Source organism: Diadema setosum, chromosome 6, assembly GCF_964275005.1.
Source record: "Diadema setosum chromosome 6, eeDiaSeto1, whole genome shotgun sequence".
Taxonomy (NCBI): Eukaryota; Metazoa; Echinodermata; class Echinoidea; order Diadematoida; family Diadematidae; genus Diadema; species Diadema setosum.
This window is the reverse complement of record NC_092690.1, coordinates 6,324,607-6,396,695: the sequence shown is the minus strand read 5'-3', so window position 1 is coordinate 6,396,695 and position 72,089 is coordinate 6,324,607. Positions and strand designations below refer to the sequence as shown.

Genomic DNA, 72,089 nt, shown 5'->3' with positions numbered 1-72,089 from the left:
TATATTATGATTTACAAGTGTGGGTGTATGGTATACATATATATATATATATATATATATATATATATATGAAGAGTTTGTTTGCAAAAACCGATAAGTCCCTATTTGCGAAATGGAGATATTTGCAATTAAAGGTCAAGAAAAATAAAGAGAATAATAAGACAATTTTTGCTTCTTTTGACCATAACTTCAAAAATGTACCTTTATATGTAGTGACCAATGTATCATTTGAAAGATATTATTTTGTACTTTATGACAGACATCGTACTTCAAAATCTTCAAAAATAGACTTATCGGTTTTTGCAAACAAACTCTTCATATATATATATATATATATATATATATATATATACATCTTTTAATACATAATATGCACTTAAATATGTGACCCTGCGCCACAAAACAGACAACAAGTCGCCAAACATGGATCTTTAGTTGAGGGCAGATCCTTAAAGAGCAGACTCTAAGCTTTAAAATGATGTATCACTCAATTCAAATGGACTCCCCTAACCTATCTCGATACTGAAAGTACACACTCTGGAAAAGTGTGAACAGAGAAAAGAGGCTCTGACGTACAGGGTCTATACAAGCACTTAATCTTTACCAAGCAGTGCGAGCTGTGCAATGAAAGGGACAAAACACAGGAAGTAAACCACTGGGGCAACAGCAATGAAGGGATTACCAGATTAAGCTGATAATGAGCATGTTCTATTGACACATTCTCTCCATGATTAATGCTAACTTTCAAAGCAGCAAAGTTATCCTTTCAAAAGTTATTAGAAAGTGAAGAGCGTGTAAAGGATTTTAAGAAATGAAACGGGGACGCTATATACCTGATTATCCTATTCTCCCCAAAATGGGTTGCAGAAAAGAACTGCTGAAACACACTTTCGCACACAATTAAGTACATGTTATATGCTCAAATTTAAGAATAACGTAGAAGAAGGGTAGCTCTTTCAGAAAACATGAGAACTCAAGATTGACTCGGCTGACCCATTTCACCTTTTTGAGTGCTCACATAAAATCGATGGATGCGACTTTTTGTTCAATTTGTGATGCACGGTCATATATATATATATATATATATATACTACGCACACACACACACACACACACGTATATATACATATTATATAGTGACAGCAATGGGCTGAAGCAGAAGATGGCGGAGCGGTGCAAGGACAATAAACAGTTAAATATATTGAAACAAAACTTGCACGAGAGACTTGGCTGTGATATTGAATAATAGCTAATAGCCCTACTCTAAAATGAAAATTTATAACAGCAACATTTAAACGAAATTAACCACGGTGTAAAATCATACTGAACTTAACAAACTTTTAATAAATTAATTCTATGTATTCAAAATATACTTAAACATAACGATAACTACACAAACATTAATAACACAATTTTTTTTATCGAATATCAATATTACAAACAAACATAATATTACTAAATACAATTACAAAATGGAACTTACTTGTCGCTGAGTACGTTCGTTTAATCATGTCGTTCTATGTATAAAGGGTTGTGAAACGGATGTATAAACGTGTGTCTGTGTGTGTGTGTGTGTGTGGGGGGGGGGGTGTGTCCTGTGATGAGGCTCGCTCCATTAAATATGTCATATTCTGCAGATACTCATTTCTTAAAACATCCAACAACATAACAAAACTTCCAACATTGTATTTACGTTCTTCTACACATCAACACACTTCTTATTAAACATACATACACATCCGCGTACATAAATAAAGCATACACATAAATCTATTTGCACATATACCTACTTGCATGCACCCACATTACTTTACCAACAGTCCAACCTTCCTAACAATACATATATTTCATAACATATATATCTACATACATCTACTTAAACTTCTACTCAAATTTCTCTGTTCTAACCAAAATAATATTCTAAACATCTCAATTGATAAAATAAAATATTCATTCTATACTCCTTTTCCCAACCCCCCCCCCAAAAAAAAAAAAACAATATCAGGAAGCATGTCTTTTTATACACTCAAGTGTTCCAATGCGTTTTCTCAGTCGAACAATATCATTGGCACTCAGTGGCCTAATGACCTGAAGTTTTTATAGAAGAGTTGTACTAATATCAGAGTTATAGCGTATGAAATGGTGAACATGCCCTTTAACCAAACTTCGAAAGACGGCTACGGAGATTATGCGTTAGATCACCACTAATCCCTCCCTTTCCTAGTTCCGCGTTTGCCATGTAACACCATTGATAATGATATGACAGTTTAAAGGGATGGTACAATATTCTTGTTGGTGGAGGTAAGGATTAGGGTTTTATCTTAGTGTGAGACACCAAGAAACCACTTATGAAATAGTACAAAGCATAACATTCCAAGACGAATTCAAAGTTTGTTTGATGAAAATCGGTTTTGGAATCACATTTCATAAAAGGGTTCTCGTTATCTCACCCCAAAATGTTAGAAACCTGAAATTAGGTCTCAACCAAAACTGTACAATCCCTTTAAAATCTAAAGAACGATCGGAAAGTTTATTGTGCTTGGCGTAGTCGGAGTAAATCTGACACCTCAGCAGAACCCATCAAAGGTGGGGAAAAAAGTCTTCACCAACTAAATCAAAGCCGAGAAAACTTCAATGTAAAGGCAGATGGCATCTTGACGACTATTAACGTGGAAACTCCCTTGAGAACGTACGCTGCATGCAAATTAAGTTTCATAACATGAAAAGATTAGGTAGCCTGATAGTATTGCGTGTTTTGACATAATTTGCAAAGCTTAGATATAATTATACTTTTCGGAGTGATTGCGTAATACTTGGAAAGCTTATAACGCGTCGTCTCGAACAAGGTCTGTTAGTATTTCGGGAGCAGCTGCCGGCAGACGACAGAAGTGGGAAGGCTTTTTTCCTCTTTTCTCTAAGAATCTGCAAAACTATAAGCGAGGGGAAAATAAAATAAACTGAAGTGCCCAGGTAAGTCGCTTCTCACTTTCTTCTGTTTGTCGCCTTTGACAAAATTTGTTCGATGTTCTCCATCATCATTTAATGCAAGGATTTAGCTCCAGGCTTTGCTTGTACCATTTACTTTATGTTTCCTCATTTCAATCATTTATATTGTTGCATCATTCTCTTTTTTTTAAGTACTGGGATATGGAAATTGATACACTTAGATGGAAGAAATAGAATACTATTGTGTGATGTTTTATTGAAAAAAAAAAAAAACCTGCCTGTTTCGTTATCAATATTTTGTTTCATTCTACATCAGCTCGAGCCAAATGAACCTTTGCAAGGTAAGACTAATGGGCAAAATGGCTCCGTAGCTGAATGAAAAGATCTTCACTTAAAAAAGAAAAAAAATGCCAATAAAGATACAGGAGCCGTCGTAATAGGTACCTATGGAATGCTTTATTTCGGAAGGGTTAAATTCCCTCTTTGATATACTTACCCCGGGAATGTCAAAAACGCACACACATGGATTTCACTTTCATAGTAAACTCACCTGGCACACTTTGGATATTAAGTTGCAAGTAGTCATAATCTAAAATTTACTTGAAAGATATGCATAATATCTATGTTACTCTGAAAATGTGATACGAACACATAAAATATGTTTAAATCAAAAGTTAAAACATGAGTTGTACTTTCTTTTCCTTCTTCATCATTATTTTCTTCTTCTTCTTCTTCTTCTTTTGGAAAAGTAACTGTAAACTACATGAGACAGCACACCTTGGCCTCTCCACAAGCAAAATGGTTCTTGGGAAGCAGTTATTGCTCTTTGTTGCTGTCGCTATGGTGATCTGCCTCAGCACGTCAGCCTTAACGCCGTATGATCTGTCGGAGGAAGACGTCGACGCCCTGCTTGACGTCCTGTCAACATACTTGGACGATGGAGACTCGGATGCAGGCAACGAGGTTCTCGATGTTGAGATGGAGAAGAGGGGTCGCTTCTTCCGTGAGTTCGATAAATCTGAATGTCCGTACAATAAACCTTTATTGAAAAACTCCTTCTTATCATAATCCTCAACGCCTGCAGGAGCTCGACGGCAGGCACCAAATGATCCAATAGCTATGCATGTCAGTTTTGCTGCATGTCCGTGACAGCTCTAATGCAACAATAGTTTAGAGTACATCAAAGTAGGCATTGTATAACATAAAAGAACCATGTTCTACTCTGAAACATTATGGATCACTTTTTAGTAAAGTTTATTTTTTCTTATTTTGTTTTAATTACGAAGCATTTCTCGATTCCCTTATTCGGTATGATTAAGTCACCTGTTCTCCTAATCACGAACACTGATTATTCGGAACTTACAGCCAAACATGCTTGCTTTCATGTCAGTCCCGTCATACTTCACTTTGGACAACCCGACCTGCTATCATTATATTTATCGTGTATATCATATGTGCATTCGGTTTTTGTTGTTTTGGTTGTTTGTGTTGTAAGTTATTGGCAGAGTACAAGAATTTGCGGTTCTACTTTTGATGCAATATTGATATATACGAGAAGCATGACATAAAAAATCTTGAAATTGAAATCGAACCTTATTGTTATAAACTCTACGTATGACGATCATCTTCTTCATCTGTTCATGGTATTATTCTAAAGGGGGGGGGGCAGTCATGGTGAGACCGTTTGTTTGTAACTGTTCATTTCATAACATTTTATGCGGCCGCATATTACATATTTTTTGTTATGAAAGTGAGGAAGGTCATATTAATCATTTTGACGCAATGGAATTAGCGCAAATGTAACACTACCGGGGATTGTACATAATAGAATATTTAAGTACTATTAGAAACTACCTGTTGAAATTATCTGCCTGCAAGTGGTTGCCATTTAATGTGCGAAAAGAGATAAGGTGATTTCGGGAAAATGAGAACGATTGTCTGTATATGTTGACTCTCTTGAAGTCCTCGGCGTGGTCTGAAGTACAAATCATATATCTTACTGCTTATGACAGAAAGTGAAAAAATCGCTTCATGGTTAATAGATGCACATACACATTAGTTGTTCGTTTATACTATTTTGACACTACATAATACCCTTCCGATTATGAAGTGTGAAGAATCTAAAGAAATTGCAACTGATTGACAAATTGCCCCACATCGACGTAAATAAGCACTAGATTGATCACTGTTTTAGATGCCCATAATAAAAAAAAAAATCATGGGCGTACGTCGAGATGTTTTCATTGCAACTGATTTACAAATTGTTTGTCAAGCAGTTGCAATGAAAGCACCTCGACGGAAGAATGTTCATGACGTTGAATAATTAAGCAGCACGCGCTGCATGCTATAAGGATTAGAACCAACAGTTGCTGTCAGGCGAAAGCTCGCTGGTCTAGTGGAGATGACGCCTGTCTGGAGATCAGGGGGTCGTAGGTTCGACTCCTACACCCATGATTTTTTCCTTATCATGGCTACTACTAAAACACTGATCATTTCAGTGCTATTTACGTCGATGCAGGGCAATTTTATCAATCAGTTGCAATGGAAACATCTCGACGGAAGAATTTCATGAATTTGAATAATTAAAAAAAATGATGTTTCGTTATGCCACATCGTTATAACATCATATAATCATATAATAATAATATTACAATATCTATCAGAGTCAACGCAGTATAAGTGACCCTGCATCACAAAACCAACTATTGGTCGCCAGACATAGATCTTTAGTTAAGTAACCATAGGAGCGAACAACGATGAGGAGATTATCTGTCTATAATCAATGCCAACGTTCTACGCAGTATTGTTATCTTCAAATGTATTAGAGCTGAAAGTGAAGAGTGTGCGAATGTTTTTCAAGAATGAAAAGGGGTCTATAAGACATACCTGATCTCACTACTCCACAAAAAAGGGTTGCAGAAAAACGGCTGAAAACACACAGTCCCATTCGTTTTACGATCGAAAAGTTACATAATTATAATGTAGAAGAAAAATACCTCTTTCAGGAAATTTGAAAAACCAAACATTGACTTGGTTGTCCCATGTCACCTTTTATGAGTCCTCACGTAAAACGAAGGGGTGCGACTTTTTGTTTGTTTTGTGATGCACGGTCACATATGTATTACATTGTAAGTGCGAAAACGTGACAGCTTCTCGGCTAATGTTATAATTATTATATACTTTGATTTTTTTTTTGTTGTAAATCGTATGTAACATTTCTTTGTCAATATCATACTCTCCCACACAGGTTGCACTCACCCTCTCAACGGTGCCAAGTGTGCGTGTGACAAGAAATATCGGCGGAAGAATCCGAAACACTACAGAGTTTGCAGTACCATTTATTAAGTCTGGAAAAGATTTTGTTGGAATACGCAAGCACAAATGTATTTTCAATAAAGGGACATGGTTAGCGAATTATTTCATTTGATTACTTTTAAAGACTTTTTCATTGAAACTGCTTGCACACAAACACTGAGCTAAATGTTACGTTTTATTATGACTAAGAAATGACCAATACCATAACAACGATATGAAGTTACACGATGTTCAGTAAGAACTATGTTACTATAGCAAATTTGATAGATCTTGTCGGTGTGCTCTTATAACATGATCTTATGGTCATAGTAGTCCTTATTTCATTTCAAAACAAAAACATGCCAAATTCTCAAAGTATTTGCTCATTAGCATTTATCGTATGTATATCATGTAATTTTACAAGAGTCTGAGTTTGAAATAGGGATAATACTGTGATTCGTTATTCAATATTCAGGAAGCTCTTTATTTTGGGTTTTTGTTGATCTTGCCATGTCATTTCTAAACTTACATGACTTTCCAAATTGGAGACGCTGATTGTAAAGATTGTAAACCGGAAACTCAATGCAGGAGTATTGCTAAATGAGATGAACATGGATTGAGAAGAGGAAGTGGTTTGACCCAGGAAGTAAATTACTTGATATGTATGATGTTTATACTTTAAAATAATCTTAGAAGTTTGTGTTGTTATTGAGGAGAAATGATAGCTTAAAATTAAGGTGCTGGGAATCGGAAGCAACAAAACGGAGATTACCATACAGTCACCGGATACAGAATGTGACCTTGGATGTCATGAACATTGACAACTTGCTTTTTCCCCCTTGTGTAGTTAAGTTTGCATTCCGAAAAAAAAATGTGATAAAGAATAATGTGTTATAATAAGCCTATATCAAAACTGGGTTGAATTTTCATAACCCAGAAAATTGATAATGGGGTAATTGATGGGTGGGTAGCATGTTTTGTTTATTTGTTTGTTTGTTTGTTTGTTTGTTTTTTTTGGAGGGGGAGGGGAGGGGAGGGAAGTAGAATGTATAGACTATCGAAGTCGCTGCGTCAGTGATCATTCACAACTTCTGTAACTGACGTGGTAAAAGTTAATACCTGTATTCATATATACATCTGTAAGATAAAAAAAAAAACCGTTGTTATTGCCTGTGTTTTCGTAGGTATTTAATAGACATCACAGGGGTTGAAATTAAGATGAATAAAAAGGAATTTAACATATGCATTTTATCATTCACTATAATAGCAAAATATTTCTTAATTACTCAAATATTCTGGAATATAAAAAGGCCTAATGTAATTAGCGAAATACCAAAAATTATATATGTATACATATATATAAATATATATATATATATATATATATATATATATATATATCATTATATGTTTACAAACACACAGTAACAAACGTATATATATATATATATATATATATATATATATATATATGTGTGTGTGTGTGTGTATGTATGTATGTGTGTGCATACATATAGGCCTATATATTAAGGTACACATTGTAAATAGCTATACATATACATTTAGTACTGACATTTTACGTATAGTTTTATGCTTTAATGTATAATAGATATAAACATTATAAAGTTTTTCCCAGTCAATTTCATACTTTTGTCCTTCAAGTTCCTATTCCGAGCATCCAGTTTCACGCTTTTCACGCTCGCAGCACTGGATCAGCAATGAACATTCAAATTCATCTCAAGCTGGTCTTCAAATTCATGAATACCAACCATGTTCCCAATAACCGCATTCAATTTAGAAGAATTCCTCAATTCAGTCAGTTTGGGACGTGTATGTGAGTCTTTTTGATTCAGCTTTGAACATATTGGGGTTTATGATGAAGGTTATTTATTTTTGCAGTAGACATCCACCTGCTCATTGGAAAAATTGAACTGGTGCTTCAGGAAAGGAATATGCAGGCACATGTCCCTCGGATAGGACATACAATGGGGGTCTATGTGTGAGAGTCACAACTCATGCACGTAAAAGATCCCACTTCATTTATTCATCGCAAATAGCAGAGAGTTTATCAAGGTTAAGTGGTCCCACCTTACTTCCAACTGGACCCATGGTAGACCAGCTGTTGCAGCAGAATATGGGCTATCCAGTCATCTTCTTAGATGGAAAAGGTAACAAACAAACAAACAAACAAACAAACATAGGCCTAGAGACGAGCATAATACGGACGGTTGATTGACACTATACATTAAAACTGATACAAATTGTAACATGAACATTGTAAACGTCTTGTTTGTTGTTAATTACTTATTGGTTTACTTTTGCTGGATTATGTGAGATCCTTGTGTGTCAGTTTGTCTTTATATTGATGCATTGTTAATGTGTGGTTATCGTTTGGGGCGTTGTCAGCAAGCAGTATCATCAAGAGATGTGATTAGATTGTCGTGTTGTTCGGATGCGATGGACCTTACAATTTAAAGTTTATCGAGATGACAAACAAAGAACACATCAACAGAGAACAATGTAGAACCATTCACTGTAAAAACATCGGTGTTAGATTTAACACCATGGGTGTTAAATCTAACACCGATCAAACTTCAATAGAGGACCACACCCACAGGTGTAGAAAATGTATTGTGACGGTGTTAAAAGGTGTTCACCTGGCACTTTGTGGTGTACTTTGACACTGGCTGGTGATATTTTTGACACTGCGCTAGAGTAAATTCAATAATGACACCGCATGGTGTTGATTTGATATTGGTGGTGTTATTTTCAATGGTATAACACCCGTCCAGCTTCAATAGGGGACCACACCAACTGGTGTTACTATGGTGTAAATGTGTTTTCACATTTTTTTTTTCAAAAATCAAGTTCTTTATCAGAAAATTCTTTATCGTCTTGTTGAAGTTCAAAATTACCAACAAGTGCAGTAACTAAGAAACTATTCAAAAAACAATTTTACATTTTGAAATGCCACCCGGAGGTGTTAATCTAACACCATGAATGAGCGCCGGAAATTTAACACCAGCTTGGTGTTTCATATTTAACACAGGACTTTTTGCAGTGTTGAAACATTCGTAATTACACTTTATGCAAGCCTTCATTTGTTGTATATGCCCGTTCTCCCTCCTAGTACACTATTTTCGTCATTAAACTGATTGCACGAATGAATAACCTAATATCGCCTGAAAATTAAATTGAACGGTCGAAACAAGCTCATCGGAACTATCGCATGACTATCGCATGAATTTGAATGTGCGGGTATAGGAAATGCGATGCTCGCATGTGGACATTGAATGCCCAAGTGTGAATTTGATTTGACGAAAACGAAATAGAACTCCCATAAAGGGAATTGATCGCTCATATTCTGAATCTTAATGCCCGAAATATTTTCGCGTGCGTGTGCTGTGTGAATTTGAATAATGTATTGGAATGGCAACAAGTATGGAACTGTCCGGACAAACCTATATAATAGTATCCCTTTTAAAAAATACTTTCGTCACAGTACGTTCGTCACAAAATTCAAAGATAGAGTGCCATGTTCCTAATAATGACTTTATTACATGTACACGTAATTAAACTGACATACGATGATGAAACTAATCTGTGATCAAACAATGATAATTGGTCACTTACATTACCGTACAAATACATCTTACAGAAATATCGTCCAAAATGCATAACAACCTCGTCTACGTGATACAATGTAATACTGTATGTATGCGCTAATAATCTGTTGCACAGGTTGTTCATTATGAGAACAATCCGATGCGGAGAAGTGGTAACAGCCTACTAAAAACTTGATACGACTCCTTACTCAAATACTAAATCTACCATTTATAATGGTAACAAAATACATTATTCACATTTCTTAACACTATAATGAACTATTCCATAAAACCATGCAAGAAACATTACCGTTAAGTTTTAACTTTGTCAAAACTCATTGTTTAAGAAGACATATGGGGTACAGTAAAATATGATGAAATATTGTATCGAATATGTCTTTAAAAACAGGCAAATTTGAACACATTGGTACACAGACCATTTCGTATCAACCACAAAGGGCAACGATACTACAGCACATCAAAGTATAGAATAATTGCGATCATTATTACTAACTTGTCACGTTTCTTTTTTTCAGTAGTTTAAACTGGTATCGGTATACGCAATGTCATTTCAGTACGGAGTAAAGCAAAAAGTTTTCGTTCGGATGTAATATTCGTCACAAAGGTTGAAGGTAAGAAAAATAGAAAAGGAAATCTGGAATATTTAATTTTTAAATGAAAAATGATGAAAAGCTTTCAAACCATAAATCCTAGGATTTACAAAAGCCTATATAGTGGAATAGAAAAATCAGATACATCGCTAAGTTTGAAACAAGCAATCTTTACAAAGATGTAAGATGTATAAATGTAAATGAATATAGTAAATACATGTTAAATGTAATATGTGTGTGTGTGTGTGTGTGTGTGTGTGTATCTATAATCTGTACATACAACCCTGCATCACAAAACCAACAAAAAATCGCCAGATAAGAATTTTTAGTTAAGGTCAGATTCTGAAAGAGAATCCTCTAAACTTTAAAATGATGTGTAACTTTCTTCAGACGGACTCTCCTAATCTATCAAAATACTGGAAAGAAAGCACACAGCCGGGAAAAGTGTGAACTGAGAAAAGAAGCTCTTAGAAGGTCTATTCAAGAGCTTAATCTTAATCAAGCCATGTGATGAAGGGGACAAAAACAGAATTTAAACCAACATAACAAAGCAATGACGGGATTATCGAATTAATTTGAAATGACTAATGCTAACTTTCAAAGCAGTAACATCATCCTTACAAAAGTTATTCGAGTTGAACGTGATTAATCTGTAAAAGCTTTTTACAGAAATGAAAAGCGGCCTCTAGGACAAAGCAAACAACACAACTAATTATAACAAAAAAGGTGTAAAAAAACTGCTAAAAACACACTCTTTACTTCATTTTATGATTCCAAACTTAAGAACAACGTATAAGAAGAATAGCTCTTTCAGAAAAAAAAAATCAAGATTGACTTTGTTGACTTGTTTTACCCTTTCTTTTTCTTTTTAGTCCGCACGGAAAATCAAGTCGTGCGATTTTTTGTTCTTGCTGTTTTGTGATGCATTGTCACATATACATGACTGGAATTAAACATACACGCACATATATCTAATAATTATGTATGTAGTATTTATGTATAGATGTTTTCATCATATTTATGTACGATACATACATAATATTACATGTTTAAAAAAATACTTTGAACAATGATTTATAAGCACATGCAAAGTACGTTCGTCACAAAATTCAAAGAGACACTGTCGTTTTGCTATTCATGACTATTCATAACACCTAAATAAACTGACATAATGATTAAACTAATCCGTGATTAATCAGGAGTAATTGATCAATTACATTACATCACAAGTTCATCTGACAGAAATATTGCTTCAAGATATACTATACATAATACAACCTTCTTTACCAAGTGTTTACGTGATACAATGTGATACTGTATTAGTATGAAGTGATATGCTCTAGTGTTTACATTATGATAAATTGTAAGCCAATTCGGTGAAGTGATAACAACCTACGAAAAAAAAAGACTTGATAAGATCGCTAGATTATCGATAATATAACAAAAAACATACATTGTTCACACATCATAAGCACATTTATGTTGTCTCTACGTAAAAGCAAAATAACATAGTATCTGTACAGCTGTATAAACATTGTCGTTGTTTGAAACTTCGATTTAGCCTCATTGTTAATGAGGACGAAAATGTAAAATGAAATAATGTAATGGAATACTCATTGAATAAGTCTGTGAAAACTGACAAATTTGCAAACGCATGTATTAGTACACATGGTATTTCATGTCAAACACAAAATAGGCTACATTAAACTAAGGAGTAATTGCCAATAGCTTATCATGTTACGATTGTCACTACTGTAGCTAGTATCGGTGTAGATAATGTTATTTTGATGCGGAGTAAAAAACAAACAAACATATAATATTGTGTGCATATAATTCAGTGCAACTTAAAAAAGGAATGAAATCTCAACGCTTCAGCACCCTTACGAGATGATGAGAAGTTCCACCAAAATTATACGCGCTGACATCCAATGAAGTTGCACCATTGATATAATAATAATCGATTTTTAACAAAGTTTGCCTTGAAATATGATTATTTTTCAAAATAACATTTTCTGTACTTTGATTCGCCGTTACGTACAAAAGCTATTGACCTTTCTTCGAATAATTATGATGGTTTGATGTTTACCAAGTATCTTTTTTTTTCATACCAGCTCTGACCAACAGATTCCACTAGTCAATAGGGATCATATGACTGATATACGATTTTCTTGCCAAGTTTTCCTGACTAGTCACATTCATTCAATAAAACACTTGCGTTTTTTTTTTCCAACAAAGCTATAATGTATACACAGTCTTGAAAATCGCCAGATATTTCTGTCCCAACCATGAACATTCAATAAACAAAGTGATATTTTTTAATGTAAATGTAAAGTAGGGTTATTCTGAGCCGAGGCTGTGTAACAAGTAGCTGTTGAAATTAGTACTCAACTTTTCGTAAGGCAAAATCGTATTCAGAGAAACAGTGAGCAGAGAACTACGATGTCTATTAATACAAAAGAGAGCTATCAAGCGGGGAATTTCATCCTAATGTATCGCATAAGGATTCTCTATTTTAAGCCTTAGAAGCATTCAAAGTCGCTTTTTTCCTTGACCAATATCACACTCCTACATCCGCTCTATTATCATGCTCTAAATCACGACTTAACAACATTGAACAGTGCAAAAGGCCAATTGGGCTCTGGTGTTGCTAGCCTCAAAAGAAGTGGAACACCTAAAAACAAATCTAAGGGAACTTAACGAGGATCCCCGCATAAAGTTTCGAAGACGGACTACACTGAGTAGGCGCGCTGTATAGAGACCCAATAGGCAAAAGGGTCCTGATCCAATAGGGTACCAAAACGAAAGTTGACTATTGCAGCAACAACTGTATACAATTCAACGCACAATATCAGACCTAATTGAAGCTAAGGGAAATGTCTTATACCATTCCGTCCTTTCCCGCGTCTAGAAGAAAAAGAAGATCTGAGCAAACAAATATATTGGCACAAGAATCGTCGGGGGTGGCATGAAATGACGTTGAAGTGTCTAGAGGCGTCTGTATAAGCTCTCTCGGAGGTCTATTAAGGAAGTAAAGAGTTCTCAGAGGGATATGATGGCCATCTGGCAAGACCTTGCGAATTAGTTCTAGTCCAGCGGATATAGAGCACATATAGGGTGAATCATGCACATTATGGTAAAAGCACCATACTTGGTACACGTGTACATGATGCCAATACAAGTCATTTTTTTGTCTCGTAGGGTAAGAATGAATTTCAGTATTTTTGACAAACATTGAAGAAAACACATCAGGGAGACCACCTGAGTTTAACTGATACATAAATGACCCGATATTAAAGTGATATAAATCCTGGATCTTAAGTGTTCTACTGGAAAAGAATAAGACATTAGTGTGTTCGAAAAATGTGGCGAAGTTAATTATCCGTATAGCTCTTTTCTGTATCAATAATAAAGAATTAAGTCTAGTTGTACAGCAGTTTCCCCATGCCAGGATTCCATAACCTATATAAGGCAAAAATAGAGTAGAATACATGTACAATGAATGCAGAACATGTTTAGGAAAAAACTGTTTTAACTTAAACATAACACCTACATTTTTTGATAATAATTTACGCAAAGAATCAACATGAACTTTCCATGTCAACTTACAATCAATATAAAGACCAAGGAATTTTATATATTCCACCTGGTTCAATTCTACGTCGTTTACAACCAACTTACCAGGTAAAATATTGATTGCTAAATTGCTATTGCTAAAAACCATAAATTTTGTCTTAGTCAAATTCAATGACAATTTATTAGCCTGAATCCACTTAGATACTGATTTTAATTCAGTATTTACAGTATTCAGTAAAACATAAGGGTTTCGATTTGAATAAAAAATACTGGTGTCATCGGCAAAAAGTAGAAAATAGAGCAGAGAGGTCGAACTGCGAAAGTCATTCATATAAAGAATAAACAACAACGGACCTAAAAGGGATCCTTGCGGTACCCCACAAGTTATAGGCTGTGAACTGGACACATGGCCATTCAAACTAACAAATTGAGTTCTTCCAGTAAGGTAACTTCCAAACCACTCCAAGGCCCTCCCACGAATCCCATAGTGTTGTAATTTGTATAATAATATTTCATGGTTGATTGTGTCAAAGGCCTTGGAGTAGTCAAGAAAGATACCTACTGTATGACACTTGGCATCGATCGCTTTGATAATTTTCTCTAACATGAGTAAAATAGCATGAATTGTGGAATTGTGGAATATAATACTATACTGTACGTCTTTGAAACTAATTGGGGTCAATGATTTTAAACAAGCATTTGCTGATGAATAGAACTAACACATCTCGTTTTCAGGTCCATTTTGATAAATATGACTGCCGCACTACATAGAGTATGCATACTCACACACACACACACACACACACACACACAAGCACACACACACACACATTATATACAGTGTAGCCTAGAATGAATGGAAACGCGAGTTTTCGCAAATAATTTGCACATTTGCATTACTTTATGCAAAAATGAATGACACAAAGTTATAGACAATCTATCTAGAAGAAGAATGACACCAAAATCATCCGATTTGGTTGAGGATTTTTTATTCTACAGATGTTTTTGTAAACACGGGTCGAGCGTAAATTTCTTAGCTCATTTCAACAAATTCAGAATCGAACAAAAGCCACTGCCTTGGGAGACTAAAACAGAATTGAGGCCGCACATCACAATGTGGAATGCTTGAATAGGATTATTGTCGAAAATTCACCTTCAATTGTTGGGTAGTCTCCGTTGCTGAGCTTTGATAAAATAAAGTAAGAAATTGAGTATATGAATATAAGAACGACCCAAGTCCAATTTTTGGCCAAATTCAGTTTGACATGGGAAATTGTAGCTTATGCATGGACTCATCTTGTGTATAAATGATAAATCCTAATTACCCCCGGAAGTGCCTGAAATAAATGAGTTAAATCTTATATGAATGTAAGAATGAAGGACTTGGGTCATTCTTACATTCATATTATAGCGCCCTCTCTCGTCCTTCTCTCATTTCTATAGCAGAATTTCATGTATATGAATAAAAGAACGACCCAAGTCCATATGAATCAAAGAACGACCCAAGTCCATCACACAAAATGGCGTCTCCACAATTAATGTTAATGTTAATTGTCATAATTAAATATATGTTCTAATTTGTATATACAATGTTGGCTTCCCATCACAGTTAAATAGAATATTATTGGACAAACAAAAAAGATATGAAGTTTTTTTTTTAGTTTACTCGAAATGGTCTTCCATGGACTTGGGTCGTTCTTATATTCATATACTCAATTAATGATCAACAAAAACATGTCTACAAAGAAAAGTACCGAACCAAATTGGATAATTTCGTTTTGGTTTTGAAAAAAAAAAATCGTTTCCATTTTCTGAGGGGCCACCATATATATATATATATATATATATATATATATATATTTATACAACACCTCAGAATGATGTCGAATTGTGATTGGCCAAGAACATGTCACATGACATTCAATAGAAAATACCTATCAAACTCATTGAGAGTGACAGCCATGCAATAGGCCCCTGGCATGGGCCTATTGCACGGCTCGAAGGTACTATAGCACGGCTTCGCAGGGGGCTACTATTGCACGGCCGCTCACTGTAGAGTTCTGTGGCTCAGCTCACACTAGCTTAGCAAAGCGCCAACAAACTACGTGCTGGCCGGCTGCGCTGCGCTGCCGGTAAGTCTCACAGACCAGACGCAGCGGAGTACTGCATGCAACGTGAAACGTGTACGCGCAGCTACCTTCCCTAGCTAGTTGCATGTATTGCGGCCTTACCTACTGCTGTGTTTTTACTTTTGACTCTGATCTGCTACGTGGACCACAGTGATCCCAAAATCAAGACTTCATTTCAAGTTGAGAAACCGTAATTTGATTATTTTTCTGTGTTTTTATACAAAATCATTTTCGGAAATAGACAAAGTCTAGACCTACTACTAGATCTACCGACATCTCAGATCGGCCTAACAGTAACAGTCAGGCCTAACTCGATCTAACGTTAGTGTAGAATAGGTATAGACCCTGCAGAGTTTGTGATTCCTGTGACTGTGTGGTCGAATCATGACGAGTGTTTGAAAGCAGTACACAGGGTGGTTTACAATTCTCGGCCTTATTGTTACATTTATTTTTGGGCCTTCATGAGTTGGTGGTCACTAATTTAGTACTGTGATTGTGGACAAGGTGTTATATAAAACGAATAATTTATGATTTTGTTCGTGCATTGGGGCACGTAATACCGCACTCGGCGCGAGATTCGCCACTGGTCTATTCAACGCGGCGCTACGCGCCTTGTTGAATAGACCAGTGGCTTACTTACCCTCACTTGCCATATGTATTGTCCCATTGACAAGAATCGTTCACCTATCATTGGTAAATAAAACTCCTTTGTTGTTGCAGCGATTAGTTCTTTATTGTTCATGGATTGTTGTTGATTGACCATACCTCTATCACATCCACTATTCAAGTATAGGTGTTGAACATCACATAAGTACAATTGTTGCATACCTGGAATACTATAAAGATAATTATGTTGAATATCAGTTAGGTAGAGTAAATGGTGAGAATGGAATAGAAGACTCCCCCCCCCCCCCAATTTTTGATGCATAGACAGGAAAGTACAATAAGTGTACTGTCAGTTTTGAGCCACAAAAACAAAAAATGATTATTGCAGTCTTATAAGACCTATTGATTTCTAAAGTTCTCAGTTCTTGTTCATTATTTCATAGTATGACCTTGTCAAAACTGTTACACAAAATTATAAGGAATCGAATGAGCTCTGACAATCCAAAACAATTATTGTTCCTGATCATCCATTGATTAGCGGTGATGAACGTCAATGCATAGTTATGTAGATGCAGGTGCGCTTTAGAGAACGTCTTCAGTATTTCTACTGGTGCCGGTAAGTAGAAAGATCGGTATACTGAATATTTTATTCTGCAGTTTTATCTTCCAATAATCATGAACCCTCAAATTAGTATTTCTTTGAAGTTTTCCTTAAATTCATAAATTAGCATAATTTTTCTTGTAGTTTATATTTTGGATGGGCGCTGTTACGCTATAAAATTGCGTTGAAATGCCCACTGTCCATTTACCTGTCGAAGTTGCTTTTGAATTATGAAACCTTAATCCTTATTCCATATGAGAATGGCAAATGCATCAAACATATATTTGTATAATTTCTTTGGAGTTAGGGTAGGGTGAAATTCTGTTCAAGAGGCTAAAATCATTGATAAAAATTAATGCATAAATCAACTATAACAAGTAATGTATTCAGAGTAGAACTACACACAGAAACAGATAATTTAATTTTTCTTTGTTCTTGTTCTTTACAAATAATTGTACATCAAAAGGTCAAATTCACAACCACAAATCCATTTAACAAAAATGTTTGTCACATTTGTAGAAAAAAATGTGCACATAAGTTTTTTGCTTTACCTCTGTGAAGCACATTTACATAAAATGTTATCTTTTTAAGTAATTGGTAATTGGGTTTATTTGTAGGATAACATGGTTTCAAAAGCAAAGCTCATTTCAACCGAGAAACCAGCTTCTAGGAAAGAAACAGACTGGACCAAGTACATCATATTCATATGTCAAGATGATGACACACACACAAAAAAAAAACCTATCATGTCCAGCTTTGTCTAAAAGAAATGATGTTGGTATAGGATACAAAACTTTGGCAGAAGATCTGATTTGTTTTCATGAGGCCGATTCTTTACCCACTAAGCTGCAAATTACAATTAGATATAAACCTGTAAAGATGTATCGTATAATATCTATCATATTTACTTTATCGTTTGATGTATAAGATTCAGTGTAGTTGTAAGTATCAGAACAGCCTGGTCAATCATGGATTTTACAGACATACATAATTGTAGTGTGCTTACATTTGATGTATAAAAGTGACCCAATAAGTTTTAGAAGTTTTCTCACACTTAGTGTCATATTTCCAAAGAAAACAGATGTACTATATTATTGGTTGGAAACTATGATTTTCATTCCTTGGTCCAGGGACCAGAGAAAGCGAGAGTCTATATTTCTAGAAACTGTATAATCTTGAGAAATATGTACTTCAGACATGAAATTGTGAAGATCATGTTTTTCACATACTGTACACACAGAAATCCTATAAAGGAAGTTGAGCATATTTTCCAAAATGCTTCCAAAGTCAACTATACCCAGATGTTCCACGTAAGAATACTGAAATGAGTGAACAAGTAATTGTTGGTCTCTAAAACAAACGTTTATACCAGAATCAATCCGCAATGGGCATCCCGCTATCATAACACTCGTACGCTATATAACTGGAGGGAGGCCATATTTATCAAATGGCCGCCCAAACAAAGGATGTGATGAACCTATTCACTTTCCTAAAACATCGTTAAATTGAAAAATGTCACCCCAAAACTATACTTTTACACTTGAATCGTGATTATATATCTTTTGAGTTCGAAGATATACAATATTCATTTTCTGTTGTATGGCAGTCATATTCATTAAAATGGCCGCCAAAACGTAGGATGAAGCGATTCATATTCACTTACACTTGAATTTATGGGAATCCTTGACCCCCAAAACATATAAGTTGGTACCAGAGTCATGACCCTTTGTCCATGCGTTTTAAGGATATCTTTTTATCTAACATGGTGACCATATTTTTTTTCAAAATGGCCGCCAAGAAGTAGGTTGCCATGGTTTTATCCTCTCAAAAATTATCTTATTGGAATCCTTGACCCTCAAAACCTATACTTTGGTACAAGAATCACAACAATCGGACTTATAGTTTCCAAAATACACAGCATTGCTATATCACATGGCGGCCATTTTGAAAAATGGCCGCCACGGCCGCCAAAGGGAGAATCAGAGTGGCTTCCATATCAGAAATGACTTGTATTGGCATCATGTACATGTGTACCAAGTATGGTGCTTTTACCATAAAGTGCATGATTTTTTCTATATCCGCTGGACTATTTGTTCTATCGCGACATCTTTATCTCTGACATTTTTTTTTTTTTTTAGTTATACAGTTGACGTTTTTTAACTTGCTCCCTGCGATCAGGGTATAGGAAATCCTGTAAAACCTGTTGAAGGAAATGCTTTCTAGACATATTGTGGGAAATATAACTTTTCTTTGTCTTTTGCTCTGTTCAGATTCTTTTTTCCAGGCATGTTGGCCAATTTTGTGTAATAATGTATTTCGCAGCTTTTCATCTAGAGGAATTAATCGTGCTTGACAAGTGTATTATAGGGCCTACGTTTTCCCCGCTCTTTTATGTTGGATAGGACGTACGGGGATACCGGAGTTACTTGGATCTGGGTGTTCTCTTGCCCTTGTCAGAGTAAGACATGAACGTGTACAACATTGGATTTAGGGAGGAATTGATAGGCAGAATAAAGATAACACTCCAGGCATAGAGAGATGTTGGTATTGTGACTGTGCCTGTCTGACTTAGTATGCCCATTAAAATGATGGGCATCCAACAGGTAAGATCAGTTCCGATCAGAATCGCCATTCTGCGAGCCATTTTGATCTCACGTGACCGAGAGGCGGTGTTTGTGGACTCTTTGCCCGACCGCCTCACTTTGACGAACATTACAATATAGCAAACTGCTATAAAGATGAACGACAGCAAGTTCATGCAAATAAATACAACGATTGAGTAAATCCATGGGGGACGTTTCTTGCTGCTAAGTGACTCGAAAGTGACTGTAAAATCCCTACTCCATTCAGTTTCTTTGGTTGTGACTAAGACACCTGTACCACCAGACGACAAGTGCAGAGGAAGGCCTATGCATACGTCTGACTGTCCATAGAAATCCGGTATTTTCGAGTTATCAATCAAAGTCGGAAGAGAAATCACAAAAACAGAAAGCCAAGTGATGCAGAGCATGATTCTACACCACTTGGTAGTAATTTTCCAACCACCGAACGGGAACACAATACATACGAACCTATCTATAGTTATCAGCGTCAAACTTATCACAGATGCCTCACTTGAGAGAAATGCCAGAAACCCTGCAAAACGGCAGAGACCTGAATTCCGCCACAGCGGCGCATTCAGGAAATAATCTGAAGCAAAACGCAAATCTGCTGATGTTATGATCAACATGTACACCGCCATTACACAATCAGCCAGGGCAAGACTTGCGATCAGTCGATTCTGGACCTTGCTTTCTTGTGCTTGGAAGAGACGTAGGTACAATACTACGCAGTTTCCAATGAGGGCGGTCAATCCCATTAACCATCCGAACACCCTTAATACGACACTCGGAAACAGACTACCGCAGGTGTCAAGAGGATTCGTTGGGACGGTCGAAGTGCAGTTCGTGCTATTTGCCACAAGGCAGCAGAGGCGAGTATCGGAAGTCGATCTAGTATGAGTAATAGTGAAAATTAATTTGTATCATTGATTGCCATATGAATGCACGAATTAACAAACAAATGCAGACATGTCCTTAACGTGTATACAGGTAACAGCGTAGATAGAGAAATATAACACCTACTTCACTCCACACACACAAACACATACACATAAATACAAACATACGAACCAACAAACAACAGACTCACGCATTCTGGGGCAGCGCTTTTTACTTTCACTCCCACTCCTTGATAACCTGTAACGCTACATCATATATCCCATTAGGCATTACTAGATAAGATTCCTAATCGTAACCCGCAACAAAAGATGGAAGATTCAAACATGCTGAAAGAATGCGACTTCTAAGAAACGTTTTGACAGTTTTTAATGATCTGAGTAAAATATAAAGAGAAATCAAGAGGTTTTCGTATTTCTGACTTAATGAAAGAGCACTAATGCTGGAGTTGCTTCTTTTTTAAAGAATGCAGGGGAAAATATTACCATTCACATGTGTCAGTAATAAGATGAGGGAATGTGTACTTTCAAAGATTAGTGGAAAATTGAGCAAAGAAAATGGGATTCCTTCGGGATACGAACCCGAGACCTCCGGATTTCTAGCCCGGTGCTCTAACGACTGAGCTATAGAAAGCCCCAGTTCAGTGTTCGTCCCAGAAACCCTAAATTCTCAATGCTGGAATTGTCAGAAGCTATAGCAGTTTGTTTGTGTGTGACACACACGTACACACTTGAACCTTGCATAAACCCGAAGGATAATTCAACTTGGAGATAAATGCGAGGGATCACCGAAGTGATGCAGCTTTTTGAGTATGTAGCAAATGCAAACAGAAAAACTGAACAGAATGAATATTATTTATTACTGGAAAATTGAGCAAACAAAACGGGATTCCTTCTGTTTGCGTTTGTTTCATTAAAATATGTGAAATTCGGTTGAAATCTCTTTATATCTTCTTTAAATCGTTCCTCTTTTGTGACATCCCACATTGTTGTAGCCCTATACCCAAGAAAGATGACGGAAATTGGGTTTAATAAAAACTTTAAACTTTTAAGTGGATTGTCGATTTTCCTTAAACTTCAGTGATGTGTTCTTATACTTGTTCAACACCCACGAAATTCACAAATTATTATCATTACTTGTATTGTTATCAATATCATTGTCATGAATATTGTTATCATTATCCGTCAATAGTATCATTAACCAATATCATTTCAAGGGGCGGGGCAATTTTCATTCAATGATCTCCAACCAGCGTTTAGAACAAAACACAAACAACGCGGCATACTTACACAGCTGTCAAAGACTTAAGCGGTGTCACTGTGTTGCTGTCAACAACGTGCAGTTTAACATTTGTTAGAAACCTTACAGGAGAGAGAAAAAAAAAGCACACGAAAGACCATCAATTATTGCAATATTTATCTGCATTACTTCAAAGAGTACGCTCTTATATACTACGACACGATTCTACTTTATGGCGGAATTGCTTTGTAATTCACGTTGTACATGCACTTTTTCTTATTTGTTTTCTCCTGATTTTCACTTTTGAATTCTTGAAATGAAAGAAGAAGTAAGGGTCTTGGCTAAATTATGTTTTTTGTTTTTGTTTTAGGTTTTTTTTTTTTTTAAAGACACACTGTCAAGGCAGGGATACAAATCCATCCAAGTTTACCTATAAAAGTCAAACGTTGAATAGTTGCAAATACAAAACAAAAAAAAAAAAACAACAAAAAACCCAGAAGTGGTAGAACATTTGTCTTTTTTTCTACTTACAAATATTCCAGTTCAGTGAGGTTGATGAATGCATCTGGTTCAATGTATGTAATTGGATTATTATCCAATGCTCTGTGACGAAAAAAAAAAAACAAAACAACACGCAACATCCATCTTAAAGAAGGACTTACATCGAGATTATATTGTATACACAAATAATGAAAGTAATTGCAAAGTAAATAACACATGATTATTTATGTTCCCAGGTGTCTTTTTATCAATTGATAACTTGGAAAGACAGAAAACAAAAAACTGAACATGCGTGGTAAGTTACCTAAAAATAAAAAAGAAAGAATCAGTTGAACCCTCTAAAACATGACTGGTCTGCCCATTAGGGCAAACCTGTATAACTGTTACATGACAATGATTATATATATTAACGATAGTAGCAAACAATAACATCTAGAGTAGCATCAATGCTGTCAATGGTAAGGATTATTGTATCGTCTCTTACAGGTACTTTAGCATTGTCTGACTTGAGAAAGTGCGCGACTGAAGAAGCTGGACTGCGTTCATTGACAGGTTCCTGCGTGAAAATTAACAGAAAAAATGATCATCAAGACATTTACACTGTATGACTAGGTAACTGTTCATGGATTTGAAAAAAAAAATCAAACTTAAGTCAACAACTAAAATAGAATTGGAATCACGAAAGAACGTCATGCATTAACATTGGGTTAAAATGGTACGCCCAGTACTGGTCGTTTTCTTTTCCTTCAGTCCTTTCAGATACATTTGCTAGTAATTTGACGAGCAGTATGATAAAAAAGTGATTAGTAACATCGTTATTGCCACGACATATTAACATGATTCAATCTTAACGATTTGACTATAACCATAATGAATCGAAAATATCGGATAAAGTCTCAGAACATAATTTTGTTGTACAGTACTTACAAAGCATAGAGGCTGGTCAAATCGTGGAACACTCCACTGATAATGGTATGAATCTTGTTGTGTGAGAGATCCCTAAGAACAACGATAGAGATATCGGTTGGAATAGTAAGTGCTGACTTGATGTCGTCAGAAGAACTCGCGCAATGTGATTGTCGGCTACAACGGTAGGTGCGAAATATTAAAATTGTGCTTTAAAGGGACTGAACAGGACAGGTTGAGGTGGGGATTCAATGCTTCGAACATTCGTATGTGGGATAATGAGAAACCCCTTATGAAATGTGAAAGTGCATATAATCTTAAGAAGGATTCAACGTTTATTTGATGAAAATTTGTGAGATATCCAAAAAAATGTGATAATAATAAAAGGCAAAAGCCAGACCTTTTGTTAGGATCTCTTTGTTCCACCTTGTTTTTGGATATCTCACCCATTTCAAAACCGATTTTCATCAAATAAACTTTTGATACCCCTTAGAATTGCATGCTCTTTGGCATCTAATAGAGTGGTTTCTGTATATCTCGCAAAACGTTAAAAGCTACACTGTATAGTATCCTCACCTCGACCAGAACTGTACACACCCTTTAACGACAGAGTAAGGTGAAATGAATTCAGGGGATGATTGCACATATACTTATAGTTAACCATGTCTCGTACCAGTTGTCTGTATGTTTTAACCCTATAAAACCAAGGGGGGTACATTTAATTGTACCCCTTATCATATTTTCATTTGCCACTCCTACGGACTTTACCCGATTAAAAAAAGGAATTGTAAATGATGCAATACAGCGAATAAATGAATAAAATCAAATAAAATCAAATCATACTGTAATGAAAAGCACCCCCGTGTGTTGACCTGAAATTTTGCAACCATAACACATAGTGAAGGTTGATTTGCATTTCCTTTGTGGCAAATATAAAAATGATTGGTATAAGATACAACATAATATTATACACTCTGAATAAAGAAATATTAGAAGAAACATGATTTCAGCATATTTCGTCAGTATATCTTTTTTATTTTTTTTTTTTTTGATGGCCTCAGTGGGTGACCCTCGAGAAATTTCAAATGTTGCGTCATGTAGAGTATGAGTTGCTCTACCGACGTGTCAAATAATATTATGACGGTGATACATCATATAATAAAGAAGTTATGGGGTACAGTGTGCAGCCCCCCCCCCCCCACACACACACACCCTTGTGCTCGCAGGGGTCAAAATAGCTTGGGATTTATAGGGTTAACTGTGTGTATGTGTGTGTGTGTGTGTCGAGCTTATGCAGGCCTTTGCCTTTATACAGCGTGTCCCAGAAAAAACGAAACCGGGTTTCCGTGCAACTTTTTACGATCGAAATCATACATTTTCTCTATGAGATATACATCAATGGAAAGATAAACTCTTCTTCTTTCATTTGATGTACAACTTAAAGTTCATTGTTCATGCATGACTGAGTTGGAACAATGAAAAGTGGTGCTATCAAATTTTCATTTGCACACGCAAATGGTGACTTTAAGTGAATTTTTCAAACTTACAACGTTACGTTTTCGAAAAACAAAGTTCATAACCCAAATATTCATATTTTCTTCTTTCATATGAGACCTTACGCGTCAAATACGAATAACGCATGCCTGAGAAAAATCTGTATGAAAGCATGCTTCATTTCTACCAATTCTACGAATAAGCGAAAAAACAAGCATTCAGCTCTCCCGTCTTAGCATTAGACAATGGGCTCATCTGCACTATTGAATTCACACAAAACAACCGCAGTGCTACAGTGAATGTTGTTCGGGGGGGGGGGGGGGGTATTTACAGAGAAGGCTGTATGAGACGGACAGCCCTTTGTTGTCATTTATCTAGAATAAGCTATGAGACATCATTATTTATAATAATTGAAGACTAATATCGCGAGTATTCTCAGGCTGCACGCAGTCCAATGGCTACGGGAAATCAACATTACAACAATGATACACATTTTTATGATACCTCAAACTTATTAACTGTTTTCATTCCTCCCTACATTTCACTCACGCGTGGTTAGTCCTTCATCAATGACAGGGTTTTGAAGTTTTTGAAGGGGGTGGCGAAGCAGAAAGAGAGGGTACATCACTTTATTTATCACTGAACTTGCACTTCTAACATTTCAAAGGTGCAACTGCAGGGCAGAAAGTTGTCTTTTTTTTTTTTTTTTGGGGGGGGGGGCTCGGAAGGTTTTTTTTTTCGGTCCGTTACTCCCACCCTACCTTCCCAAACATTCCGCTGATGAACACCCTTTGCTCTGTAGTTAGCTGCATGGTCAGGCAAGCTCATGATCACATGCTAATTTAGGACCCTATTCACAACCGAATCGTCTGTAACATTCCCTTTTACCCTCTCCCTTCATGTTTGTGGAAATTCATTGAAGCATGAAGGCCATTGTTATCTGCCAAGTCGGGCAGGAGTCGGGAAAGCTAACTGCTCCTTTTTTACCATCTATCTATCTGGGTAAAATGTAAGGATATTTTCAAATTAAGTTTTCTCAAGCAGCCGTTGATCATTTTTTACCCATGGGATATCATATGAAAGGAAAAAGAATGGATAGTAAAGCTATGACTCTATCTTTTGCAAAAGATTGCTGGGAAAGTCTGAAAAATTCATTCAAAGTTGCCATTTGCTCGTGCAAATGAAATTTTAGTAACACCACTGTCTATTGTTCTAACTCAGTCATGCATGAATTATGAACAACGTGTTGTGCATCGAATGAAAGAAGAGAAGTGTATCTTTCAATCCATGTACAACTCATAAAGCAAATATGTGATTATGATCGCAAAGAATTGCAATGAAACTCGGTTTCGTTTTTTCTGGGACACGCTATATATATATATATATATATATATATGTATATATATATATATATTATCTACATATATGTATATATATATATATTATATATATATATATATATATATATATATATATATATATAATGAATATATATATATATATATATATTTGTTTACCGAAATGTTGAAGTATTTAAAGGTTTAATCCAAAAGAGGGGCGTACCAATACCCTACCACGCATGTATCTAACGTCGATCATAACTTTGTTAATAGTAGCCTCCTGTAGTTTTTTCTTTCATTACAAGATGAATTACCCGCATAATTATAATTATATATATATATAAAAAAAAATTTTAACTGTAGACTAGTGTCCAGCTGCAAAAGAACGCCCCACCACCTTTGCAGTGAATCATATGGGTAAGGTACTGCAGTTTGGGGAAATCAGCAGTTTAATTATGAAAGTGACACTCTTAATCAGTTATTTCAATCAATGCAATTGCATCCTTTTTTTTTTTTGCTTATTCTTCTATCCTTATCACATGATCACAGAATCTTGTTGAATTCTTGTACGTTATACGGTGTCGGAGATATCTTCCACATATAACGTAATTTCGTGGCTTGGGTATTAAGATGTCTTGTTCCAAGCTCATCGTCTCACCGCCGGAAAACCAGGGATGCATTGTTGTAATGTCACTGCCCAGAAAAGCAGTATGTCAGAGTTTCGATCCCCCTTGGTTTCTTTTCCCCCGACACATTTGTGAAAAAATGTAGGGTAGCAGTTTGGTTTAGTTCAAATTTATTTCGTTTTTGTTTTGTTTTTGACAGTAAAATAAATAGCCTTCATATAAATCTCACTTTCTTTAGAGACAAAGATATTTCATGTGAATTTATCCAAAGAAAACAATAATGGAAAACTTACAGTACAGATACATTGCTATTGTTGCTGAAGTAACAGACGTGAAATAATTGTCAGTGTGCATTGTGTGATAAAAATAAAGGGACCCACTATAAAACAAAAAGACAGAGCTTGTAGAGTGTGGACCCCTGTTGGATAAAAAAAAAATAATGCCAAGATTGATTGAAAACAGCAACTAAGCGGCACAAAAGGCTCTGGAGCCCCCCGATAGACAGACGGACAAACAGTTACACACAAATAATTAACAACAACAACAAACAAACAATAGCACGAGACCAGAAACAGCAAAAGGATTACTTGTAGAAAAAAAAAGAAGACTGACTTGACGACAGGAAACAAGACTATGATAGCGTGATAAAGAGGTAACCAATTAGAACTACGGACAGCGATCCTCGGAAGATTGATGAAGAAAGAGGAAGAAGACAAGAATACACAATATTCCCTTGAATTGTAAATTATGGATCTAAAATAGTCTCGATCTTACAAATCTTACAAATCAGTTGCGACCATACAAAATTAATTTGTTTCCAGGACAGACAAATTAAGAAAACTCTCTCCTGACAGTTCCATCATTTTTTTTTTTTTAGGAAATATCGATCAATAACGGCAACAGATATGTAAACATCTCTAGCCAACTTAAGTGTGTGTTTTCAATATATACTTACAGTGCCACCAACTGTTCTAAACCAGCAAATGCGTCCACCATTATTTCGATGATATCATTGTGACTTAAGTCTCTGTTGAAGAATAAAGCAGCGAAAAACAGCACACACAAATTTCATTATGACTGCAGTGTCATGGATATATATCAATGGATAGGATTGTACTAATTATTCCGTGCGTATTTGAAAGTATTTTGAAATATAGACAAATTTAGGTTTATACCATTTTGAAGAATGAGAGTCAATCATAATTGTCTTATTATCTTTTAGTGTTAATATAATTGGTGCCGCGATCCTGATTCAATTATTGATATTGTAAATAAAATCGATCTTTTTTTAAAATCTACTTACAAGTCTGTTAAGCCGTCCAGAACTTCAAACGAACGGTTGTTAATGATCCGAAGGTTGTTGTAAGAAAGATCCCTAAGTAAATAACAATCGCAGAAGGGGAAAAAAAAAACAACAAAAAACAAATAAACAAACAATGCAACACCCACACATAAATGACAAACACTGATATGTTTTAACACTGTATATAGCTCCTGGAATTATCAGACACACTTCAATAATTTTACTGTTTTGAAATTTTTTAATGGAGCAATAGGATTTATAAAGTGAGTTAAAAGGTTCAAATCAAATGTATACTGTGTCTCCGTGTTAAAACTCAAAATATAACTCTTTACCATTGAAAATAGTACATGCAATTATGGTGATTACTGATAGACGTTTAAACATCATTCGTTGGTGGTTAATTCCTTGATAAACAACAATGTTAGCAAAAACTGGATAATATTTCACTGATGTACAGGGCTAAGAGAATTACCTATGAGTTAATGGGATTTGGTTTTCCATATAAAATTCAACGGAAAAGAGAAGAAATATCCATACCGAACAGGCCAGCTTTTTCACGTCGAGAACAAATATTAATATTTGGTCTTCCTTCTTTTGAAGATGCTTTACACTGATATTAACACTTTGAATTGGGAACAAAATACATCCTGTTTGTGCCCCGTTCACCTTTTTAAAAGTCAGTGTCAACGTGTTATGCTGTACGGTCAAATGTATTTAGAATATGAGGCGTTTGACAGTACTTGTCATTATCAAGAATAAGTTAGGAGACACGTATAACTGTGACGCTGATTACCTGATCAAAAGACTCGTTCGTATGCTAAAAGCATACGAACTACATGTACATGAATATGATATGTTTACATGAATATGATATGTTTTCCATACTTACAAATAAAAAAGAGTGTCGAGACCATGGAATGTACTTCCCTCAATGGCGCTTATACTGTTGTTTCTGAGAATCCTTTTGAGAGAAATAATACAGAAGTTAACTGTAATGTTGTTTACAATACGAGGACATACGAAGTAAAACGGTCTTTACATGTATAGATAAATATGTGTGTGCGCTCGTGTGTGTGTGTGTGTGTGTGTCTGGGTATGTAGGGGTATATCCGCTATAAAGAGTTTGTTCACAGAAGACGATAAGGCCATTTTCTTCAAAATCTTTAAAGCGATTTCTTTTTTAACCATATTGGCGTAGCACACGGATAATGTTAAGATCAGTTACGAACTTCGGTTACCTGGGTAGTAGGCGGTTACATTTACAGAAGTCTACACATAAACAAAGATGTGACATTTTTTACTCCTCATTGTAATTTGCGATTTGCCGATAGTCCACCGTGACTGCTGGCTGTCATTCGGTTAGTTGCAAAAGCAAAAAAAAAAAAAAGCAAAAAAAAAAAAAAACAATATTGTGGATCGAGCTACCATCTTAGTTTTCGAACAATGCCCCATGAAATTTGGCACAGAGAACTGAACCTTGCATGAAGATGCGTAAGACACATTTTTAATGTGTCAGAAATTACGCTGCCATGTCAACAGATTAATGTGTCGACTGGATTAGATGGGGAAAGTATCATGGATCGAACGTTACAGCCTAGTTTTTCAAGCAAAATGCCCAAGGTATTTTTTATGTATCAAAAACTGCGTTGCCACGTTAACATCATATTATGCCAACGAATCAGGACATATCATTGCGGACCACACTGCTTTCTCATCTTCCTTTTCTTCTTAACAATGCTCCTGAAATTTGGGACAAATAATGGTCAGGGAGCAAGACACATTTCAAATTTATCGGAAACTACCATGCCATAATAACGATATGAAGAGTTTGTTCGCAAAAACTGATAAGTCCATATTTGCCAAATGAAGATATTTGCGGTTAAAGGTCAAGGAAAATAAAGAGAACAATAAGAAAACTTTTGCTTCTTTTGACCAGAACTTCAAAAATCTACCTTTATATGTATATGTGACCCTGCATCACAAAACGAACAGAAATTGGCACGCAGTGAATTTGTGTGAGGACTGAAAATAGGTGAAATGGGTCAACCCAGCCAATCTTGAGCTTTCTGTATGTTCTAAAAGAGCAAGTCTCCTTCTACATTATGTTAAAGTTTGGGATCATAAAACAAACAGGAAACTGTGTTTTTAGCAGTTTTTCTCAAACACTTTATTGTAGAACAGTGTGATTAGATGTTTCTAAGAGAGTCCACTTTTCATTTCTTAAAAATCCTGTACACATTCTTCACTTTCAACTCGAATAACTTTTGAAAGGATGTTACTGCTTTGAAAGTTGTCATTAATCATGGACAAAATATGTTAATAAGGCATGCCTAATTTAAGCTTAATCTGATAATTACTTCATTGTTATCGCTCTAGTGGTTAACATCCTGTTTGTTGTCCCATTCATCGCACAGCTGGCGTGGCTTGGAAAAGATTAAGCGCTTGAATAGAATTTTTACTTCAGCGCCTCTTTTCTCAGTTCACACTTTTCCAGAGTGTGTGCTTTCTTTCCAACATTTAGATAGGTTCGGAGAGTCCATTTGAATTGAGTTATATATCATTTTATAGCTTAGAGTCTGCTCTTTTAGAATATGCCCTTACCTAAAAATCTATGTCTGGCGACTTTTTGTTTGTTTTGTGGTGCAGGGTCACATATAGAGACTTATCGGTTTTGGCGAACAAACTCTTCATGTATTTCCTTTCTTGCTTTTAGGTTTCGCTCCGCGTTAGACAAAAGGTGAGTAGCCTCTCCGGTCGTGTTAAAATTCCATGTTTAGATCAGCACATAATAGCCACGTCGGCCTGTATGCGATTACTGCGAAGTTCGTACAATTGTATCTCGTCCTAGTGGGTGCATAAATAGTATGCGTAACACTGTGTAGCAAGGAGGTAGACATCTTGAAACTGCCTGACACCGTCTTGACATCGCCTTTTATATTTACAACGACTGGACTTATCGGTGTTTGCAAACAAGACGGTTGGCGTTTCTCAGGTATTGCAACAACTGACACCCTTATTTTAGACTAAAATAACGCGAGTTACAGCATGTTTCATTTTACTACAAGCTGATTTCATCGTCACATTGCAACTACCATTACTTAAATCACAGCGAAATAAATTGATTTTCTTTAAAAAATGGACTTATCTGTTTGTTTGTTTGTTTTTTCCAAACAAACTCTTGATGTATGCCAAGTTCATGTACATATTATTAGGTAGGCCTACACATATCCAAACATATCTACATGTAACGGTGCATCACAAAACAAAACAAAAAAGTCGCCCGCGTTGATTTTGTGCTAGGACTGAAAATTAAAAGTGAAATAGGTCAACCTAGCTAGTTTTGAGTTTTTCATTTTTTTCTGAAAGACCAAATCTTGTTCTTTATTGTGCTCAAGTTTGGGATCAATAAACAGACAGAAAATTGTTTTTTTAACAGTTTTTATTGAGCGCTTTTTGTAGAGCACTGTAAGAAGAGTCCCCTTTCCATTTCTTAAAAACCCTTTGCACATTCTTTACTTTCAACTCTAATAACTTTAAAAAGGTTAATGCAACTGCTTTGAAATTTGACAGTAATCATGGACATAGGTTGGTAATAAAGCGTGCTTAATTTCAGCTTAATCTGATAATCCCTTGATTGTTCTTTTTTCGATGGTTTACGTCCTGATTTTTTTTGTGTAATATTCATCACACAGCTGGCACGACTTGGTAAAGATTGTTTGAATAGATGTTGTACTTCAAAGCCTCTTTTCTCAGTTGACACTTTTCCAGAGTGTCTGGTTTCTTTCAAATTATAGTTAGGAATATCCATTTGAGCTGGGTTTTTACATCATTTTAAAGCTTAAAGTCTGCTCTTTCAGAATCTGCCTCAACTAAAACATCAATGTCTTGCGACTTTTTTTTTTTTTTTGGGGGGGGGGGGTGTGATGCGGGGTCACATGTTGAGTATTGAATTTTTTTTCTGCGTTTTTCATCTATTATGGGTCAAATAGATCAACAAAGTTAAACCTCGTTCACTCCTTTATCACTGTCGCTCCGATCGTATCACTGTTGTAGCGACGTCTTAATAAGCGTGCGAATATCGCAATACAATCGCCTTGATCGCAAAAGCAGGGCGTTTCGTCGGCTTGGAAAAAGCGGTAAAAACGTGGCAACGTCGTAGCATTATCGTGGCAATATCGCCTACAGGGCAGGTTGAGCGTAGAGAAACCGTAGTGTAATCGCCTCGGAGGCCAGAAATGGAGACGGACAGCGATCGCGCCACGATTTGTTAAATTGTCACAGATCGCCATGGCAGCCATGGTTGCCTTCCTAAGGAGATGGGGGCTTAGGATGTCATTCCTGAGATAGGTTGTGCTTAGGAGAGAAAAAAAAAATGATTGGATATAAGGCGAAGATTCGACTGGTTCTATAACATAATATGTTCCCCCGACAATATTGCTCCAAAAATTAGGACAAATGCTTCGCAAAATTCCGGAGCAAATTTGAATGAAGCAATTGTCGGTGGAGCAATTATCGATGGAGCAATTACCGGCGGAGCATTATGTCGTGTCACAGTCTCGACCTATCTGTCTGCCCACCTGAGATGTAATGCGCTCTTGATGTAGGATACTTACAGCCACCAAACGTTGCTTAAGCCATCGAATGCACCTGGCTCGATGAATGATATGTTGTTGTTTGAAAGATACCTGTTAAATTCAGTCGCAAAAAAACAAACAAACCAAGAACCAGTGTCTATTATCTCTATGTAATCAGAACGTAATCTTGGTACTTCCACTAGAAAGAAAGGTCGGTCGTTGCAATTCAGTAACTTTATTATTTTACGTTATTTTGTAAAACTTACCATCCTGAATAATAAATGGATAAAGATATGGAAGCCCACTAAGAGACAAACGGACAAAAAAAAAAAGATACACACAAAACAACAACGAGGTAACAAACAAGTGAACAAACGTGAAACTAGACTGGGACAGCAACAAGACCACTCCTGAGGAAAAGACTGACTTGACGACAAAAGGAAACAAGACTAGCACAACAACGAAAAAACAAAATAGACAGGAACAGACAACACAGGCAACGAGCCTAGCAGGTTCTACGAAGAAAAAGGAAAAAAAAATTCTTTTCACCCTTATATACGAAGTACATATAATACATCTAGCAAACAAAATATAATGCTTTAGGTGTGGAACTGTCTTAAAACAACTTTGTGGCACTCGAAGCAGCGGTCAACAGGATGTTACATGGGTCAAATGTTTAGTGGCATTTTCTCATATGCTGATGATTACATATGTGACCGTGCACCTCAAAACGAACATAAAGTCGCACACACTGATTTTGCGCGAGGACTGAAAATAAGTAAAATTGGTAAACCTAGCCGAACTTGACTTTTTCATATTTTCTGAAAGAGTGGGTCTTCTTTTACATTATGCTAAAATTTGGTATCATAAAACGGGCAGGAAAATGTGTTTTTTTAGCAGTTTATCTCGAACATTTTTGGTAGAACAGTGTGATTATGTGTGTCTTTAGAATCCCTTTTTCAGTTCTGAAAAACCTTGTCCACACTCTCCACTTTCAACTCTAATAACTTTTGAAAGGATAGTCCTTCTGCTTTGAAAGTTGGCATTAATTATGTACAGAATGTGTTAATGAGGAATGCTCAATTTCATTCTAATTTGATAATCCCTTCGTTGTTGTTACTCTGGTGGTTTACTTCCTGTTTTTTGTCCCATTCATCGCACAGTCAGCACGGATTGGTAAAGATTAAGCGCTTGAATAGACACTGTACTTCAGAGCCTCTTTTCTCAGTTCACACTTTTGCTGAATTTGTGCTTTCTTTCCAATATTTAGATAGGTTAGGAGAGTCCATTTGATTTGAGTTATACATCATTTTAAAGCTTAAAGTCTGCTCTTTCAGAATATGGTCTTAACTAAAAATTCACGTCTAGCGACTTTTTGTTTGTTTTGAGGTGCAGGGTCACATATATACATGTACATATATGAAGAGCTTGCTTCAAAAAGGCGCCAAATCCATCATTTTTTTAAAATGGATTTAGCGCCTTTTGGAAGCAAGCTCTTCATAAATATATTATATATGTGACTGTGCACCTCAAAACAAACAAAAAGTCGCCAGACATGAATTTTTAGTTAAGAACATATTCTGAAAGAGCAGACTTTAAGCTTTAAAATGATGTATAACTCAAATCAAATGGACTCTCCTAACCTATCTAAATATTGGGAAGAAAGCACAAACTCAGGAAAAGTGTGAACTGAGAAAAGAGGCTCTGAAGTACAGTGTCTATTCAAGCGCTTAATCTTTACAAAACCGTGCTGGCTGTGCGATGAATGGGACAAAAAACAGGAAGTAAACCACCAGAGTAACGACAATGAAGGGATTATCAGATTAAACTGAAATAAAGCATGCCTCATTAACACATTCTGTCCATAATTAATGCCAACTTTCAAAACAGTAGCACTATCCTTTCAAAAGTTATTAGAATTGAAAGTGAAGAGTGTGGACAAGGTTTTTCAGAAATGAAAAAGGGATTCTACAGACACACATAATCACACTATTCTACCAAAAATGCTGGAGATAAACTGCTAAAAAAGCACACTTTCTTGCCCGTTTTATGATACCAAATTTTAGCATAATGTAAAAGAAGACCCGCTCTTTCAGAAAATATGAAAAAGTCAAGTTCGGCAAGGTTGACCCATTTCACTTATTTTCAGTCCTCACGCAAAATCAGTGTGTGCGACTTTATGTTCGTTTTGAGGTGCACGGTCACATATATACAATACATTCAACCTTACCGTTCGAAAGGAAACACAACCTGCACTTTTGATTTTTCATTTATACTTACAGCCACCATAATCTCTCAAGTGCTCTAAATGTGCCTTGTTCGAGATTGGAAATGTCGTTGTTCCATAAGTATCTGCCATTGCATCGAGAAATTGGTGAGAGGTATTACAGAGAGAGAGAGAGAGAGAGATTGAAATGTTTTCATTTCATTAATACCTAAAACAACTGATCACAAACCTTTACGTGGGGAGGATTAAGTATAAGTAAGTCATCGAAGTCTTTTCAAGACAAACGTACACTTGAAGGACAAAAAAAGAAGAAAACAATGAAATAATCTTTGCCCGATTGTGCATAAAGAAATGAAAAAAGAGAAACAAATACAAAAATGATATCAATTTAAGGTCCAACGGTAATGTCACATGATCACATGTATTTTCGATCTCTATAGGGTCCATAATTATGACGACGATACGACAAGGTAATCGTATACATAATTTTAAATGGGACCTGCAGCGTGATTTCTTTTTGTTGTTGTTGTTGTTTTGTGTTATCTTTTTTATCAACTTAAATTGCGAGGAATTAATCAAAATCCTTGCTCTAAACGGGAACTGATCACTGCGATATCTAAATGACATTATCGAAAAAACGACAAGATGTGAAATCAGGAACGATGTGGATATTTTGTATGTGTTAAAATTGTGTGTGTGTGTGTGTGTGTGTGTGTGTGTGCGAGTGTGTGTGCATATGGACATTTGGATTTAAAGCGATATGGTGATAACATGGTTCCCTGTCTTTCACTTCTAAATTTTAGTTGGGAATGAAATATGCATAAATCTGATAATTCAGTCTTCTGTTTTGTAATTTTTACAAATAACAACAACAACAACAAAACAACTACAAGCTCACTGAAAACTGATATAACAATGAGATTATAAAGAATTGTTTGATGGGTGCAAGATAACAATAAGAAGACGATGCATTTCTTCAAAGATGTATATTTTGTTTAAAGCTATACCAATTGCATAAACTCTTGACAACGGTGATGGCATAACAAAAGGTGTAAATATACACTCAAGATTTTATTTTTATTTTATTTTCCACGTGCAGATCAAATACTTACAATCGTAAAATGTTGCTATGGCCTTTAAACGCTTTGGCGTCAATACTTGAAATGTAGCAGTTTGTGAAGTCCCTATTTTGGCATACAGAGTAGAACAAATTGATACAGGATTTCTCAGTCAATTACAAATGGTTTCCAATCACTTTAACGTTTCGAGTAATCAATGTCGTCCGAAATGCGATCGCAATTGAAAAAAAAAAAAAAATGAGCAACAGTATTCGGCAATACTTATTAAAGGCCGTGTCACACCTTTCCGGGCAAGCTACGCGGGCTTGTGGCGAGGAGGTAGTTTCCAGTACGTAGACAATTTTCCGCGGGCGAACAAGAATGTTTGCAATTTTCGCACTTGTTTCTTACCTACTACACACGTGCTACTTAGCTTCTACATGCGTGCATTCCGTGTGACCTGCGTGAGAGCTTTGAAACCGATCCGTTTTCTGTTACGATTGACTTATGGGTACTGAGAAGTACCTGCGTTGGAGTTGCCTGCGAGGTGCTGCCGGTAAGGGTTTCGTACTGGTGTTCTGCGTGTACCTCTGCGAGCGAACCCCCACGACTCACTCGGAACAAGTTTTGAGCATGTTCAAGGCCTTGTCATACCGTATCTGTGGAAGTTTTGCGTCTTGACTTGAGGGGAAGCAATTTTGCTATCAGGAGCTCTCCGCAGTTGGTCCGCACCTGACAGTACCCATAGCGCGTATCTCGCCTGTGGTTGCCCGGAGGTGCTCACGCAAGTCCGATTTAATCGCAGCCAAGTTTTGAGCATGACCAAAACTTTTCCCGGGTGAGTCGCGGGGATGCCCGGAGAGGTCTACGCAGAACGCCAGTAGGAGGCCCTTAGCGGCAGCACTTCGCAGGCAACTCCCACGCAGGTACTTCGCAGTCCCTGTATGCAGCCAAGATAATGACATTCCGTGGGACTTCTGCCATTCCTTCAGAGGAATTTCTTCACTGAGTTGTCAGCCCCCACGCGACTGATACAAAGGTCGCACAGTATACCCGCAAGTAGAATTTAAGTAGAACGCGTCCAGCAAGTAAGACTGACTTGCCCAAATCCTTGTTCACCCTCAGAAATTTCCGGTATGCTGGAAAATCCCTAGACGCAACAAGCCTGCATAGCTTGCCCGGAAAGGTGTGACAGGGCCTAAACATGGTTGCGGGTAAAAGGATTTGCGTGCACACCTCCGGGTGACTACGGGTGAGATACGTGTTATGTACTGTCATGTGCGGCTCATTCCGGGGACCTCCGGGTAGTAAAAAATTGTTCTTTGCAAGTCGCACGCAAGGCTTGCCCGGAAAGGTGTGACACGGCCTTTAAATTGGTCAATGCCTATGGCATATCCGTTCCTTCTGTCATTCAAATTCGTCACTGAGCAAACATATTTGAAATAACTGTAGGGGTCTACTCAACTTAGAATGTGAGGTTCGTGTCAGGTAGAGAGTCAAAATGGGGAGGGGGTTGTGAAACTCAGGTCAATACTTGGGCTTGGTGATGTAATGCTCATTTGGCAAATAAGATGACACATTCTCCTTCTTTTGCTGTAAAATCTGGGAAAATGTGGGAAATCTGAGCTCTGTTATGGATGTTATATACTGATGACCTGGGGATTTATGCCCTGTTATAAACCATTAATATTCTTAAACTTCATTGCGTAGTAAATTTATGTATTGCTGTTCGTCATCAGGAGCAGATAGGGCAGATATAGGTCCATCTTCATACTCATGAATTTGACTATTAATACAGTCTTACGACTTCATCACTTTTGTGTTCTGTATTTCTTCCATTTAAAAGCATCCGATCACCATCCCTAATGGTACGTAAACTCCGAACGACCGAAGCTTGTGCATGCAATTGCGCAATGCCAGACTCGGTGCTATACCCCTAAACGTGTGGGACAATGCTGCCACTGAGACACGTGCGTGTGTGTGCGTGTGTGTGTACGCATCATGCACAAACTTGTCACCGCGAGCTGCGGTCATTGGAGGAGAGAGGCCAGAAGACGCGTGGCTCTTTTGGCCTCTCTTCATGCGCATGCGCACTGAGAGTGTGCGTCCATTCGGAAGCTCTCGTGGCTCGCTCGGACAGCCATTTTGGGTTAGGAGATTAGCACAGAGAGCTCTCTTGTAGCCTAGCGTTTTGTTCGCTGACCCATTGAGCCAGTGCTATTCTCATTCGGGGTCACTACATTTGATACAGAATGGGGGAGGCAGCGTGTTGCGTTCGTCTCCGTGCCGCACAAACCACTCGCCACGATTGAGTGCTTTTAAAGGGGCCCTGAAATCCAAATGCATGATGATTTGTGTTGATTTATGATACCCTCAACATCACTTGTGCGGTGAAACGAATATCTAGAAACATTCCATTTATTTTTAACGATTTTCCTTCTACTTTTCTTGAGATTACTTGTTAACGCCCACAAAAAAATCCTTCAAAACCAATAGTCTTGAGATGACCTCATCTGTCAATCATTGCTAAAGTACTGAAATGTTTAAGAAAAGACATTGGAATGCACCTTCCTCTCGATTCAGCATAACTTGGATGTTTCTTTGATATTAATGTGACTAACCACATGAACAAAAGACATGGCGAGGGAACATGCAAGTTATGCTGAGTCGAGGGGAAGGTGCATTCCAATGTCTTTTTTGTGTGGGCGTTCCCAAGTGATCTCAAGAAAAATAGAAGAAAAAACCGTTAAGAATGTATGCAATGTTTATATTCTTTTCACCCCAAAAGTGATGTTGAGGGTATCATACATCAACACAAATCAACATGCATTTGGATTTCAGGGCCCCTTTAATTTTAAAAACTTGACGCTGACAGGAAAGATAATCAGTCAGACCGCAGCACGTATGCTAACGAGCCGATCCGGCAAGATTTATTCAGCACTCTCGTTGACGATCTTTGCGTTCGAAAGGTGTTTCGTACGTGCGAGATTTTGCGAGAGTTTGACAGGGCTATGGTTTTTTACAGTGTAGCGACTTGTACATACATTCATCATAGCTACAAGTCACGATAAATTATTTTCCAGACTTTGATCTTTATTTTGATACCAAATCTGCATATAATATCGGTTCTTATCATGACGATATAATCAGTTGAATTTGTGTAAATCTTACTTGCTTTTCACGGAAGATTTTGTCGTCTAAAGTTCGTTTTGGTTCCTGACCGGATGAAGAAACTGTTGTTTCTGATTTTGGCGTTTCGTAGCGAGGAAACTTAGATGCTCATCATATATTTGAGGCAAGGAGACGCAAGCATGATTTATACTAGTTTTTCCGTTTTGAAATATCTTCAAAATTCATTCTTAAGCCGGAAGTATGCTCCACACAAAGTGTACAGTGGCGCGAAAGAGCTCTCTCATTAGACAGTGCTTGCATTCAGTGCTTGAACTTGGCTTGACCTACACGCGTGCCTGTATGCAAGCATGCGCTATGCACGCACGTGGCATGAAACCGAAGCAGCGTAATGACGTAATGCAAGCGCTGAATGCAAGCGCTGTCCAATGAGAGAGCTTACTCTTGAGATTGCACGGTTTCAAGCTGACCAGCACTGACATCGATGTATATTTTACTGGTTCCTGACCGGATTAAACAACAAATTGTCAAGATATTAATAGATACAAAGATTAAAAGATGGTCTACCAAATAATGCATTTTAATTGAGACGCAAGGTGGATTTGGTATTCTTTTGACGTCTTGAACGTGTACTACACGAATTACTTTTTTCATCATTTTTCAAGCTCAAATTACGCTATGATATTTTTCATTCACAATAATTTGAGTAACATGTGACGATAGCTTACATAAAATTATTTTCCTTGAATTTGACACCAAGTTTGTGAATATAAGGTGCATTTTTTTTTTTTTTTTTTTTTTGCCGAAAGTCCAAGGACAAAATCCCCTTCCGCAGCTCATTACGTATGCAAGCCTCGAGCGGGCTTGCATACGATTTGAATAAATACGAGCGAATTATCGGGTGCTGCGGACTGATTGTAATGTACTGAACTAGCTATTTACTGGCAACCTAGACGCAAAAAAAGAAACAAAAAACAACAACAAAACGACATAGCTGACCTTCATCCAGTTCTCTACACCGATGCACTACCAATGAGGACCGACACAGAATAATCGAGACTTTTGAAGAAATCAACACAGACTATTTTGAAATAGCGGACAGACTTGGTGTCAAGTCAAAGGTTTGATCCGCTCTGTCTTTAGGGATTATGGCAGCATTACCCAAGAAAACCTGTTAAAGGTCTCTAGAAAGAAAACAATGAAATGAAAAAAAAATAACCACAGCAAAATCAAGTGTTAAAAAATGGTTATTGCACTCACAGGAAAGTTAGCATTGATAATCCAGATAAAATTTCCCGGTGTATATCAGTGATGAAAGTGTTCGAAAGATCTCTGTATATGATAGAAAATAAATTTAATAATATTCATCATAATACAGTGATGAATTATCGCATATAAGCAACAATGATATACCATTCAAATTTTCTATAATTGAATTGTGTAAGAGATGCAGTACATTAAACGATGGGTAGCTTTCAATCGATTTTTATCCCTTTCCGTTTTGTGACTTTCCTCTAATGGAACTTGACTTTTATATCAAACAAAATTCAGTATGTAATGAATACTTACTAATCTAAACCTTTGTTTAATAATGATCCCTTTATCCAATAGGTCAAGATTATTTTTAGCAAATTGCCCATTCCTTTGAAAAAACGTATATTCTTATTTATTTTTTCAGTCAAATCAATTATGACAGTTGTATACACTCATATATATATATATATATATATATATATATATATATATTAAGCATATTTGATGCGGATATTAGCAGTAATAATATAATAGTAGAAGGAATGACCCGAGAGAGGAATGCATTGATTACCAATTGGTATATATCAACATTAAAAATTTTTGGGGCTTCCCCCTTTGTATATACATTCAAATCACAATGCTGGACAGAAGGACATTATGAAGTTACAACTAATCCCAGCACAAAAATTGGAATATGTTTGTAGCACTTACAATCGAATAAGGCTTAGGAGCCCTAGAAACCCATTTCTGTGTATAACTGTGATACGATTTCCTGAGAGGTCCCTTAATTTGCAAATGCAGTCGGTGTAAATAAGAAAAGGAGAGAGAAAAAAGCAGTGCATAAATGGATATTGCTGCACAAGTTTGTTAGAAAATGATTTGTTATAACATACATGGTTCTCACTCAATACAAATCTAGGTATGTGATTCATCTTCTGTTATTTTGTTGGGGACATACCGTATGTCCCCCCCCCCCCCAAAAAAAAAAAAAGAAAAAAGAATACAACCGGACTTTCTGCAACAATAACTTTGAAAATGGTGAGTCAATAAAACTGCAATTTCAAGGTACGAAACTATAACTTATTACGTGCACTCTACAGAAAACCTCATTGGATTTGCTTCAGTGGTCACAGAGAAATTAGGGAGCTTTAGATTTTAGGCGCGCGGACGTTCAGAGGCAAAAATCATGATCTGAGCGCGCGCAGAAGCGCTCGTCAAGTCGATCTATTTTTAGCTTGCGTCGCCTGAGTTTTTCACTACGCGTACTGGGCTATTTTTACGTCCGCACAGTTTGCAACGTAGATAGCTACTTCATGCACCGATCAATGGGGGCGTGATTGTATTTTTTATACGTTGCGTCCCAGCGTAATCTAAAGCTACTTTTCAACGCGACGCAGGGGAGAGGAGAACGTCCAGCGCACTCGTCATCTCAAACGTCCGCGGGTCAAAATCTAAAGCTCCCTATTGTCAGGAATCCTTTCCTTCCAAGTTTTGTCCATTGTTCTCACATCTGACGAAATGCCATAACATCCAAGTGCTAAACATGTGTGAACTGACTAATAATAAAGGCTTTGCAACGATCCATATTTCTCTGAGACCACTTAAACATATCGAATGGGTTTTACTGCAAAATGTAGGCAAGAGATTATATTTCCATACCTTGAAATAACATTCAGATTGTTCAATCCTTTTTGAAAGATATCAATGTGGAAATCCGATTGTATTTTTTTTTGGGGGGGGGGGGGCATACTGTACAAATATCAAGTACTGGACATCAATATCTAATATTTTATTACAACAACAGCTATAATTAAGAAGCGATTATGCAGAGGGCCGCCATTGTAAGCATAGCTTGAAAAGATCATTCATTTCTTGCCACGCCTTGTGTGTGCATGTGGCACAAAGAATTATACAAACAATGCATGTTTATGAGTGCAACGGACAGAATATATCATGAGGTGAAAGTTGAAAAGATGGTTGAAAGGATCAATAATTTCATTTTTCGCAGAATGAAGTATTCTGTCCTTTCACGAATGAAAAAAAAAATTCATCATTTGTTTTATATGACACCAAAAATATAGATCCATGTCATTAGATATTTCACAAATTTAGAAACAAGAGAGAAGGGACTATCGAGATCTGAGGTCAAGAGAGTGCTATACTCTAAGGCGCAGCATTATATGTCGTCGGTTACAATTCACCGTACTTGCATGTGCCTGGTCCATAAGGAATTAAAACCGTATCGACCCGCTTCGAGCCGTAGAGACCCTTAATGATCCGTATCGAACCGTTTAAAGTCTTAATAAATATTTAACTGAATCCTTTTCGACTCATATCGACCTGTGTCAACCCGCTTCGACCCGTACCGACCCGGATGTAAACCTTGTTATCATCCGTTGCATGAAGGCAATGCGGTATACGGCAAGGGTCCATACGGTTTTACGCGACAGGTTGTAGCGGGTGGGTGCGAGTCAATCGAAGCAGGTCAATTCGGATATCAATACGGAATTGAAATTCGTGAGAATATTTTGAACATGAACAAAACATTTTCATCGTAGCCCCCGGAATCCATCAGGAATTAACACGGGTTATGATGCGGGTCAATGCGGATCTCTATGGCTCGATATGTTTTAATTTCTTATGGACCCAGTACGAAATCCGGCCGTATGTGACTCTAGTATAGGGATCCGTGTGTCGTAAGTACCGCCTCGGTATGGATTTTGGAGAACGCAGACACCACGTAGCACTTCTAGTGCAAGCAGAACTTTCGCTGCGTTTCGAGCTGCAGTCGCGCTAAATTCAACCCCAGTACGGGTGACTCGCGTGCTCTGTTTAGTTTAACATACGTGACCAGCACGTGCACCGCACGTCATCGGTACGACAACATGGCAGTCGCATGGAAATTGTAATCACGTTACAAGCGTGTACAACTTACTTACCACATGCGCAACGTGTGATAGACGCGACCGCTACTAATACGCCTTGCGCAATCGTACTCCCTTTCTGCTCCTGCCACCCTTCCCCACGTTTTCGGAAAAAACAAAACAAAAAAAACAAACAAACAAACAAACAAACAAAAACAAAACTTGGAGGCTTGGCCTTCGCAATACACGGACGGACTAAAAACATGCACGATGAGTTGTGACCGATGCTTGAATATGTTTGATCGCATGCACAATGCACACTGCAAACGTCAGCGTTTTACGTATGTAGAGTGCTGCGCTCACGGCGTGCGTGCAAATGGGGCAAATTGCATTGATCCAAGATTGTACGGTAAATACAGCCACAATTGCATGAATGATAACGTAATAGTAAAATGGGAGAAATGATCAATATCAAACAATATATCAAGTGACATGGATCTATTTAGGTGTTATGCAAACTCTACTATCTTTACTGCGTTGTCAATAAAATGTCATACCTTCTACATCTTTAATATTTAATTTACTCTCTCTATCCATATATGTATTGCATTTTGATAAAATCACGAAGCATGTAATATATATCAAATTGTGTCAAGGAATGACAGATGTCTGCATCAGAACGGCATGAACTTATGCTATGAATGTGTCATGCTTACGTGAGAAAACAAAACCACAAAATACTATGAATAAAACAAACGTATCAACAAAAACAATTTCCTTGATAATCATGACGTGAATGCACATCCACTGTATACTCACAATTCTAAAAGATCTGTGGGGCCGGCGAATGTATTTCTCTTGATGTGCCGTATGCCATTACCTGAAAGATCTCTTTTGCACAGGAAGAGTTGACGAAAAAGAAAGAAAGAAAGAAAAAAAAAACAAAACCTAACCAGTATCATAGTGCTTTGAATGTTTATTGACACGGAAAATCCAACGGACTTGTTCACACTGTAGAAAGTCTTTGGTACATTAAATGATTAATTACAAGAGGCATCCCATGGGAAGACGTTGAGACAAGATAAATGCAGTTTAAACCTATTACAATTTGTGTCAAAGTCAAGCTCACATCTACGATCAAAATGGAATATTCAAGCTTACCGAAAAAAAAAATCACCAACAACCCAGAATTATAAATATGGAAGAGAGAAAAAAAAAAAACAGATCTTCTTCAAGAGGTTACAACATTACGAAAAAGTATGAATTTTTACTTTTGCAATATCTTATATGTTATCATATATAACGTTGGGACATTTCTGGCATCTATTTTCATATACTAATATATATATATATATATATATATATATATATATATATATACTGTGTGTGTGTGTGTGTGTGTGCGTGTGTGTGTGTGTGTGTGTGTATGTGTGTGTGTGTGTGTGACCCGCTGCAACAAAAGGATCCGAAAGTCGGGGAGGACAATTTTCAGAAAATGACACGACATTATTCCCTTACTTTTTCACTTTAATGTCATATATAACATGACTCATAAAACTATACTCGGTTCCGGATATAATCATTATGGATGATTTTATTAGCGCATGTCGAGTGGTTTTCTAAGAAATCAGCGTTTCGAGAAAACCTTCAAAGTTTTCCTTCCGACGCTATCATGGTCAAGGGGAAGCAAGACAGTTTTCAACGTTTGACAATAGAAGGTACTCGCCTAGAAACATTCGCGACGTTCATTCAAGCTTAACGCCAGTGGTCTACGCACGCCCAATCGGTATAACCAGGATGCCACTCACTGACCAATGAGATAACTCCCTCGTTGCTAGGGGAGGAGTCTAACTGCGGTGCTAAATCCAAATCCTCGGACATGTTTCTGTTCAGTTGAAAGTCGGAAAATCGTGGCCCAGAAAAATGGCATTTTCTTGCCTTTCCTTTGATCATTAAGCTTCAAAATTTCGGCAGATGATAGAAGATACATTAGACTACAAAATTGTATCGAAAACAGAAATCCGAATGTTTAGACGGATTTTGATGATCTGACTTCAAACCCGATTTTCTCGGCTCATTGTCCCGTCAGCGACTTTAGGATCCTTTTGTTGTAGGGGGTCATATATATATATATATATATATATATATATATATATATATATATATACATTGTATATATATTTGCCTAATAAACTGGTTTTCTTGAAACTTACAACTTAGTCAGCCCGTCCAGACCCATGAACGCGTTCATTTCAAGATCCATGATGTTGCTATTGGAAAGATTTCTGATACAGTTGCAATAGGAATGGAAAGTTACTCTCAATACCGCATCAAAAAAAAAAAAGAAGGAAATTGTAACATTAAAGATAGAAAATTCATTGGGAATTGTCTGCATTGGATATATATTACAAATGAAAACACAGCCATTCCTTTTTATTTTCAAGACAAAAAAAAAACATATAGTATGTACATGCGAAGACAACTGAGACATACGTGTACAGATTGAAGAAAAGAATGAGAGAACACGTCAATTGGGAACCATTTGGAATACATATCTGACTGAATTATGGCGCATGTATTGGGGATGTGATTCTTTGTGAATGCAGAAGACTGTCGTCAAATAAGCATATACAGTTAAACTCGCCTAAGTCGACGTCGCATAATGTCGAATAATCGCGCAAGTCGATGATTTTAAAAAGTCCCGATTTTTCCCCATTGACTAACGTGTATTAATTCACTCACAAGTCGAATTTTGTAAGTCGAATACTCGCCTAAGTCGATGAAATGCCAAGAACACTTTCACGGAAAAAACATTGAATTCACTGTGCCTAAGTCGAATAAGATCTTATTGTGTAATAAATCACTGTCAAAATCATGAGACGTCAGTTTTTGTTTACATAAGACCTAGCCCAACCAGACAGGTGACAAAAAAATTATCTAAAGTATCAAAATTCAAAGCGATCGCATGCGATTGTTAAACTCTCTTCGTGTTTGGAGGTCCGCTGGTACAGCCCTGTCGCGCTACGTACGTACAGCGACTGGGCTGTGTATAGTCTGTGTATGTTTGCAGTCTGCGCTGTGCAGTGGAGTGGTATGGATGAAGCTGCTGAGTTATCAAAGCGGAAAGTAGGGGGAAAGTTACGGGCACGGGTAAATCAGAATTACACCTCAACACGCATTTCAAGCCACGGTATGGTAAACTGGAATCAATCACTGCTCAAATATCGTTCATATTCACTTCCCCAAGGTTTAACAAGGGTGTCAAGTAATCGGACTTGTGCCAATACTAATGCACTGTCCATGCAAAGTTAGCCGCGGCCCTGCCGGGCGACCCGTGCTGCGGCACACCTCTCCAGCTGTCGGCTCCAGAGTAGACAACATACATTATACATTATGTACGTGTGGTGTGACTGTAAGTCGATTTTTTTTCGACTTACGCACAAGTCGAAAATCGCCTAAGTCGATGTGTTTTGCTCAGTCCCGAGAAGATCGACTTATGCGAGTTTAACTGTAGCTTAAAAGAGAAGAAAAAAGAAGAAAATGGGCAAAACATACATCAAGTATACTTATCAAAAACAAAAGTAAAACAAACAAACCAGAGTCATTGTGGCATCTCTTTGCGACAGTAAAACATTCATAGGCGCTATCAATGTACAGAAAATGAGGTGAGTAAAGTGAGTGTTGGTGCAAGTCAATGAGCCCAGCAGGTGCACGGTACTAGGTGCCTTTTACGATAACACAACTTAAATATGTATTGTTTATTGAATAGTTTGATGTAAGGAGACGGGGGGGGGGGGGGGGGGAGGTATCAATACATTCAAGTTAATCTATTTTGTTTTTTGGTTACAATAGTTATTTATTATAATTAGTTTATCCCCATAATTTGATAGGATGTGCTTTTCATGTTTGCTTTAAAAGAAAACAAATAGCTTCGGACCATTGAAATGCATGTCATTGCAATGGCAAGTGGGATAGGAGTGTATTTCACCATTTGGGATGAAAGTATCATGGAAGAACGGTAGTAAAGTGTTGATGTATTTGAACATATATATATATATATATATATATATATATATATATATATATGATTTATAAATGTGAAAATCATTTACTTTAAATATTTTCAATTGTTTAAAGAGGATCGGTATGGGCTAGATAAGGTAAATATGTACAACGTGAGACTTTTTTCTGCAAATGAAATAACAAATCAATTTTGGATTTATTACAGTTGCCCCATACGATATTACAATAACTGGTATGCGGTAAAACGAAAGAATTGTACAAAATTAAAAGAATGTACTTTGTCAAAAATAGTTTCAACATACAAAGTATACCAATCGCTTTTGAAATCGAAGTACATTTTTTTTTGAATATGTTCATTCCAAGTCAATGTTAAATCCAAAATAACACCTAAGAACTTGGTGGATTTCTTTTCACTAAGGAGTACACCATCAGTAAAAATATCTATAATGTGATTGGTACGGGATTGAGGGCTCTCAAAGTGCATAAAACAGGTCTTGTTATCATCCATATTGTTCAGCTTATACGATTTTGCAAGAGATTGTAAACCCAATGGAAACAAAACTAATTCGTATGTAACTTATGAATATCATATATGCTGCAAACAGTGTGTTCACATGTACGACGATAATGAAAGAATCTATAAAATCAAAATCAAATTATATAAAACGATATACTGGCTTAATATGTACTGAATTTATGCACTCATTTATACACTCATCAGTGCATCTCAAAAGTTTGTTGCGCTGCTTGTTTTGTTTCCTTTTCCCGTTATTTTAACATTTTCTTTGTGTGTGTCAGCTTTGTTTAATTATTTTATTTCTTTTGATTTTTATTTTAGTCTTGTTAAGGGGCGAAAAGATATGTCTGCTCTTATATCACTGAAACGCGTAGAGTCTCAATTTTTACGTATCCAAATCATTTAGTCCGGCTATTCTTTTTTATTAGATTTTAAATGTGATTTGGACCATTGAGGCGCTTTACTATTAGAAAAAAAAAAAACAAGCAAGCAAACAAATACCTAAGACAGTGATGACATAAGTAGCATACTATGGACAGATCATGAGGTGAAACACGAAATGATCCATTCAACGAGGCTGCGCCTCGTTACAGAATGGATCAATAATTTCATCTTTCACCGAATGAAATATTCTGTCCATTGCAGGAATGAAAAAAACAACAACATGTATTTGTTTTATATAACACCTGAAGATATATCCTTGTTATTTGATGTTTTATGAATTAAGAAACAAGAGAGAAGGTGAAAGATCTGAGCTCGAGAGAGTGCTGAGCGCTATCATACGCTAGAGCGCATGAAGGCTGTCCGTCAATATGCCTGATCGCATGCACACTGCAAACGCAAGCGTTATACGAACGCAGTGTGCCAGGCTCTTGGCGTGCGTGCAATGGTGTAATGGTGCAAATCGGATGGATCCAATATTGCACAATAAATGGAGCCACAATTGCACGAATGATCACGAAGTAGTAAACTGGGACAAATGAACGATATGAAACAACCTATCAAACATCAAGGATCTAGGTGTAATATTTAAACCCATCTGATTCAACATTCCTGTTTCTCCCTCTCCGTCTCTTTCTGTGTATATGTATTCACATTCATTTGGTATTGTTCTGACGCTATATTTCAACATAGTAGATAATAACCTCTTCTTAAGCATGTCATAGTCAACCTATTCCTTAACTGTAGGATGGGCAAGTCGTCGCAAACGTAGGGTCCGATCGAAAAAAAAAAAACGAGTAAACGAATATTCTTCAAGCAGCTGTAATGATTGACATCAAGACACTGTAAAGAATGCATTTTTGTTTGTAAAGAAAAAGAAGAAGGAAAAAAAAAGGAAAGAAGATTCCTCTTGATAACCAGAATAAATCTGTGCCATCATTTTAGCTCTGTGGTCAACTACAATCTTCTGAAAAAAGCGAATAATTTACACTCATACTTACAAGACTGACAGATTGCCAAGGCCAACGAACGTATCCGTCTGGATTAGCCTCATATCATTACCAGAAGCATCCCTGGGGTGACAGGACACAGTAGCGTTGCAGTTATACATCAAATTTGCATGCACAGCAGTAATTTTGAGTCAAAGTGATTGACGAGTATGTTCCTGTACTCTTACAGGAATGGCACTGGAAGACCAGGTAGACCCAAGCCGGTTACTTTAATAGTCTTTTTTCTAGACCCTTTGCCAACTGAACTCTGCGGCTACGAAGTCGCCGCCTTTGCAAATATCAGATTAACCTATTTGAGTTTTCGGCGTTGAGGGCGTCGATATCCTGAATAGCGAAATAGTACGAGCAGAGGGTCTGGAAGCCAGACTAGTTAAAAAAAGGAGGGGGTACAAACGATCCCTCCCCCCCCCCCCCGACTTGCGACCGGGGTCCTTTTGAATATATATTTTTATATATCACTGTAGGATGCAGATAGACTATACCCAGACGATACATGAGGACCACGTGGTGAGTGACAGCAAAAACGGAAGGAACATCTTCAGGAGTGTTGGATTCACAAAGCACCTATAAATGATGGAATGTATTTTCTTTTCCGGGGTGGCTTGCCATAATTATACACGTGTGACAGAACTAACATGCCTAAACAAAACATTCTTCGATAAAAGTCACAGCATCTATCATGCATAATATAAAGACACTCATCAATCAGCAAGTTCACAATGATTTCTTATTTATCAACAATTTAATGTTCTCCCTACTTTCAAAACGATACATCATACGGCTTTACCGTCAGCATCATCTTTCTGCATAAATGCTGTGTGTCGCTCATTTCATGGATATTTCGAAATTATTCAAGTTATGCCAACAAAGACAGAAAAAAAAATCAATATTTCTGCTGCAATACTTACAAAACCAGAAGAGGGGGAATATTTTCAAACACTCGTGGTTCGATTGATCGTATATTCAAGCTCGAAAGATCCCTGCGTTGTTAAATCAAAAAGAAAGCAATATTAATAGAAGCAGACATTTACCCTGTGCTATATAGTCTGAAGGAAAAATATGAAGTGTTTTATGTTTCTTTCATATTTTCTCTTTTACTAGCAAGTGTATGTATTCTAAAGTACAGTCCTTGTAGCGATGAGATGGTTATGACGTTGCTGGTTGCAGAGAATGCTACAGACGCATGCCGAAGCGTGACATCTGTTATACAAATAATGAATTTTTATTAGTGCAATGGACAGAATATTATATATTTGTGAGGTGAAAGATGAAAATTAATGATCTATTCAACGAGGCGCTGCTGAATTGAATGTATTGTGGATCAGTAATTCCATCTTTCACGGAATGAAATATCCTTTCCATTGCATGAATAAAGACAAAACAACATAAAAACAAACAAACAAACACAAACATGTATTACTTGTTTTATACAACAATCACTAAAATAGATCCTTGCTATGTTTTATCAATTTAAAAACACGAGAGAATGTGAGAGATCTGAGAGAAAAAGTGCTTTTTAGCACTAAGTACACACTAGCGTGCTCACTTGATTGTACGCACACTGCAAACGGAAGCGTTTTACGGACGTGGACATGGTAGTGTGCTGCGCGTACAAATGGAGCAAATCGCATGGATCCAACATTGAACGGTATAAATGAAGTCAAAATTGCATGAATAATGACGTAATGGTAAAATAGGGCAGATGATTAATATTAGCAGTCAATCAAATGCCCAGGGTCTGTTTAGCTGTGATGAAAACATAAATGAACATCGGAAAACCAACTTACAAGAATGGTATAACCCGTACGTCTTCGATAAAGTTTCTGATCAATCTGATTCGACTTCGGGTAACATTAGTAATATCAAGCTCCGAAATGATCCTGATAAAACAAAAGCGAAGGAAACACGGTTAACGGCCATTCGGGAATCAAGCGAAGTGATGATCAATCGCAGCTAGCTGTCTAGTGACGTTTTAATTTTTTTTTTTTCTCTCCACTGTATATTTGTACGATTTGCTGTTACTGGCAAATTAAATGACTATCGCATTTAACTTTCCAGTACAGTCCACCGTTATTCACATTGCCGTTGGTTTTGAAGATAAATAGTTCGGTTATAATTATATTCTGTCTGTATCGAAGGCATCAGCAAAAAAAAACCATATCACCATTTATGCCTTTAACTGCAAACTTCACCTCAAATTAGTACGGGCAATGAAAAGTGACAGACTATCTAAAATCTTGAAAAGATGATGTGTTTAAAAGTGAAGAGTTTGTTTGCAAAAACCGATAAGTCCATATTTAAAGATTTTAAAGTTCGGTCTCTGTCATGAAGTACAAAATAATACGTTTTAAATGATGTATTGGTCACTACATATAAAGGTACTTTTTTTGAAGTTATGATCAAAAGAAGCATTTCTTTTTTATTATTTAATTCTCTTTGTTTTTCTTGACCTTTAAACGCAAATATCTCCATTTGACAAATATGGACTTATCGGTTTTTGCAAACAAACTCTTCAAGTGTTTCCACAATTATCTGTCCCCTCTCGGGCACTGTTGTGTTATAATGGTTGTATGTGGTTGTTTTGATAACCATGCAAAAAAGTAGAGGAAACATATCTATAATTCTTGATTTCAATACGATCTTCGTTTAAAGTATGCCGTAGCATTTGTGCACGGGAGTTTCCTAGGGGGCATAAGTAGCAGAAGCATACATACAATCGCAGATCCTTGTTTAGTTTATTGACTGGGTTTCCACTCGTCCTGTTGTTAAGATACGATTGATCTCTGAAGAATAATAAAAGCGGATGTTTCAAAGGATGCATGACGATCAACGCGACATTACATAACATACATTATATGCATTATATACACCTTTGATATTGTTTGCTTGTTTTTTCTCCTTAGAATCCTGATATATGCTAATATGCCTGATACATTTGTATAAATTATCATTATACACTTACGGTTCGAATAGGTTCGTTCCGTAAAACATTTGCTGCATCGGTCCCTTTGTGGGTATGCAACAGAGAAACTCTAAACAATGTACATGTATAGCATTTATATACCTGTATATAAATAAAAATAATAAAATAATAACACACACACACACACACACCTACACACAAACACACACACACACACACACACACACACTATACATAAATATTATATACCTTTGTAGCAACCACAATGAAGAGGTTATCTGATAAAGGTGAAATATGTCACGCTCATTGAGCATATTGTACTATTCATATGTGACCATGCATCACAAAACGAACAAAAAGTCGCACCCCTTGATTTAATGTGAGGACTCAAAAAAGGTGAACGGGACAATCGAGTCTTTATTGGGTTTTTCATATTTTCTGAAAGAGCTATCCTTCTTCTATATTATTCTCAAGTTTGGAATCATAAAATGAATGGAAAAGTGCATTTTCAGCAGTTTTTCTACAACCCTTCTTTGTAGAGTCTTGAGATTAGGTATGTCTTAGAGGCCCTTTTTTCATTTCTTGATAACCCTTTGAACACTCTTCACTTTCAAGTGTAATGGATTTTGAAGGAATAAAGCTACTGCTTTGAAAATTGGCATTGATCATGGACAAAATGTGTTAACAGAGCATATCTAATTTCAGTCCAATCTGATAATTCATTCATTGTTGTTACCAACTATAACTGCAGCAGCATTATCGTTTCAAAACATATTCGAGTTTTAAGAGTATTAGTCGAGTCGAGTTAATTATCAAGAGTGTGTAACGGGTTTCTCAGAGTTACTTAATCACATTATTCTACATACCAAGAAAAGTGTTCTAGAAAAACCGTAAAAAATACAACAACAACAACGTTGTCCTTTTTTGTGATTTGACACGTTGGTTTAATGTAAAAGAAAAAGAAGTCTTTCAGAAAATAGATATACAAAACCAAATATTGACTAGGTTGACCCGTTTCACTTGTTTTGTGTCCTCGTGTGAAACCGAGCCGTACGATTTTTCCTTGTTTTGTGATGCACAGTCACACACACACACACACACACACACACTATGTATATATGTATATGTATACATATCAATGATAATGTCACAACAGAGGAATGCATTAAATGCCAGTTACCTTAATTTTAATTCAGAATCCAAATTTTCGGGGGCTTCCGAAAATTTGGATTTTGAATTGAAATCAAGGCAATTGGCATTTAATGCATTCCTCTATTGTGACATTATTATTGCTATTTCTAGTACTGCCGATACGCGGAACAGTTACAATATATGTATATATCGACTAAAGACATTGCTTTCTTACGATAATAATTATTATAATCTTCAAGAGATGATCACGATACAAAATTATGTTTTTACATCCCCTGTTTAAAGCATACTTACAGTAATGAAATGGGGATCAGCTTGCGAACTGTGAGTACTTCAAAACTTCTTTTGGCGCTTTTAACAGTCAAAAGAAACCTATAATTGGGAGTGGGAGTTGTCATTGTGTATACTGACAGCTTTAATCCATTTGCTTTCATATCATTCTATTCTATTTTATTTTGTTTTCTATTATATCAGATCGTATTTCATTTCATTACATTGGAAACTGCATTTTCATTACACATGCACGCACATTGGTGGGAGTACATACAAACGTAATTGGAGAAAGTAATTTAGGCTCCATTGGATTTTCATGATTTTTAGATTAAATTACACAGTAAAAGAATACATTGACTTTATGATTATTGATTTTTGAGATTTTCCAAACAATGTAAAACAAAAAAAGAATGACACGTATCATAATATCAAGGTGTTAATATGCGTAGATGGAATGTGTGCAATGTAATACTTTAGATTGTAAAGCATGTCAAAACTACAGGAAATCTAATCAAGAGATAATGTAAATATGAACATTTCATTTCAGTAAATCTCATCTAACAAAATCCCAAGAAATATAGTGCAATTTTCCTTTTCTGATAATTCAACATCCAAAATGTTATTGAAATGTTGCATATAATTGTATTTTTTCTTACTATGAAAGTGTTTTTTTTGTACTCAAACCAATTGTTCTTTAACCATGTTAATGATTTCGGCGGTTCAATATTAAGAGTTCTAAGGATTCACTAAAAATCTGAAATAGAACGGAAATCAAAGACTGGTACTATCGACAAACAAAGTATATTGTGGCGATACTAATGTACACTAAGTATTGAAATGGTAAGGGACAGATATGGATCCTTGCTGAACACCACATTATATAGGTAATAATTCAGAGTTGATAAATCTATAGCACACATATTGAAATCTATATGACAAGAATCTTGGATCATTCTAATGGAATTCTCAGTACTCGATTGCTTAGGCCCACCAACACGCCGATTGCATTTTTTTTTATTCAGCCGAGGCATTCGATACTCTTTTACAATTGGGCTAGAATAGTACCACATCTATGGAATGTGTAGACTTATTGGCGCTGTAATATATTCGTTTATATTATGATCATCCTTATCCACGTCAGGCTCTGCTTATGATGACGGTCCCCTGTACTGATTTCTCCTTTGTTCCTATATGAATTAAAATACAATATGCCTTAACTTGTCGTTTTGATTCATATGCTATTACAGATTGATTGTGTTATGAAATTTCCATTTATAATATTGTTTTGTATGTTATACCCTCTCCCCATTTTGTATACTCTGTATAGCTTTGTTTTCATTTGTTACTGTTTTTGGAGAAAGAAAAATGCAGATATAAACCAAACTAATGAACCAAATGTGACCCTGCACCACAAAACAAACAAAAAGGTCGTCAGACATGAATTTTTAGTTAAGACCATATTCTGAAAGAGCAGACTTTAAGCTTTAAAATGAGGTATAACTCAAATCAAATGGACTCTTCTAACCTATCTAAATATTGAAAAGAGAGCACAATCTCAGGAAAAGTGTGAACTGAGAAAAGAGGCTCTGAAGTACAGTGTCTATTCAAGCGCTTCATCTTAACCAAGCCGTGCTGGCTGTGCGATGAATGGGACAAAAACAGGAAGTAAACTACCAGAGTAACCACAATGAAGGGATTATCAGATTAAACTGAAATTGAGCGTGCCTCATTAACACATTCTATCATAAATCAATGCCATCTTTGAAAGCAGTAGCATTACCCTTTCAAAAGTTATTAGAGTTGAAAGTGAAGAGTGTGTACAAGGTTTTTCAAAAATGAAAAGGGGACTCTAAAGACACACCCAATCACACAATTTTACCAAAAAATGTTCGAGATAAACTGCTAAAAACACACTTTCCTGGCCGTTTCATGATCCCAAATTTTAGTATGATGTAAAAGGAGGCTTGCTCTTTCAGAAAATATGAAAAAGTCAAGGTTGGCTAGGTTGACCCATTTCACCTATTTTCAGTCCTCATACAAAATCAGTGTGTGCGACTTTTTGCTCGTTTTGAGATGCACGGTCACAAATGTCCTGCAGTCATATTGGTCGTTGATCTGTGCATCATTTAGCATTAAAGAAATCATACATCTAAAAGAGTTTAGTTGAAGTGAAACTTAAGATAGGGAAGAAATACTCGTCTAGTTTACGTTCACAAAGAAATGCAGAAGGGTTTGCACAGAAAAGAATAATTATCTATTATTCGGTGAATGACAACAAGACTCACCACTGCATAAGGGTGTTCTGACTATCAATTAAATCTCTTTGTATGGTTGGAAGGTCATCATTCCAGAGATTTCTACAATAATTGTTGAGAAAAAAGATAAGCACATCGTAGATGTTGAACACATCTTGAATGAAATAAAATTAATGATATGCATAACATTTGAAAGTTCACATTCGGTACACGTTACAGTTGTTATTTTACAAGTGTTCAAGTAACATATCTCTTCTTGTTCAACGAAAGGTTTTCTTTAGACTGTGCCAAAAATTGCCAATACATGCTGAGGCACAAGCTTGCTGTAAAGAAAATACGTAGAATTGATTCGTATTTTCCCATGCTAAACATGATAGAGATGATCTTCTTATAAATTTCGTTTTCCAAAAACAAAAAACAACAAAAAAAAACACCCGAGATGGAGAACAAGATGATTGATTGTTGAACAGGAAGAGCCAATCGAAGTGTTCCGTTCTCGTGGACAATATGCATTACTGTCTGTATTAGCGATACTCACAGTCTTGCATTTAGAACGAGGTTCACAAATTCACGCTCCTCTTTCCATCTGGCAGTGTTTTCCCCGTGGTAGCTGTCAAATATTGATCAAAGAAACAAAATTTACTGATGTTAGTCAAATGTACCTCATGACACCCCATTCCATTTCGCTGCGTTTCTGCTATGTCAGAAATGGTTAATATATTGTCAGAAAAGCCTCTTGCGTATATAAGACATAAACACAAACACAACACACACACACACACGCACACACACACACACACACACATATATATATATATATATATATATATATATATATATATATACATACACCCAGCAAAAAAGTAAGTTCCTCCCTAACATTTTTGGATATGTCTCAAAAAGTATTTTATGGATTTTCATAATTCAAAGGGGAATGGATAGGAAATTTCATTACTCATAACATGCATGGCATATCATTGCCACCAGATATCATTATTGGTGTAAAAAAAAAATGCATTTTATGTCAAAATGCATGAGAAAAAAAGTTGCACTTCAGGTTACAGGAAACATATTGTATACATTTCCTATGTAAGCAAATGACCTTTTTAAATTGTGTAATTCTCGGGGATTTCTTCAGGTGCAATGTGCTTCCCTATTAAACAGATGTTATGCATGCTTTTTAAACAATAGCCTTTTCACTATGAAAATGTTGGTAGAAGCCATGTGATTTGTAATTCCAATTTGGGTCGATCACATTAATGTGCCTATGGCCATTTTGCATTATGCGCTCAAGTTGTAGATCAGTTTGTTGAGGGAAATGGCATCGGACGTATGGAGTGGCCTGCAAGATCCCATGACTGTAATCCAGCAGACAATCTTTGGGATATCATTAAGCGGAAAGCGAGCAAGAAGGTGAAAGATGACAGTTAACTGCATGAATTTCAGCGCATTTTGCAGAGAGCATGCAACATTGAGCAGCGCCAAGTACAGACTTTAGTTAACAGTATGAGGAAGAGATGCTGGCTGGTCATTGAAGCAGATGGTGGACATATCAATTATCAAATACTTCAATGTATGCTCATGAAAAGAAAGAGATAGAGAAATATGCAATAAACCATGCTTAAATGTTCAGAATCATGAGTGATTGCTTGATTATTTGTGTAAAAATCATTGTTAATCACTAAAGTGCAACTTTTGTTTCCATGTATTTTGACATAAAATGCATTTTTTCACACCAATAATGATATCTGGTGGCAATGATTTGCCACTCAGGTTATGAGTAATAAAATTCCTTATCCATTTCCGTTTGAATTATGAAAATCAGTAAAATGCTTTTTGAGATATATCCAAAAATGCTAGGGGGGAACTTACTTTTTTGTTGAGTGTATATATATATATATATATATATATATATATATATATATTATACAATATCCACAGACTAGATCGACATTACGGTGGCCCAGGGCCACAAAAAGTTGACGCCAGGCCGCCAATCTTCCCAAAAGATTACCTGTGGATGGTGCGATGGGAGAAATCAGATTCGAAATGAAGTTTTCACCATGTTTATATTTTCCTGTTATTTCTGACCACTGCAATGATGCTGTCGTGTAGTTTCAAAACAGTTTGACCATAGTGATGTCAGCATAACTGAATTGCTTAAGCAATTGAAATGCCAAAGCCTGAAAACCTGACGGGATTATTTTCTTTGTATGCTCATGTATCAATGCATTTATAGTACAGCACCAGCCAGGCTTTGCAATGAAATTGAGATTTATTTTGATAGGCATGGTCTTAACACCAAAAACGCAAATTCGGTAAATGTAATATTACCGAAGCCAAATAATGAAATGTTCAAGCAGTCTTTCAGATACTCGGGCTCCATTGCCTGGAATTCTCTTCCTACTATAAAAACTGCAAAATGCACCATAAATGTACAGCCGCCACTACGTATCTATGTTGTTTTTATATTGTTTTTGTCTATATTGAAATTTGTTTGTATGAGTTTTTCCCCCCTTTTTTTCTCGAATGTTAATTTTGTGGACATTTCCTGCATGGGGATTCTTTAATTCATGAATGCAAGGTATCTATTTTATTGATTGATCAATGCATTGTTATGATAATTATTTGGCTGTCATCTATTACCCATCACCTTCCCATTATTCTTCTGTGTACTTTTAGTAGGCCTACATATCGAAATGCAGGTGGGTGTGTTGCATATTCTGTCAGTTAATTAGTGTGTATAATTTGTTTGATAGATACTTTATTTTCATAATCATGAACATGTGGGAAACATACAAAGTAAATTCAAAACAGGGTCGTTTGACTTGCATAAACAAAGATATAAAAGGAAATTCATGATATGATAATTTTATACTGTATGCATGTCTATGCAGTGGGGATTACAACAACAATTGTAATTAAAAAGCGATTATGCAGAGGGCCGCCATTGTAAGCATAGCTTGAAAAGATGGCCGGCCCGATGAAAAGGTAGGGACGTACTAAATTCGTCCCTACCTTTATTATGCTGCGAAGATAGCAGGGGAAGCTAAACTCTAATGTGTGATGGTGGTGAATGTGCGTGCAAGTGCTTGAACGTGCACAAGGGCAGATAGGCTGGAAATTAGGATAATAGAATTGGTTTGCTGGAAGAGGGAACGATATGCGATGTTGCTATCGGGAGACCAACATTAGTCATATAAATTACTTGTTTTTAGTTCGTATTTGAAGTATACTGAATAAAGTGTGCTTCTTTAAGTTTGCTTTGAATGAAAACAAGGAGGCATACTGTTTCAACCCCTCAAGAAGAGTGTTCCATGTATATATCCGGACCGTGATGTCTGATCGACTTTTGAGCAAGTAAAAGCCTTGGATTACTTAAATGATCATCTTGGGAACGACGGGTTGGGTATGGGTGAATATGGTCATTGGTTACTTAGGAATTACGAAAAAATGGTAATAAATTTCGAGTGTATTTATACATAAATATGGCAGTCAAATATAAATGTATATCATGGGCCTTTAAAGTTTTTAGGCGATAAAATATGGGATCAGTGTGACCGAAGAAATTTGAGTGTGTGCATGTACGAAGAGTCTTTTTCTGGAGAATAACAATTGTGTTCAATTTAGTTTTGCCACAGTTGCCCCATATGATATTGCAGTACATTACATATGGTAAAAATAAAATGTTATATCACATTACCAAAGTTTGATCATTGATTACAAACTTTATTCTCTTTAAAGCACCGGTTGCTTTAGATATTGCTGTTGTAATATTCTGGACACGAGTATTCCAAGTTAGATTACTATCTAGGGTCACTCCTAGAAACTTGGCTGAATGTTTCTCAGCAATGTTTGTATCATCAAAAGAAACACTTTTAGGAAGGGTGTGTTGGGATTGAAGAGTATGAAAATGTATAAAACATTTCTTATCAATATTCAGTGAAAGCTTGTTACTTCTAAACCATTTCGATATGTTGCTTTATTCCACATTTAGTGTATCGACCAGTGTTCCAATATCCTTGTGGGAATAAAAAAACGTTGGTGTCGTCTGCAAATAACATGAAGTTCAGTAATGATAATATCATTAATGTAAATTTAAAAAAAAGTAGGGGCCCGAGGATAGATCCCTGAGGGACACCACATGACAGGTAAGAATATAATGAGTGACCGGATTTAAATGCAACATATTGTTTGCGATGACTTAGATAACTTCTGAACCACGACAAAATGTGACCCGCTGCAACAAAATGATCCTAAAGTCGGGCGAGGTCAATTATTTGAAAATTACATAGCATAATTTCCTAATCTTTCTGCTTTATATTGATATATAACACATCTTATAAAAATAATCGGCTGCGTAGATATCGATGTTTAAAAGATAGCATGTCGAGACGTCTGGGAAATCACTGTTTCGAGAAGAGCACCCTAAAAGTTTTCCTTGCGACGCAATCGCGATCAAGGGACACGTAAGTCAGGTTTCACCTCCAGACAATAGAAGGCAAGCCCTAGCAACTCCCGAAATGCTCATTCAAGCACAGCGTCGGTGGTCTCCTCACCGACCAATCAGTGACCAGGATGCCAGGAGAAGCGGCTGGGCATAGCGCACCCCGCCTGCACGCACCAGTCGACTGGGCAGTGTGTGAGCTTCACGCTTCGGTTAGCGGCAAGCAGCAAACTGACCAATGAGATCACTCTGGTCGTTGTTAGGGGCGGAGCCTATCTGTGGCGCTCAATCCAAATTTTGGAACCAGTTTCTGCTTCGTTGAAACGCCAAAAAACATGGCCCATAAAAACGCTATTTTTTGGTCTTTCCTTTCACCATTTTGCTTCAAAATTTCGACAGATGATAGAAGATATGTCAGCTACAATGATATTTAAAAATCAAAAATGATGCTCTGACTTCAAACTTGATTTTCACGGCTTCGACCGTGCGCGACTTTAGGACCCTGTTGTTGTAGCGGGTCACAAATAATCCTTCTCACGCCATAATCATGTAATTTTTAAAGTAGAATATCAAGATCAATAGTGTCAAATGCCGTATACTAAGATCCATGAAAATTCCAATTATAATCAATAATATTGTCAACAGATTTGATTATAGCATAATCGGTAGAAAATCCTTTCCTAAAACCAAACTAATTTGCATTTGATATTTCATTTTCAATCATAAACGGGTAGAGACGCTTGTAATCTACTTTTTCTAAAATTTTCGATATTACAGGTAACAATGAGATGGGTCTATAATTTTTCACCATTGATATATCTTGTCTTTTATAAATGGGGATTCTTTGGCGAGTTTGGATACTTGCCGTTAAGTAGTGATAAATTGAATAATAAATGGGTGAGAGGGGCTGCTAGGGGGTAAATTATTTTTTTCTACAAATTCACCCTTAAGTTATCAGGCCCACAGGACTTACTACATTTCAGATATCGAACAGTATCAACAATTTCCGATTCATTAATTGGAGTAAAGAACAAATAAGTTTTATTACTTTCAGGTAAATATTCTCCATAATTTTTGATATTATTTATGGGAAGAGATGCTGCTAAAGAAGTACCAATAGTAACAAAACAAAATGTTAAAAATATTTGCAATTTGATCAGGATTGGTAATGCCATTATCATTATGATTAATACTATCAGGACATTCCGTAGGTTTCTTTTTAAGTATTTCGTTAATAGTCCGTCAGAGAGCACTTTTATCATCCTCATTAGATTCGAGTTTATTTGAAATATATGATCTACGTGAAACTCATAATAATAATAATAATCTAATAGTTTTTGTTAAAAACAATCATAAGAAGAATTAACATCTTGGAGTTCAAAGAAATCATTCCATTGTTCTTCAATTAATCAATATTTTGTGGCGTTTCATTTCTATGCATTTTCAAGTACAGTTTGCGTTGGCGGCGTATTGGGGTTGTTACAGATTTATCATTAATCATAAAAATCGGTAGGTGATCGGATACATCTGAATAAAGAATGCCGTTCGTGCAGATTTCAGTTATAACATTAGACAGTATATAATGTATTACCTTTTTTACTATGGGTGTTGTTGTTTATTCTGGTGGGTTTATTAATGTGGGGATGCGGTGAGTTGGAAAGTAATATTGCATGGAAATGGGTTGGTTGTAATATATCTATAGTATTGTAATCTCCCGTGCATTAAAAAAAATGATTTTCTCTCTCCAAAAATTTCAAAAAAATCAGTTTGGATTTTAAATCTATTTTGATTATTTACATACATGGCAACCGCACCTCATATGCCACGCTTTCTGTCATTACGAATAAAATTGGGGGTCATCCCACGAGACCGTCACCCACGATACGGTCCACGAGACCGACATCCAAAATAGGTCCATGGGTCATACAGCCCATGAGTTATACGGCTTACGAGTCATACAGCCCATGAGTTCAACACTACGCACACAAGGATCACGAGACCGACGCTAAGTAAAGAAAGCCCACGAGACCGACACCACACAATAAAGGCCCACGAGACTGACAGTACGTAAAAGAGGCTCACCAGACTGACACTAGGCAAAGAAGGCTCACGAGACCGACACTAGGCAAAGAAGGCTCACGAGACCGACACTGGGCAAAGAAAGCCCACGAGACCGACACTAGGCAAAGACGGCTCACGAGACCGACAGGATGAACAGCGCCATCTACATGTCAATTACCTATACAGGATGTTTCATGAAGGGGAAAATTTCATACTGGCGGGTGCAATTTTGTCAAGCTATCGAGCGAGATATTGTAACTAATTGAACAGCACCATCTATATATCAGCGACATCAAGTAACTATGTATTTTTACACGTGTGGCTTTTAGAGGGCAGTTCTGTCACGCTACGGGGAGCGACATTGTTACCAATTTATCTCTTCTTTTAAAGCATAAAATTTCCTCTTCATGGAGACCCCCGCCCCCCCCCCCAAAAAAAAAAATAAATAATGTATGTATGAAAAAAATAAAAGAGGACAAGAACGATGTATGGTTTGATTTTACATGATTTCCCAATTCCTAGATAGACGGTGGACAGGATGTATGTTTTTTATTTCGCTCTTTTCTTTCTCGTTTCACTAATTAAGTATTCCTTATTTAGATATCCTATCCTCCTGCTCATACCTGCCTGTTTAGAGTTTAATTTGTTTTTTTATTCCTGTAACTATAATTTAGGACATTTTAAAGATGAAAAGGTTTTATATCGCAGCGATTCACCTGGATTTGTGGCTTGTATTTGTATAATTATTCTCCTCAAAACTGTACATTGTTTATGGAATAGAATACAGTAGCTGTTTTCATGGATGCATCTTCTTTTTCCGAATCCTTAGAGGTACCTTAATAATGATTATATCATTTTCTGTGAATCTGTAGTAAATCAGCACCCATGCTGATGACTATACTCCCCTCCCATATCATGTAAAGCAAGTGTGCACTGCAATATCGACCATTTTGGGAAATATTTTCTTGTAAAACTTCATTTCACATCCGGATATTATTCTTATTGGTTGATCTAATGTCCACATCATTCAATTTCATTTTTTTTTTTCCTAAGCAGGTGTAAACCGGTATATGTTTTGCGGAAAGGGAAAGGACGGTGTTTCGGCATTTTCGAAATTAATATTGAAACATTTGATGCACTTTTACTGAATTTTGTTTATTTTTCACAAACACTCAGACACGCAAACACAATTAATCTTGAACAGGTCAGGGGGCGAGTGAGGGTAATTGACGGGGTAATCCCCTAGCAGCTCTTCTTTTCCATTTCTCATATCTTCCTTATGCCATTATCTTGAAATCCTATACAATTAAGTGGTCTATAGGTGGCGCTGTTCATCCTCTCGGTCTCGTGGGACTTCTTTGCCTAGTGTCGTTCTCGTGAGCCTCTTTTGCCTAGTGTCAGTCTCGTGAGCTTTGTTTGCCTAATGTCGGCCTCGTGAGCCTTGTCGGTCTTGTGGGCTTTGTTTGCATATGTCGGTCTCGTGAACCTTTTGTGTGTAGTGTCGAACTAATGGGCTATGTATAACTCGTGGGCTTAATTTACTTGATGTCGAACTCGTGGGCTTTATTTACTCAGTGTCGAACTCATGGGCTGTATAACTAGTGGGCTGTATGACTTGTGAGCTGTATTACTCGTGGACTGTATGATTTGTAAGCTGTATGACTTGTGGGCTGTATGACTCGTGGGTGTCGGTCTCGTGACGTGCTCCCATAAAATTGTAATTTTCAATGCCAAATAGGTCCGGGGAATTGGTGTGCAACCATGTTTCGGTAACTCCTATAACGGAAAATGGAAAATCATCGACGGAACTTAAAATTAATTCAAATGAATCTGACGACTACGAAAATATCATAAAAGAAAACAAATTATTGCATTTACATGTCCATGCCAGGTGTACGTTCATATCATATGTGACAGTGCATCTCAAAACGAACATAAAGTCGCGCACACTGATTTTGCGTGAGGACTGAAAATAAGTGAAATGGGTCAACCTAGCCGAACTTGACTTTTTCATATTTTCTGAAAGAGCGGGTCTTCTTTTACATCATGCTAAAATTTGGTATCATAAAAGGGGCAGGAAAGTGTGTGTTTTTTAGCACTTTATCTCGAACATTTTTGGTAGAATAGTGTGATTAGGTGTGTCTTTAGAATCCTGTTTTCATTTCTGAAAAACCTTGTCCACACTCTTCATTTTCAACTCTAATAACTTTTGAAAGGATAGTCCTACTGCTTTGAAAGTTGGCATTAATTATGGACAGAATGTGTTAATAAGGCATGCCTAATTTCAGTTTAATCTGATAATCCCTTCATTGTTGTTACTCTGGTGGTTTACTTCCTGTTTTTTGTCCCATTCATCGCACAGCCAGCACGGTTTGGTAAAGAATAGACACTGCACTTCAGAGCCTCTTTTCTCAGTTCACTCTTTTCCTGAGTTTGTGCTTTCTTTCTAATATTTAGATAGGTTAGGAGAGTCCATTTGATTTGAGTTATACATCATTTTAAAGCTTAAAGTCTGTTCTTTCAGAATATGGTCTTAATTAAAAATTCATGTCTGGCGACTTTTTGTTTGTTTTGAGGTGCAGGGTCACATATATGAGTAGGCCTTATTGGGGGCTTATGTTTTTTTGTTTGTGGTTGTGGTTACGAAAGTCTTATCAAGTGTGTAACCAACCGCTTGAATCAGGTCCTCAAATCACTTATCTGCAAACTCAAATGTGATTCAAATTATATTTGCACATTATCATGTACCACAAGTGTGTAATTGTATTATCAAGAAGTTATAATTCTGTGAATGTTGAAAGCATGAATGTCAGTGATTAAACTTGATCTTGATTTTATACTTTTTACGTTTTAGTAATTCATCGTTCTGTATACATCATTAAGAGTAATGATGCAGCCTTTATGCACATTCCATCATATGGTAGTGATGCATTTTATGGTTATAAAACTTTCATTCAATTCAATTCAAATGCAGGGTATGTGATATATTGTAAAACAATGAAGGGATTATCAAATTGAACTGAAATTGAGCCTGCTCTATTAACAAATTCTGTCCATGATTAATGCCAAATTTCAAATCACTGGCGTAATCTTGTCAAAAGTTAGTAGAGTTGAAAGTGTAAGAGTGTGCAAAGGAATTTCAGGAAATGAAAAGGGGCCTCTAACACAAACTTGAACACACTACTCTATAAAAAGAGGGGATGTAGAAAAAACTGCTGAAAACACACTTTCCCATTTAGCAGAATGGGTTTTTAAGAAAACACGTGAAACTTGGTTGACCCTTTTTACCTTTTTTTTTTAGTCTTTGCGTGAAATTAACGGTTGCGACTATTTATTGGTTTTGTCATGCAGGGTTATATATGAATGTATCTTGTGTATACACACACACACACACACACACACATATATATATATATATATATATATATACATATATATATATACACGATATCGTCTTAATAAAAAAAAAAGAAAAAAAGGAATTGGACAACTTACAGGAACAATAGGCTTGTGAGGCTTTCAAAGGCGCCTCTCTCAATTTCCTTTAGATTAATGTTCCAAATGTCCCTGCAAATCAAATTAAGGAGAAACACAAAAGAAATATATCATGCACAGTCACCATCACTACACATAAAAATTCATAAATGTATATCATTTTCACACCATTCACATAATGAATGCATGTCATATTCAGAACCGTCTCCTTTGTTTGCTTATTTTCGTAGATAGACATTGTCCTGCAATTTCAATTAACATTTATAAGTAAAAGTTGAGACACAAGATTAATGAGATGGTATAATGTATAGGGATGTAAAGTTTGGAAAACGGAGGAGCTCAGGTTAAAATAAGATAAATTTGTATATTGCATTCCGAGCATGGATGGGGCTACCAGAAAAAAAAAGAAAGAAACTGAGACTTCCAGAATGCTACTCTTTCATATTATATAAAGGGGTTGTAAATATAGCTCTAATTAAAATCAGGACGCGATGCTTGAAGCGCGAAGCTAAGTTAAGCTGGTCTTCCTTGGGGTCCAGTTGGATGTGAGGTGGGAGCACTTCACCGGGTTAAACACCCTGCTCTTTGTAATGAATGAATGAAGCGGGATCTTTTTATATGCACATGAGTTGTGCCTCTCTCATACACGGGACCTCCATTTTATGTCCTATCAGAGGGACAGAGTGTTTTGCCTCCTGCAGCTAGAGGGGACGGTATGCTTACACCCAACATTGCTCAGTCCAGACTCGGGTTCGAACCCGGGTCCTTAGGATCGTGAGGCAGACACGCTACCGACTGAGTCAACTCACCGCCCTTGACTGTGTGGTCAATAAAGGGGATTTCTGAGTATCTATGTAATGGGAAATGGATTAACCGACCATGTGATACATGCACCACTTGTTCTATTCCTATCTTTCAATGTTTTTGTATCTAAATTGGTGGCCGTTATTATTCTTATTACTAATTGCTGTGTCATTTCATTCAAACTTTCACGTAATAGGTGGACTACTATTAAAATGAGGACACCAAACCTGAGACAAACCAACAGCAAAAAGTATAAATGCTTTCCTGAAAGAAAGAAAATATTGCTCTTTTAAATCTTATGCTTCCAAATTCAAAACACACAAAACCCTAAACAGTCGAAGTGGACCAAACTTTTAAGCTTCAGACCTTTTGGAAAATTAACCTGGGAAAATATTCGAAGGTTTTGTGTGGCAGGATCACACATATCATAAGAAGAGACAGTCCATACGCATGCAACAATGACAATGTTTAGAAAAAAAAAAAACAATTTAGGTAAAAAAAAAAAATTCCAGTAAACATAGAGCAAAGCATTACTTTCCCCTTCGTGAGGTTATGTCCTTCATATATACTCACAAAAGCAATAGATTTCTCAGATTATCGAATGCGTGTCCTTTTATTGCTGCTTTCAAGTTATTGGACAGATTCCTGTCATAGAGGAAAGAAAAATCATTGCGCATGAAACACTGCTCATAAAGACAATTTCGTGGATGAATGTATTATTCATAACGAGATCAACAATGACGACAGGAAAAAAATATTATTTTCCGATATTTATTTGACAACTGTAAAGCCTCTTTCAAAATCTTTCCATTACAATGTGTAGCTATGATTTGATTTAAAAAAAGGTGAAAAGAATGTTAATTGGGAGAGAGTCATTCATAATGATGAAATCAGACTCCGTCTTACCCGATTTTGAAATTCTCACATAAATGCGCGTGAAAGTTTCTCCTTATTGTTAACAGATATTTTGATGAGTCGATAAGGTCTCTATTCTACAATTATCCCATACGATGTACAATTAAACTGCAGATACCGTATAATAATGTCAAATAAAACACACAAAGACGAAGAAAACAAAAACTTACAACATCATTAATCCGCTGGAATGATCAAACAGTTCTCCTTTTATTTCAATGAGATTGTTGCCCGCAATATCACTGTGAAAAAAAAAGAAGAATATTTTGCGTTATATGCAGAGAAGGAGTGTGAGGCTAAGAGATGTAAGAAGGTGTTCGTAATGTTTTAGATCTTTTTAAATCAATTGTTTTCTTCGTCTGGTTATTCTATTCCATTACGTGGTGACATTAAATACCAAGGAAGTCGATAAATTGAGGAGAAATGGTAGAGAGAGTGGGAAGGGGTAGCCCTTTGTCAAGGTGGAGAGAGCCCAGCTGAGTGGGGTTGCGCCTCGCGCTGTCGGGCTCTTAGCGGTCTTATCTCAAAAGGTATTTCATCAAGACAGTTTTTATGCTTGACAGTACTTTCAGATCGCAGTGAGGAGAGACTGGCATTTCTAGCCTTGTAAAGATGGGACACAATTGACTTTATCATTGAATATTATTTTTCTATTTTTTTTTTTAGCATAAGAAACAATATATCGTAAGAGAAATGGAGGAAACAGGAGGAGGATGCGTAGAGATAACAAATCATCACTGAAAAAAAAAAACCAAACATACACAAAGTCACAGAAACTACTCATTTAAACAATAGTTACGTGTTTTACATCCTAGTGATAACATCGTCATTCCAAAGAATGTTAAATCTACCCAAATTCCCCCATAATTTTATACTAATTCCTTGAACATTAGTTGCAGTTTGGACACGAAGATCTTTCCGATGCACATTTTCTTTATGTAATTACGGGGTACTTATATGGGACGTAAATCGATTGCATAAAACAATTAAACACTTGTGAATATATATATATATATATATATATAATATATATATATATATTTATATATATATATATATATATATATATATATATATATATATATATATTATGTATATATCAGGGCCGGCGCAGTGTTTTCAAAAGTGTGGGGGCCCACTTCCGGGTTTCATGAGCTAACAAGCAAAAAAAAACAAGCAAACAAACAAAGGCTCATCTCCTCTCCCCGTCCACTTCCGGGTTTCTTCAGCTGACAAGCAAAAGAAAAAAAAAAAAAAGGTCCTCAGCTCATCTCTACCCGTCCACCTCCGGGTTTCTTCAGCTGTTAAGTAAAAGTGAACGCTTTTCAAGCAATGCTTACAATGGCGGCCCTCTGCATTATTACTTCTTAAATATAATATTGTTATTGTAATCCCAGCTGCATAGACATGCATACTGTAATATCATTAATTTCCTTTTATTTCGTTATTTATGCAAGTCAAACGACTCTGTTTCAAATATACTTTGTATGTTTCCCATGTACACGATTATTCAATCTATGTATATATTGATTTGCAGAAAATAAAGTATCTATCTTTCAAAAAGAAAAAAAAAAAGGCCTTCAGAGAAAAAACATAACCTTACCGCAACCATACTTCAAGATCCCTACTTATTTTTATTTTAGTGCCACTCACGTACTTCCGGATTAAAAACAGTGTGGGGGCCCGAAGTGACGACACCTTATGTATTCCTTTGTATGGTGCACAAAAAGGGTGGTGGCCCGAGCCCACACAGCCCCCATGGCTGCCCTGGCCCCGACTATGTATTGTATAATATAAACCAAGATTGGATTGGCTGACCTGCTTCCCCTATTTGAGGTTCCCACGCAAAATCAAGGGCTGCGATATTTTGTTCGTTTTGTGATGCACGGTCATATATATATATATATATATATATATATAGAGAGAGAGAGAGAGAGATGTGTGTGTGTGTGCGTGTGTGTGCTTGTTTGTGTGTATGTATGCATGTGATTATTTTTTTTAATAATGATTTAAAGAGGGTCGAAATCATTGGCTGTGGTACGTACAGAACCAAGAGTCTGCTAAGACCGTGGAATGCTTCTGGCTCGATTTCTGTTATATCATTGTCTCCAAGAGAACTGTTGAAAAGAAGACACGAAAGAAAACAAATTAGTTTAATTCGACAAATCATCTTTTAAAGCATTCCGCTATCCTGATGTGCAGGCTTCTTCCTGCTGGAAAGAACACAATATCCTAAAATGTGAAAAACGATGTTAAACACATTGTGAACACAGTGTGACATCTCTTCACACTGGTAAATTCGAGCGTTTCAACAGTGTGAACACAATGTGAATCATCAGTTCACTTTGTGATTGATCAATTCACACTGTAACACAGAACATTACTATATGAATACCCTGTGAAAAACCACACCACAGTCCATAGTGAAATAATCTTCACACTGTTAAATTACACTGTTACATAGTCGACTATGTAAATACAGTGTGAACACACTGTGGGATACTGTGTGTGTGTGTGTGTGTGTGTGTGTTTGCGTGGTTTCTAGCAGGGATCATCCATGCATAATCCAACATTCAAGATTTTACAGGTTTAAACGTCCTATAACAATAATTAGTTTGGTTCTTCACTTCAGTTCAGCTTTATTAATGCATTTCATTTTCAGTACAGAATAACAAATACTACCAAAGAGTTGACATAATTATATGAATCTTATTTTGTCAATATACATTATACGGGATACAATCGTACGAAAAAAAAAAGTAAGGACATAAAGCCATGTCATATCGAAGGTGAAGTGACAGAGCAAACACTTTGAATAATATTTACAGAAAATTGAAATGCAGAAGACCATCTTCCTATTCAATAGGCACAGATTGACGGATTTCTTGTAAGTTTTAGCTTTTACATAATTCTATTATGATGTATAATGTTGTGCAAACGTTATTTTCATGCACACAGTTTTGTTCTGTGCTTGGATATGAAAAAAAAAATGAATCAAGCAATCAGGCTCACTTACAGCATTAGAGCACTGTCCACCCCCTTGAATGCTGCGCTCGGTAGTGACGTAATGCAGTTTTGCGACATATCCCTGTATTTCAATTCGATTAAAGTAGAATGAGTCACTATGTGCAATTTCAAGAGAAAAAAAAAACAACTTGCTGTTAGACATTAACACTTTACCCTAATTTTTACATTCTATTTTTATAAATCAGTACAAAACTTTTATTTCATTACCTTATTCAATGAACTGAAAATGGAGCAATCATCGTATGATACAGCAGAGACAATTGAAGAGCTCAGTTGCAAAAGTTACTACTTCCATTTTCCATCAAATCCACTTTTTGGTCTTGAGGTACTCATTTTTAGGACCCTTTTACACCTATACTAGCGAAAAGCTGAATTTCCAACCAGAAACTGTTTAAGAATTACATCTAAAAATCAGTTCGGTTTCATAAGGTACTACATCCATTTTATTTGATTTTCAAAAGGCACTACATCCACTCCAATTACATCATTGGGAAATTGACCAATCAGAGAGCAGCATTGTCTTGACCCTCTACCATTGTCTACTGACTTAATCTGTAAACAATAGAAGTTGACCTTTGGCTTTTTGGCTTACTGTTAAAATCACAACACAAATCTGACAAATATCTTGAAAACGCATCGCATTTTGATCAAGCAATTTGGGAAAATGAAGGAGAACTAATTGACAAAACAAACCATCCCAAGAGAATGATCAGGAATTAAAAGCAGTAAACAAGAGCAAAGGGGAAACGGCGGAAAGACTGCAGAAATTACGCGACTTTCATGTGGCCCACGTACTGCATTTTCTGGTTTAATAGTTACCGGTACTGTGCGTTCTGCTAGGGTGTTGAGTTTGAACCATAAATTGTCCCCAGAATTAAGTACAAACACATTGTAGGTATAGACTGTGCCTTATATAAATGGTTTCACTCCTAATAAGTGTGTGACAACTAGTCTGAAAGCAAAGTTACTTTGTTAAATATCTACAATGGCATGAAATTCTGACATCCCTACCAACTGTGTTTTACCTGTGGGTGTGCGGTGTTATTCTATACGTGCATAATGTAAAGTACCAGGACGGGAAAGTACGTAGTAGCATGAAGCTTTGAACACTAGATCCATATTCATTCTTGTAAATGACACCTTTTACTTATACAACGTCACAAAAGTAATACCAAATGTGCGTTTAGCATAGGTCGTCATAATTACTCATCGACGGTCTTGGTTTTATCAGCTTTTAGATTATCAGATTCATCTACATTACCTGATAAAGAACATACCAGAGTGAAATTTATGTAATGAATTTAATTACAGCGTTGAGAATATATAGCACATTCAGATGCTGCTTTTCCACCTTTTCTTTTCGAATTTC

The 72,089-nt window shown here is 36.5% G+C and overlaps 1 protein-coding gene across 1 annotated transcript; it reads right to left on the bottom strand.

Moving 5' to 3' along the window:
- Nucleotides 1-19,787: 19,787 nt before the first annotated feature.
- LOC140230198 (G-protein coupled receptor GRL101-like) lies at nt 19,788-70,777 on the bottom strand. The gene is made up of 3 exons (XM_072310379.1): nt 70,710-70,777; nt 69,739-69,810; nt 19,788-20,856 (listed from the first exon to the last, which is right to left on the bottom strand). The coding sequence occupies exons 1-3, from the start codon at nt 70,775-70,777 to the stop codon at nt 19,788-19,790; spliced, it is 1,209 nt and encodes a 402-aa protein (XP_072166480.1).
- Between the last annotated feature and the right edge of the window lie 1,312 nt (nt 70,778-72,089).

Coding starts and splice junctions, on each gene's coding strand:
- LOC140230198 (XM_072310379.1), bottom strand. CDS start 70,777: ATGTCGCAAAACTGCATTACGTCACTACCGAGCGCAGCATTCAAGGGG. Junction 69,811..70,709: donor GTGGACAGTGCTCTAATGCT/GTAAGTGAGCCT, acceptor TCTTTTCAACAG/TTCTCTTGGAGACAATGATA. Junction 20,857..69,738: donor CTTAGCAGACTCTTGGTTCT/GTACGTACCACA, acceptor TACTCATACTAG/ATCGACTTCCGATACTCGCC.